Source organism: Lepus europaeus, chromosome 1 (genome assembly GCF_033115175.1).
Source record: "Lepus europaeus isolate LE1 chromosome 1, mLepTim1.pri, whole genome shotgun sequence".
NCBI classification, from domain to species: domain Eukaryota; kingdom Metazoa; phylum Chordata; class Mammalia; order Lagomorpha; family Leporidae; genus Lepus; species Lepus europaeus.
In genome coordinates, this window is record NC_084827.1 from 105,728,046 (window position 1) to 105,800,134 (window position 72,089).

General features: G+C 38.2%; 2 pseudogenes; one reads left to right on the top strand and one right to left on the bottom strand.

Annotated features, from left to right (window-relative positions):
- Nucleotides 1-4,553: 4,553 nt before the first annotated feature.
- On the top strand, nt 4,554-32,975 carry LOC133763037 (seipin-like; annotated as a pseudogene).
- A 30,561-nt stretch (nt 32,976-63,536) lies between these two features.
- LOC133763040 (protein YIPF2-like) overlaps nt 63,537-72,089 on the bottom strand; it is a 9,670-nt pseudogene continuing 1,117 nt past the window's right edge.

Below are 72,089 nucleotides of genomic sequence, written 5' to 3' on the forward strand. Positions count from 1 at the left end.
TAGGGCAGTTGTAATCAAAACAGCATGGTACTGGTACAGAAACGGGTGGATAGACCAATGGAATAGAATAGAAACACAAAAAAGGAAACATTTATGTTAGAGATAAAAGTTTCTTATATACTACCTCAATGGCAACAATTTCAGGCACATTCTTAATGTCGTATCATGATTGTGTTATTTTGAACAAATTCAAGCTTCAACTTGTTCAAAAAAATAAAGAACATGATATCAGAATTTCCAGACTAAAAGCTATAAAGCCCTAACTAGAAGTAGCATTTAAAAGCTCTTTTGATGGGAATTCATATAAAATGATTTAAATCATTTTGTTATTTCCCTTTGGAAGATTCTACTGTTAAACACCAAATAGAAAAAATTCTGTCCCTTAGTCTAGTATCCATATTGTTCCTTAACTCAAAGTGCTTATACATTATTAAGACCACTGAAACAAAATACCATTAAAGGAAGACAGTCCATGTAAATTTCTTCAAGAATACAAAACTTTCTTTTTCTTTCTTTTTTCTTTCTATCTTTCTTTAGACTTTCAAAAAGGAAAAAGATTATTTAATTCTTTAACTAATTTGTTTCTTTAATTTTCTTATAAAATAGGAACTTGAAGCTATGGTTTATAATTTTTCTGTATGTAGCAGTACATAGTAAGAAAGCATATTTTAAAATTATTAGTAGTATATAATTAATAATTCTTAATGTACAATCAATAATTAGGTTAATGCCATATATACTAAGGTTTTTTTTTGCCAAAAGAAAAGCTAAAAACATAGAGATTGTGTGGCCTCATTTTCCATATCAGTAATTATTCAGTCAATTAAACAAAGTTTATTGAAGTTTTACTCTGATTCAGTCACCCATTTAATCAGGGAAGACATAATTTCTGCTCAGAATCATTTTGAAGTACAATACTAAGATAATAATGAAAGACAAAAATAAACTATTTTAATTTGAATAATTATTACTTTTATAGCAAAGATAAGTAGAAAATCCATGGGAGCCTAGGAGGAGTGTTTTGGTTTATCTGGGGGAGTTCTAGAAGGAACCACAGAGAAAGAAGTGTCTTTGATGTGAGACCTGAAATGAGCAAACTGCATTAGTAAGAAAGGGATAATGGTATTAACAAACTCAAACCAAGGACAGCTTGATCAGAAACACAGAAGTTTAGAAGAACATTGTGGGTCCTAAAATCTAATAACTTATTGTTAGTGTGCCAAAGAAGAGTGGCAGAGGACAGAGCTATACAAGTTAGACCAAGGATATGCATTCAGTGCAAAGGATTCCTGTGCTTATAAAAATGAAGGGGTAACTGATTGAAAGGCCAAAAACAGCTTGGGTCAGGGGCCAGCTGCACCATCTCAAGAACTCCTACATTCAATTTTTGAGTAATCTGAGCACATCTGTTTCCTCCTGCATGTTGCCAAGATACCCTGGTTATAAGGCTTTTCTGTGGATGGTAGAGTCATTGAGTAACGGGTTATGATATTGCCACTCATTTCTTTGGTCGCAACTGCTAGGTTGAAACGTTTTGGAAAGTGTGAACCATTACCCACCTCAGCTGTGCTTTACTCTCATCCTTGTGAATGAGTATGCGCTGTGCTAACTGCAAGCCATGGAGTGGGTGAAGGTTCTTGAGAAGCTGAGGCAACTGCTAGAATTGGTATTACTGTAGCATTTTGTAAGTCCTATGTTCAAATCTTGACAGTACCATTACACTCTGGGTACTTACTTTAACAAAGAGTACTTGGAGTTTAAAAATTAAAGAAGCATATGACATTTAGTGGGGATTCCATGTACACTATTTTGATCATTCAGCTTCTCGTCACTGAATGTTTATAAGAGATTCAGCAGTCTCTATAGAGTCCCATGGTATACATGTTCTTCAAGACCATGGAGTTTCAAAAACTAACTTACAAAATGAAGCCAAATCCAGAGTTCACTAAGGCTGAGGAACACTTTGACATTTTATGTGAACAGGGTTAAAATGAAACACATATTAGAATTCCCACTTCCCTAAGGAGCAGCCACTAGGTTTTCTATTCCTACACAGTCATCTATGGATAAATAAACACAGTAAAATAATGATGCAATTTTTTCTGTTTGTATATTGTGATAGAAACATCTTCAAAATGCTCTGAGCCTGTGCCGTGGCTCAACAGGCTAATCCTCCGCCTTCCGGTGCCAGCACACCGGGTTCTAGTCCCAGTTGGGGCTCCGGATTCTATTCCGGTTGCCCCTCTTCCAGGCCAGCTCTCTGCTATGGCCCGGGAAGGCAGTGGAGGATGGCCCAAGTCCTTGGGCCCTGCACCCGCATGGGAGACCAGGAGAAGCACCTGGCTCCTGGCTTCGGATCAGCGCGATGCGCCAGCCGCAGCGGCCATTGGAGGGTGAACCAATGGCAAAAAGGAAGACCTTTCTCTCTGTCTCTCTCACTATCCACTCTGCCTGTCCAAAAAAAAAAAAAAAAAAAAAAAAGAAGGAAAGAAAGAAAGAAAATGCTCTGAGTGTGAGTAGGTTTCTCTGTGCAACTCAGCATTACTGTGTCTTTTCATTATAATGAAACCTACACACAAAGTTACAGAAGCATAGAGTATTTTCATCCATCTGCATGTTCTAATGTAGTAAGCACAGTGGCTTATTTAGGTTGTTTTCCTAAATCTGCACATTTCTTCCTCACTTCTTGCATAAACTAAGCATTTTATGAGCAAAAATGCAAGAATTCCATTGAGTCAAAATGTAAAATGATAAGTAGAAACACCCAATTGCATTGAAAGCAAAATAAAGGGAAGTCCTGATTCCTGAATCCTTAACTGTTAAGACAGCACAGGTAGAGGATAGAGGCTAAACCATGTAACCATAACAAAACTCTAACCTTTAAATAACAGCATCAAAATAATTACAAATAGAAGAAAGAATTTTAAAAGCTGCTAGGGAAAGCAGCTCATGTTTCTGTTTCTTCCCTCTAGGGTATCTAAAGTTCATCTCAAAATGCAGCTTCTTTTGTTCTAATTTTTCCATGTATGACCAAATAACCTATGGAAAGTATAAGATAAAATACATGTCATTAAAACTATTTTCCCTTAATTATTTGTGTCTTATTGAATAAATGACAGAAGAAATTATCCAATAGGATTGTGTTAATTCTTGTAAAGAGAAGAGAAACAATAGGCCAAGGGTGAAAATATCTAGCAAGAATTTTAATTTCAGAGGCATTTTTTAAAAACTCTAAGATACAACCAGTTACAGAATTCATAGTTTTTTCTTCTTCTATTTAAAAATACTGTATTTTTGTAACTTCTTGCCACTGATAAAAGATGGATAACAACAGAAAACAAATAATTATACCATATATTAGTCAATTTATCATTTTATTCCATTTTCTAGCATTTTCTATTATGGAAACTATAGATTTTGTGCGTGGCTCTGCTTAAAACTGAGCTTTATAAGTAATTTTCCCATTTTGATTGAATGAATAATTGTATTGGTTGGTGGGATGAGCACTTAAAGGATACAATGGAATGCATTCACAGAAAATGTTTTTAAAATGTGAAGCTTTACCACTCCTTTTTAATCATCTTTGTTAAGAATGAGAGGGAGGAGGAAGAGGGATGGGAGTGTGGGTGGGAGGGTGGGTACAGTGGGAAGAATTACTATGTTCCTAAAGTTGTTGTATTTATGAAATGCATGAAGTTTGTATTCTTTAAATAAAAGTTTTCTGGGGGAAAAAAGAATGTTTTTATAATTTATACAAACACATCTGTTGATATGACTTGAAAATAAGGTGGCAAATTAGACACAAGTAGAAGGAAAAACTGTAAACACTGTGAACTTGTAATTATATATATGTATATATAATATATATTTATCTCCAAAAATAAGTATTTCTGAATATTATAATGATGATCCCAGAAAAGCCACAAAAATTCCATTTTATGCCATTCTTTAACTTTAAAATCATATTAATATTCAATTATATAATAACCAACAACATTGAAGTGTGAGCTAGAAACATTTCAGAGCAATTCAAAGAGTAAATGTTAAGTAAGATACCATTCAAGTGTTACTCTTCACTGGAGACTCATGCACATGCACATGGCCTTCATGTTTACAGTAGATGAGTGACCAACAGTGATCATTAATGGTCTCATTTTCTCTCTGTTTGCCACACAATTAAGTGTATGACATCATCATAAGACTGTTGATGACAGCAATTTGATTACAGGTATTTATCTTCCCCTTCACCCCAAATCCTATTGACAATCTAAGGAATATAGAAATACGAAAGATAGAACTGAAGATGGAAAATCAGATTAAGTGTCATCAATGAGGTAGGTTAAGTTGCAAACAATAAACAAGAATTTGAATTTCAACTCTGATGCTATGAGCTAAACTACACACCTAAAAATTCTTATGGTGAATGTCTACCCCTCAGGATCTACTAATGTGACTATATAAAGAGGTAATTTAGTAAAGTGAGATAATTATGGTAACCTTAATTCTACGTGACTGGTACTTTCACAAGATGAGGAAATTAGGACAAGGTGCACATGGAGGAAAGACCATGTGAAGACACCCAGAGAAGACAGCCATGGATGGATAAACCAAGGAGAGAGACCTCAGGAGAAAACAATTTAACCAACACCTTAGTCTTAGATACTTCACCTGCAGAACCGTGAGGGAATCAATTTTATCAATCTAATCTATAGTAATTTGTTAAAGTAGCCCTAGGAATCTAATACCCTTGGCAAAAGAAGTCTACCTGAAGAGTTAAGTGAAACTTTCCTAAACAAAGCTTTGAAAAACCCTCAAGCATAGAGAGTGTCTAGAAAGATGCCTTTTGTTTTAATTGCACAGGGATAAAAGACAGAGGGAAAGATGATAGAGGAGGAAAATTTTTAGCCTCAAGCAAATGGAGGCATCATTTTTCCCTGGATTTCACTTGCTGTAGACATGATGAATCTTAATGTGAGAGATGAGAGATGAGGAAGCATGAGGCCAACCCCTTAATATTTGTGAGGTATTGCAAAAAAGAGTCAAAACAAAACAAAAGATCCCAACTCCACTAAATTTCCTTAGCTTTCCTAGTCTCAGGGTTGCAAATTTCAACTCTGATCTGACACAGATTCTGGAGAAAACATTACGGGAGGCATCCTCAGTAGATAAAATAGTGAAAAGCTTTGAGAATTTCACAAGAACACTGTGTCTTAAGGGGTTTCTCTTGAAGTCTATTTGGCACAGAGTGCTTACATAGCTAAGTGCAGACAGAGTGTGTTGTGTGTAATGGACCTCAGCATCTAGTGCAACACATTCTATTCATCTGTAAGTCCAATTGTAATCTCAGCACCAAAAGGAAAGGGAAAAACAATAGGATCAAGAACACTTAAAGCAGAGGTCAAGATAAATAATTACAATAAATGGTTCTTTAATGAATGCATACTAGAAGTAGTGATGATATCTAAATTTAGGGGGAAAATTAAAGGTACTTGTATATTGATTTTTTCCCTAATTTTAATTCTTAGATTTTCAGATTCTAATTCTTGGGTTCTTGGGGTGTTCATTTTGGTGCAGCAGGTAAGTCACCACTTGGGATGCCCACATCCTATACCACAATGCCTCGATTCACATCCTGGCTCCACTTCCAATCCAGCTTTCTGTTAGTGTGCACCCTTGAAGGTGGCTCAAATACCCTGGTCCCTGCCACCCATATGGAGACCTTATTGAATTCTAGGCTCCTGGCTTTGACCTGACACAGCCCTAGATGCTGTGAACATTTTAGGAGCAAACCAGTAGATGGAAGATTTCTATTCATCTCTCTCTCTCTCTCTCTCTCTCTTTCTCTCTCTTCTCGCTCCCTATCTGCCTTCAAATAAAATGAAAATAAGTCAATAAAAACTTTAAAAAAATCCCTAGGTTCTAAATTCTTATTTCAAAATTTACTTTGAATTTTACAAATTGTCTTTTGTGATCATTTTTAAAATGATTTGACTAGAATGTGTATAATATGTATACAATAGTGAAGTGCTAAAATTGGTTTATAACAGCTTACAAAAATAAATTCAGCATACTTTTCTAACTTTACATTCAATAGTATTGATGATGACACCTTGAAATTGGCCATGGAAAAATACATATATATATATATATATATATATATATAAATTCGACAAATTCCAAAAATCAGGAATTTTTTTCCACCTGAAGGTCAGCTATGAAGTATTTATCAGTACATTTCTGAATATATATATACATATATATCGATGTATATCACACACACATATGTGTATATATCCATATATATGTAATGTTACAGGATGTATAATCCCATAGTGTTTGCAAATAGGAAAATTAGTGATCCAATTCACTGTAACAGTTAATATGTAAGTTACATAGAAATTAACATAAGAATTATAAGGAAATATATGAGGAAAGCCCAAATCATATTAAAGATCCTGAGGCTAGAACCTTAATGGAAGACACCCCAGCTAGTTAGCAGAGATTCTAAATTTATAAAAATATCAAATCTCCCCAAAAATCATTCCATAAATTTAATGTAATTCCCACAAATACTTATGACTTATAGGGATCTATTGAAATTTATTTGTTCATCTGGAAAAAAGACATACGATAAAAAATATTTGGATCTTGCCTTATCTTTCAGTCTCTCTCCATAACTCTACCTTTCAAATAAATAAAACAAATCTTTAAAAAAATAAGGGCCAGCATTGTGGCATAGTGGGTAAAGCTGCCACTTGCAAGGTCCACTAGCATCCTATATGGATCATGTCCCAGCTGCTCCAATTCAGCTCCCTGCTAATGAACCTGGGAAAGCAGCAGAAGATCACACAAGTCCTTGGGTCTTGGCACCCATGTGGAAGACCCAGATGAAGCTCCCGGCTCCCAGCTTCTGCCTGGCCCAGCCCCAGACCTTGTGGACATCTGGGGAGTGTATCAGCAGATGTAAGATCTCTATCTCTTCCTCTCTTTTTCTGTAACTCTTTCAAATAAAGTACTTATTAAAAATGTTTTGATAAAAATAATAGAATTCCTTGAATTCTATTGAAACATGTTTTTATTTACAGTATTGTCAAATTCAGAAAAAGATGTTTAGAATGGGTCAAAATATAGGAACAAGTAGATACATACTTAAACATTTAAATATAAAACTTTATATAAAAATGGTGGCATTTGAAATTCATGGCATTTCATTCCAATTATGGGTGAAAAGCATTCATCCTTTATATATAACTTTGCAAGTGGCTATAATTATAAATCAACTGTGTCTTGTTTACTTTCTTTTCTTTAGAAATGATCAGAGGCCTGCTAATATCTGTTTACCCTCAACTGTAACCCTTTACAGCAGGATCCAAAATGGCCCCACATTTTATGCTTCTGTGTTGAATGGTTTGCTGCAAAAGCAAGGCCCTGCTTCAGATCCGTGGAAACACTCAGGAACCTCTGTTCTGAGAAACGCAGGTAACGCATAACAATAGACCAGTAACAATCCACTCCTGCTTTTACTACAAAAGGAGCTAATAAGTTCTCCATCACATACCACTGATCCACTGCATCCTGAAACTCCAGAGGAAAACAGCATGCTTGCCACCTGACCTCTTCAAAGTGAAAGCAGATCCACCAATGACTTTTTTTTAAGGAATTTATTTATTTATTTATTTGACGGGTAGAATCATAGACAGTGAGAGAGAGAGACAGAGAGAAAGGTCTTCCTTCTGTTGGTTCACTCCCCAAATGGCCACAATGGATGGAGCTGCGCTCATCAGAAGCCAGGAGCCAGGTGCTTCCTCTCAGCTTCCCATGCGGGTGCAGGAGCCCAAGCACTTGGGCCATCCTCCACTGCACTCCCGGGCCACAGCAGAGAGCTAGACTGGAAGAGGAGCAGCCGGGACTAGAACCGGCACACATATGGGTTGCCGGTGCCGCAGGCGGAGGATCAACCTAGTGCACCACAGCGCCAGCCCCCACCAATGCCTTTCTTTCCCTTAGGATGTTAGTGAACTGCACAAGACACTAGGAGATTTACCCAAAGAAAGTTTCTTGCTTTAAACAGCAGCTCCTAACCTGCTTATATTCTTGATAACTGAAAAATTGAAGAACCCTTCAACCATTATGATGTAAAATAGTAAAGGCTGTATCACTTCTGTCTAGATTCTTAAAAAAAAAAAAACAAACAAACAAAGATTTATTTATTTATTTGAAAGTCAGAGTTACAGGGAGAGAAAAGAGGCAGGGAGAGAGAGAGGTCTTCCATCCAATGGTTCACTCCCCAATTGGTCGCAATGGCTGGAGCTGCAGTGATCCAAAGCCAGGAGCCAGGAGCTTCTTCCAGGTCTCCCACATGGGTGCAGGGGCCCAAGGACTTGGACCATCTTCTACTGCTTTTTCAGGCCATAGGAGAGAGCTGGATCAGAAGTGGAGCATTCAGGTCTCAAACCAGCTCCCATATAAGATACCGGCGCTTCAGGCCAGAGCATTAATCCCTTGTGCCACAGCACCAACCCCATGTCTAGATTCTTAAGAACAAGGTATCTGTTATATATTGATGTCTTAACAAATCTTCAATAATACAATCATGTAAGGTGTATTTGTAAGAATAAATTCTAAATGGATTAAACATACCATGAAGTATTGGAAGCATATGTAATTTTTTTTAAAAGATTTTATTTATTTATTTATTTGAAAGGCAGTTACAGACAGTGTGAGGGAGAGGCATAGGGAGAGGTCTTCCATCCGCTGGTTCACTCCTCAAATGGCCACAGCTGCCAGAGCTGAACCAATCTGAAGCCGGGAGCCAGGAGCTTCTTCCAGATCTCCCACATGGGTGCAGGGACCCAAGGATTTGGACTATCTTCTACTGCTTCCCCAGGCCATAGCGGAGAGCTGGATCACAAGTGGAGCAGCCAGGACACGAACCAGCACCTGTATGGGATGCCAGCAATGCACTAATCTTGCTTCCTTCTTTCTTTCCTTTCCATTCCAAAGGTGTTGACCTCAGCAGTGCTCTTTAATATACCTCTTAAATGCAGATTTCTTCTCAGAATATGCAATTGAGAAAGCCAATATGAAATAAACAGTAATTCTACATCTAATTTAAAAAAAAATTCACAAGGAAATATTCACATAGTTTATGAAAATATAATAGGCAGAAAGTTCATTATAGATTAGTTTCCATAAGCTAAATATACAGTAATGAGATAGCAAATACATTATAGAAATCATATGATGAAGTTAAAAAGTCAGTTATTTAGCTAAAATGTTAAATATCCCTATATGATATGTTCATATATCTGTTTTTATATGAATGAAAGGGTTTGGAAAGATACCTCAAACTTTCAATAGTGCTTACCCAAAAATCTATTTACTACATTTCCGTATTTGATTGTGCTCGAATTTTTGTGGTTTAAAAAAAAGATCACCAAGTAGTTCCATTAAAACAATAATAAAAAAAAAATAAACAGCAAACTAACACAAAACAGAATCACTAAATAAATGTAGGCTAAATGTTTAAGCTTGAGTCACTCCTTGGATAAAGAACACAGTATGAAAGGGTTCTTTCTAATTTGCATGACCTATAAAATATAGCTGCTGGCATCTTCATGCTGAAAGCTCATAAAATGTTTTGATTTCCTCAATTTAAATGTATTTTTTAGGACAATGGCTAACATTTCTAAATAAACATCATCCTCCCTATTCAGGCATATGTAGATCCAACAAAGGAAGACAAAAGGACAATAGGCCATGACTTAATTACTTAGGTTAAGTCCTGGTTTTATCTCAAATTCAGTGTGTTGCCTTAAACATAGCTGTGTGTCTCCTTCCTCAGCAAATGTGAGAGGTGATTTGTAAGGATCCTTATCTTCCTCATTGTTGTGAGGACCAGATGACACAATACCTAGAAATATTATTTTATAAAAAAAGTAAAGTGGTTTAGTAACATAAGGCTACTAGTAAGCCATGAGTTTTAAATGGTTTCTGCCATCTTGGTGAACTGTGGTATCTCACCAGTATATCAGGCTTGTCCATATTGGCTGCTGGCTCTCCAGCTCTCAGATTATATCAGTGAGCTGGTTGGTTTGGCTGAGTCCAGTGGAGGAGTAGCTAGTGGACCCATGCATCAGAGATCCATCTCCAGGATGCGTAATGCACTGGCAGGCTGAATAGCATTCTAGCTCTGGCTCTGTCAGTAAATCCTACAATGACTTTTATTAGACACCTTTCTGGATCCATTTCATTAACGATAAATAAGTACGTACACACATAGACACAACATACATGTATGCACACATGCATAAATGCTTCTGAAAATAACAAAGGTATCAAACAGCATAATCTCAAATTTTTGCTTGGTTGGCCAAACGTTCACCATGTCCTCCAGAACATATTGCTGTAGGACATATTGCTCACAGTGCCTTCAGGATGCTTTTTCTCTGGGCATCAGTCCATTCATGTGCAAAACATGAGCTGGCAGTGAAAGAGAACATCTCCTGGACCCCTTGGATTCTAGAGTTTCAAAATCTGATTATGGCAAAATTGCCACACAAGGGTGTATGGTGTGTGTGTGTGTGTGTCACTTTGACAGCCCCAAAGTGATGGACTTCAAGTGGAGAATCATTCTATCTTATATTGGATGATTTAATATTTATTTTACACAGGGCACTGCCCTGAAAAGTAAAAGGAATGTCCTGCTTCCCTAGACTAACATTTTATAAGTAATGTACAAGCCATATGGAAATAATGGCCACATAAGGTAGAAAGTGTTTTGGAAATTTCAGGTAGGAAGAAAATGCTCCCACCTGATAGTCTTAGAAGATTTCATTAATAGTGTGGTCTTTGAATCAAGCCTTAAAGATTCAGAACAAGCCATTCCAAAACTATTTGTAATGTACAACAAAATGGGAAACAAGTCTGATTTATATATTCAGAATTCCCCTTTCCTACTATAGAGTCACATATCAAGTAATGTGTTTATTACAGATTTTGGAAATGTCTTGCCTTTTATTGTACATAAATTAAATGAAAAGAGTTTACTGGGTTTTTTTCTTTGTGTTTGCTTTACAAATAATATTTATATCCTAACTGATTATTATAGAAAATCTAAATATCAATATTACTTTAAAGGTGACCTTGAGGTCTCCGACTAGTTGTATTTATGCCTTATTGATAAGTCTCTCAATAATAAAGCTATTCAGATATGAAGTAAATCAAACATGCTACCATCTTTCCTGCTCTATTGTGCTAATAGACAAAAATACCTTAAAGCCAATGAAGCAAATCTGATTTTGTTTTTATTGCTTTGTTTTTGAAATTGTGGTGCATTATCTTATAATCAATGATGCAGTAGTTACAGATGAAGAAAAGAAATTGTCATATCACAGTGCAATGCTTCCTTGCTAGAAATAAACAAGCCAATTTTAGTAAAAATAAAAAAAACTGACCTAAGTTTGTGCTGAGATCTCAGACTTAATAGCCACTCCAATTCCCTCTGACATTTAAAAATTATAAGGCATGGCAAAAGAAATTCTTAAATGTCAGAATCCTCATAATTTCTTCAACATTTGCGCTGAAGTCTTAACTCTTCCCCCAGCCCTGCCCCCTCCCCCAGCCTGTGAGTGTGATGGAACCAGAGAGAAGCTGGAAGCTGGAGAATGGACCACGTGTAGTTCTGCTGGAGTCAAGGCCAGGTCAGATGGAGACACAACCCATCATGATCCTCAAACCAGCTCTTCCAAAAGGCTCCTTCACAGTCATTTCATCTCATCATTAGGCATGGTTAAAAGTTAGAGCTAATGGAAGTAGAAAGTCCGAGAGACTGAGGCACCACAATCCTCTTCCCCACATTTCTTTTTACTAATTCATCAAAGTAACTCTGTTTTTGGCTGCTGTCTGTTTGGCATATTTACCTTTAATTTAGTGAAATCTGATTCAAAGAAGAATGGAAATTATACAGTGATTCCAACTGAGATGGCAGTAGTGGAAAATTGACTAATAACAGTAAGAAGGTGGAAGAGAAAGAAAACGTAGAAAGAAGGAGGAAGAAGAGAAGGAACAGAAATAAAATTTACTCCATACTTATTGAAAGGAAGACACTCCAATATCTTGCATAAATATGACCACACTCAAAATGAGGATGGAATTATTAAAGCCATTTTACATTCAAATAATCAGTAGTTGAGGCTCAGAGAGGTGAAGAGCTTGTTATTTACCTCATACAGATAATTGGTGGCAAAACTGGGATTTAAACGTATACCCTGTCCATCTAAGCTGGTTTTAATCACTTTGGGTATTTGCCCTCAAATGCTGTGGGACAAAGGTATCAGCTCAATGAGGTTGCATATGTTTAGGAAAATGTTAAGTATTTCATGATCTTAAAATGCTAGCTCATCCATATGATTTATTGAACACCCATCAATATAATAACATCCTTTAATCAGTACCTTCTAGTATCACAGTCAAAACACTGAAATAAATGTAGAAATGTCCTCATCTGATTTTCTTAGTGTGTTAAGCAAATTCATGCCTTACATGCTCCTATTTTTTTTTCTTTTTGTTACATGGTCCTATTTTTAAAATCATGTAATAAAAGGAGATCTCATTTACTTTTTCACCTATCAAATTTTAGTATATATTCTTGTACTTTTGGTTCTTAATGCATGTGTACATATTCGTGTGTATTGTGTTTGTGTGTGCATAGTATATATGAAAAACTGCACTTCATAAATTATTTTTGTCAGGCAACATCTCAGTCAATCCCATTTTCTCAGTTGTACATTTTGCAGAATCCTGCTGATTCTGCTTTAAGGATTGTTGTTGTGGTTTTACATTTACTGACTGCCAACAAAGAAGACTTTATTTTCTAGTAGTTTCCTCAATTTAGAAATAAAATAATTATATTTATTGAAAGTATTGGTTAATGTTGTAAAAAGGGGGAGATTTTAAACAGAAAACCTTTTCTAGTCGATGAATTCACCACATCATTATAGCAACATTTTCCCTTAGTTTTTAAAGCATTGTGTAAACAATCTAGAGAATTCTGATTTGAGAGTGACCCTTTATTGTAATGGAAGGATTTTATATTGGCTTGTCAGAGGTAAATGAACTGTATGCTCTGTAAATTCTACTGTAATTGTGTCCATTCTGTGATTTTGCTCCAGTTTGGTTGTTAGCTATAAAATTACTGATAAGTAATAAAACACAGGTCAAAAGTACTAAACCCTTATTGCAAACCTCACCAAATCAAAACAAGGAAATACACAGCCAACAGCCCCAATTCCTAACATTTACCTGTAAAATATGGTTTACATTATTGGCCCTCTTTTTCGTTCTTTGTGTAGCTTATTAAGATTTTTACATTGCTCCCATAGCTTGCCATCCAAATGAAAAGAGCCATTTGTAGCACCTACTTTTGAAAATTCCACTTGAGAACAAATTGTAATTATTAAGTTTCAGTTTTGGCTATCTCATTTCTGTCTGGCAAGGAATTACATACCATATAACCATGTGTCCCTGAAGAAGAATGAAGGAAGATGAAGGATTGAAATACTCCCTGTGGCTAAGTCTTCTTATCCATTGCCCTCCTTAAAATATAAATATATAATATGTATGGTCTTATTTATGATGTTTTAAGGCTCCATAGAGCTCTCACACATGTTCTCTGGTTTGTAGTCCTACAGAAGGCTGCCATGCTCAGGCATCCACCAGAGCAAGCAGGGACAAAACAGTGAGACCCAAGGTAGGCTTGGTCAAAATACAAAGAGCAAAGACAAACAACTATTTGCTTCAAATGATCTTGCTCTTTCTTCTCCTTACGTTACATCTCCCATTACTAGAACTTATTCAACAAATATTTCATCTCCCTCCTCCTGTGAGTTGACATCTCTGTAAATTTACGACTAGAATATCTCAACCTGCATTTCTAAAGAACAGTTGGTTCAAAGAATTTCTGGCAGATGTTACTTGAAAAAGAGTTCTGAGATCAAATAAATTTGGGAAATATGAAATTATAGAAAATTAAACAAATTCTTTTCTCAAAGATTTCTTAAATGTTTTAGCATGATAATGCTCACTAAAAATCTCCAGAGAAGTCCAGAAATTTGCAAAATTTCCAGATTATTTCTATCCTTAGAAATTTGTTCATGAGTTATGCTTATGAGAATAATGTTCCACTGAACCCACTTTGGGAAACACTGAAATTAGTAAAATTACAAAGCTACTCTTGGTTGCATCATTAATATGGAAGGCAAGTAGAAGGGTGAATAATTATGTCTGCTTATTTTGAAACCATTGGTTAGAAAGGAAAAATAATTGAAACTATAAGAATAGAAACAATTGGTAGAAAAGTTGCTATTTTTCAAGGAAAAATTTAAATATGACACCCTCTTCATACAGATGGAATTAGCTTCAGTCAAGCCACATGAGATCAGATTGGTTACAATAATTAAAATTTTTATCTAATCTACCTCAAAAGGTGATAAAAGTTCAGTCATGTTATATTTTACTTAAACAAATGAATCAGCTAATAGTAGGTTGAGGAAAACTGGGACTTCAATTTTTCAATACACCTCCCAACGTTGAGGTCTGTGGTTCTAAGATGCAACTTAATAATAATCTATTTCTGCAGAGAATTACCAAGCCACAAATGGCAGTACATGTTTCTCTTAGAGCTGCTTGAAATGGTGTCAAAACAGATTAGTTTGTTTCTTCCCACAATATGGCTTAGTGGTATTATGGACTAAATGCTTCTGTGCTCCAACATTCATATGTCAAAATTCTCATTCTAAGAATGACGGTGTTAAGAAGTGGGGCATTTAGAAGGTAAATAGGCCAAGAAGGTGGAAGCTTCATGAATGGGATCATAAGAGACATGAAAGAGATGGTATTTCTCCCTACCATGTGAAGATACATGACAGCCACCTGGTAACGAGAAGAGGGCCACAGATAGAGAAAATAAGATTCTTTGCTGAGAGTTTAACCATGTTTCTAGAGAACTCAAGTCTCAAACACCCAGTTTCTAAACAACCATGTGAAGTAAATATTTGTTATTGAAGTCACTAAAATATTCTGTTACAGCCGCCTGAATGAAGAAGAATGGCTTTCACAATGTGGGCACTGGGAATTTAGGAGGCATTCACAGAGATGCTCTCCACACATGGAGGAATAGGTGAAAATGATATGTGCTTCTGATAACATAGAAAATCTCAGTAATGCTTTATTCTAAAAGTCTATAAACACTTCTCTTGCCTCCACAAATTAAGTAACTGGGCATAGCATTCTCAAATCGCCTTCTATAAGTGGTTATACAATTTTATAATAATATATCACATAAACACATGTGCATGTATTTTAATGATAAATAACTATCATCATCAACAATGATATCATGACAATTTCCATTAATTTCTAAATGTCTATAAATATTAAATGTGAGAATTCGATTTTTAAAAAAATCTGGTAGAGAGTACAACTTAATCTGGCACCATCTCCACTCCTTCAAGCATTTCCTTTTTTTATGTCAGGTTCTAATATAAAAGAACTCATCAGCCCACTCAAGCTACCCAGGAACACAAGTTCAATGTTGTGTACATGCTTTCACTTTAGAATAACATCTTTCTCTATCCACAAGTCTCCAGTGTGAGTGGGAGAAATTTTCAGACAATCTCAGCCAAATGAATAATGCCTTTATTCTTTTATATTTTGCGTTCAACATTTAATAATAGCATAATTATCTGTTGAAAAAATATTCAGTCTCCTTCTTTCTCAGTTTAACACAATGTCCCTCACTCCAGGATCATGCCTTAAAATTCAGTCCCAGATATTTATTTCATAAACTCTGAATAACTTTTATCATCCTGTCACATTATTTCATTTAGTGAAGTAGTAAGATTTAAAAGTATTTTTTCACACACACAGTGTGAAAGTACTAGTGAATATTGGTTTCCACAGATTTATTCTCTGATGGGTACATGGCAATGCAAAAGAATTTGAAACTCTTGCAAAAGAACCTGGAAAAATGACTTACAGACATAAATAAGGCCAGCCATTTAAATTTTCTGGGCTTCAGTCTCTTCATCCAAGATTAATCCATGTGAGCCAAGAACCACAGCTTCAATTACACACTTGATTACAGACCTAACGCATTTTTTCCCTTCTTGAACATTTCCAATTGTTTCATGCATGCAAATATATCCAAAGTACTTGTCTAGACATTAGAGAGGTTCTAGCTTATTGATACTACAGAGTAGAGGGGGAAGAGAAATAGAAGCTCAAGATCCCATAGGCTCTCGAGGAAAATAAGTCATCTTTTTTGGTTAGAAAAGAGAGAATAATTCTAGCAAAATGTTCCAGTACGAGAATTAGCATCAGCATAACCAGAACTATGTTTTTTGTGTCAGGCTACCACATAAAGCATAGTGCTGTATTTCTCTTTAAAGAATGGTTGGATCATTCCTACTATTCTCCACCAACAATGTCCACATGCTGTGCTAACTCCCCATTCTATCCTAACCAAAAAGTCAGATTGCAAGGCAATATTTGTATAATCACAGTAATTTTAAGACAATAGGCTGAATTTATTAAGCCAGTCCAAAAAGGTAAATATCATATGTTTTCACTGATTTGTGGTGATTAATATACAAAGTGTAAAAAATGTAATATGTATAAGCAAAACTGACATTTTGGATTTTGATTATTCTTTACAGCTTTCTCTACACTCTTGAGAAACAATAGTTTTTCCACTTGCTACTTGTTGAATTCATTATTTGGTGGAGGGTTAAGCTTTTGATTATAAAATAAACTGAAAGTATATCATTGCAAAAATTAAAAAATAAGAATGGAGAGAAGAGAGAGGGAAAATAGGGTGAGGAAGTATCATTATGCTTTTAAATCTATATATTAAATTTGTTCACCTTACATAAATAAAGTAAAAAGAAAGTTTTTTTTTACTATAATGCATTAATCCAGATACAAAAGGGAGTTCCATAAATTTCCTCTGAGAACACATATTCACCTTAAGAAGCTATAATGACTCAGCAATTCCATTCCTGGGAATTAAAACTAAAGGAAATAAAATCAATGAAAGAGTTATCTGTATCTGGGATAAAGAAATTGTGATATATATACATGATGGAATACTATTGAGCCATAAAAAATAATGAAATCCTGTTTTTGCAGCAAAATAGATACAACTGGGGACTATTATGATTAGTGAAATAAGCCAGTCACAAAAAGACAAATATCATATTTTCCCTGATTTTATTTTTTAAAGATTTATTTATTTATTTGAAAGGCAGAGAATTGTAGAAGGAGAGAGAGAGAGAGAGAGAGAGAGAGAGAGAGAGAGAGAATCCTCTGACTGCTGGTTTGCTTCCCAAATGGCTAAATTGGGGCCAATCTGAAGCCAGGAGCAAAGAACTTCTTCAGGGTCTCCCACGTGCATCCACAGGCCACCTTACTTGTTAAAGTGATCAGTTTAAGTTTATAATTGATCAAAAAGATTAGATTAAGTGTCAAAGGGATTACATAAATAAGACCAGTGTCTGCAAATAATAACTGATAGAATTATAAAGGAGAGAATGATCCTACTTGGGAAGCAGGATACACAGCAGACTCATAGAATGGCAAATGCCCTAAACAGCACTCTGGCCTCAGAATCAGCCCTTAAGGCATTTGGATCTGGCTAAAAAGCCCATGAGAGTGAGTTTCGCACGCATGGAAACCCAAGACACTGTGACAAAAAAAGTGACCTAAATGAAAGATCTCTGTGAGTGAGATCCCAGCAGAAAGAATGGGCCATCAAAAAAGGAGGTACCTTTCTCTGAAGGGAGGAGAGAACTTTCACTTTGATTATGGCCTTGTTTAAATAAGGTCAGAGTTTGTGAACTCAAGATGCTTCCTTAGCCTTGGCAGCTCATGACAAGAGCCTTGGGTGATTACTGTCGTCATAAATAAGAGTGTCAACTGTTAAATCAACAACGGGAGTCACTGTGCATCTGCTCCCCATGTAGGACCTCTGTCCTTAATGTGTTGTACTATGTGAGTTGACGGTAGAACTACTACCCAAACAGTACTCTATACTTTGTGTGTCTTTGTGGGTGTAGTCTGTTGAAATCTTCACTTAGTATATACTAAGTTAATCTTCTGTATATAAAGATAATTGAAAAATGAATCTTGATTAAGAATGGGATGGGAGAGGGAGTGGGAGATGGGATGGTTGTGGGTGGGAGGGAGGTTATGGGGGGAAAAGCTGCTATAATTCAAAAGTTGTACTTTGGAAATTTATATTTATTAAATAAAAGTTGAAAAAATTTTAAAAATGCATTATGAAAAAAAAAAAAAACAGATCTTCCATCCACTTTTCATTCCCCAGATGGCCACAACTGCTGGAGCTGAGCCCAGAGACAGGAACTTCCTCTGGGTCTCCCACATGGGTGTTGGGACCAAGCACTTGGACCAGATTCTATTGCTTTGCCAGGTCATAGCAGAGAGAAGGATTGGAAATGGAGCAGCTGAGACTCGAACTGGCACCCATATGGGATGCCAGCACTGAAGGCAGTGGTTTTACCTGCTTTGCCAGAGCACTGGCCCCCTACCCATATACTTTTTTAAAGGTTTATTTATTTATTCAATAGGTGAAGGTACAGAAAGGCAGAGGCAGAGAGAGAGAGAAATCTTCCATCTGCTGGTTTGCTCCCCAAATGGCTGCAATGGCAGGAGCTGTGCTGATTTGAAGCCAGGAGCCAGGAGCCTCCTCTGGTCTTCCACGTGGGTGCAAGGGCCAAGGACGTGGGCCATCTTCTGCTGCTTTCCCAGGCCACAGCAGAGATTTGGATCAGAACTGGAGCAGCCAGATCTCAAACTGGCTTGCATATGGGATGCTGGCGCTGCAGACAGCGGCTTTACCCACTATGCCACAGCAATGCCCCCCCATATACTTTTATGTATTGTCGTTTTCCCATAATTTCCTATATTTAGATTTAAGTATATTTGTAAACACACTCATTCCTTTGAGCCACTAGAGAACTAGTCTTCAGCATTTATTTCATGTGAAAGTCTTTATAACTCATATTTCTAATAGTGTGACCTTTTGAAACATTCTCCTGAAAATTCAACAAATTACCAAATTACTGCCAACTTAACAAGTTGCTTGTAAAGCTCACTTTCAAAATTACTGTACTTAAATAATATCATTTACAATTTAAAAGGTTGTTTTTATATATGCATAGAATTTTTAAAACTTACAAACAAGTTTGCTCTTATAAGACAATACATACATCAAACAGCAGCAAGTACAGTTAGGGAGATGAAGGCTTCATCACAACTCTTTTAATCTACTGGCATTTTCCTTTTCCCCCCAAACTGATTCTTTCCTCCACAAGAGCCTGTTATTTCTTTAAAAAATTCAATTTTAATATCAATTTTTAGAGGATTCTTTTCATTTTATTTTTCTAAAGCAACTTCCCTTTCCTATTTCTCTTTAGCCTGTAATTTTTCTAGAAAATATTCAACAGTAAGACCAGTGCTGTGGCTCTCTTGGCTAATCCTCCACCTGTGGTGCTGGCACCCAGAGTTCTAATCCCGGCTGGGGCACCAGATTCTCCTGGTTGCTCCTCTTCCAGTCCAGCTCTCTGCTGTGGCCAAGGAAGGCAGTGGAGGATGGCCCAAGTGCTTGGGCCCTGCATCTGCATTGAAGACTGGGAGGAAGCACCTGGCTCCGGGCTTTGGATCGGCACAGCGTGCCAGCCATAGCAGCCTTTTTGGGGGTGAACCAGCGGAAGGAAGAACTTTCTGTCTGTCTCTCTCTCTCTCTCTCACTAACTCTGCTGTAAAAAAAAAAAAAGAAAAGAAAAGAAAAGAAGGGAAAAGAAAAATATTCAACAGTAAAACTAGACCAAAACGCATGCGGAAAACATAAAATCAATTGTAAATTTGTCTCCTTAACAAAATCAAATAATTGTTCAAAATTTTTACATATATAAACATATGTAAACTGAAGGGTTTTTTTTTAACAGAGAAACCTTATCCAATGATGTTAAAGATCTCTACGATGAGAATTACAAAACCTTAAAGAAAGAAATAGAAGAGGATACCAAAAAATGGAAAAATCTTCCATGCTCATGGATTGGAAGAATCAATACCATCAAAATGTCCATTCTCCCAAAAGCAATTCATACATTCAATGCATTACCAATCAAGATACCGAAGACCTTCTTCTAAGATCTGGAAAAAAAAAATATGCTGAAATCCATATGGAGACACAGGAGACCTCGAATAGCTAAAGCAATCTTGTACAACAAAAACAAAGCCGGTGGCATCACAATACCAGATTTCAGGACATACTACAGGGCAGTTGTTATCAAAACAGCATGGTACTGGTACAGAAACAGATGGATAGACCAATGGAACAGAATAGAAACACCGGAAATCAATCCAAACATCTACAGCCAACTTATATTTGATCAAGGATCTAAAACCAATCCTTGGAGTAAAGACAGTCTATTCAATAAATGGTGCTGGGAAAATTTGATTTCCACGTGCAGAAGCATGAAGCAAGACCCCGATCTTACACCTTACACAAAAATTCACTCAACATGGATTAAAGACTTAAATCTACGACCCGACACCATCAAATTATTAGAGAGCATTGGAGAACCCTGCAAGATATAGGTACTGGCAAAGACTTCTTGGAAAAGACCCCAGAAGCACAGGCAGTCAAAGCCAAAATTAACATTTGGGATTGCATCAAATTGAGAAGTTTCTTTACTTCAAAAAACACATCAGGAAAGTAAAGAGGCAACTGACAGAATTGGAAAAAATATTTGCAAACTATGCAACAGATAAAGGGTTGATAACCAGAATCTACAAAGAAATCAAGAAACTCCACAATGTCAAAACAAACAACCCACTTAAGAGATGGGCCAAGGACCCCAATAGACATTTTTCCAAAGAGGAAATCCAAGTGGCCAACAGGAACATGAAAAAATGTTCAAGATCACTAGCAATCAGGGAAATGCAAATCAAAACCACAATGAGGTTCCATCTCACCCCGGTTAGAATGGCTCACATTCAGAAATCTACCAACAATAGATGCTGGAGAGGATGTGGGGAAAAAGGGACACTAACCCACTGTTGGTGGGAATGCAAACTGGTTAAGCCACTATGAAAGTCAGTCTGGAGATTCCTCAGAAACAAGCATTACTTTAACAATACAGTTAACCTATTGTTTGAAAGAAACCATTCCTAGTTGTATCTAGCTATAATCTTGTACCTATCAACTTTTCATCTGTCTCTCCCTCCCTACTTCCTTCTTCAGCTGAGATCACCTAGTTTTTGGACTCCACATGAGTGACAACTTGTGATATTTGTCTTTGTATGCTTGGCTTATTTCACTTAACATAATGACCTCCAGTTTCATCTACGATGTTGCAAATGACAAGACTTCACCATTTTTATGGCTGAGCAATATTCCATTGTGTATATGTACAACATTTATTAAAACCATTTTTCAGTAAATAAACACTTAGGATTTTTCCATTGTTTGGCTACTCTAAAAAGTGTTGCAATGAACATGGGAGTGCATATGGGTTTCATTTCCTTTGAATTTGTACCTAGTAATGGGATTGCTGGGTCCTGTGATAGAGAGATATCCAGTTTTAGCTTCTTAAAGAAATTCCATACTGTTTTTCACAATGATTGTACTATTTATATTACCACCAAAAGTGTTCAAGTGTTCCTTCTTTTCCACATCCTTGCCTACACTTCGTATCTTCTAATTTTTTGATAATAAACAATCTTACTGGAGTGAGGTGTTATTTTGTTTTTGATTTGTATTTGTCTGCTATTTGTTGTTCAGAATTTTTTTCACATAACTGTTGGCCATTTGTACGTCTTTCTTTAGGTCTATTGCCCATTTTTTTTAATTGGATTTTTGTTTTGTTCATTGTTATTGCTGTTTGCCTTGAGCTGTTTGATTCCCTTATATGCTCTGGATATTAACCTCTTGTCAGATGTATAGTTTGCAAATGTTTTCTCCCATTCTTAGGTTGTCTCTTCACTCTGCTGATTATTTCCTTTGTTGTAAGTTCTTCAGGTTGATGAAATCACATTTGACTATTTTTTTGTTTTAAATTTTCCTTTACTGTTGGGTCTGATCTAGAAAACTCTTGACTATTCCAATATCCTAAAAGTTTCCCTATATTTTCTTCTAATAGTTTCAAAGTTTTTGGGTCTCTTATTTAGGTCTTTAATTCATTTTGGATTGATTTTTTTACTCAGTGAGAGATAGGGGTTGAGTTTCATTCTTCCACACGTGGACATCCAGTTTTCCCAGCACTGTTTTTAAAAAGACTACTCTTTTTCCAATACATGTTCTTAGTCTCTTTATCAAAGATCAGTTAACTGCAGATGTGTGGATTTACTTCTAGTCTCTCTATTCTGTTCCATTGGTCTATGAATCTGTTTTTATGTCAGTACCATATATTTTAATTACTGTAGCTTTGTGATATACTTTAAAGTCAGGTAGCATAATGACTCCTGATTTATTCTTCTTGATGAGTTACTTTGGCTATTTGGAGTTTTCTGTGGTTCCACATTTTTGTATTTTTTTTTTTTAGTTCTGTGAGATATGTCATTGAGATTTCAATAGGGATTGCACTGAATCTGTACATCTCTTATGGTAGTATGTAAATTTTAATACTGATTCTTCCAATCCACGAACATGGGATATCATTCCAATTATTTGTATTCTTTTTAATTTCTTTCATCAATAATTTATAATTTTCAATGCACAGATCTTTCACCACATTGGTTAAATTTATTTCCAGGTGTTTATTTTCTTTGGTAGCAATTGGAAATGGGATTGCTTTCTTTATCTCTTTTTTAGATAATTCACTATTGGTATGTAAGATGCTACTGATTTTTGTGCATTGACTTTGCATCCTGTCGACTTTGATAAATATATTTCTAGCTCTTAACAAATTTTTGGTGGAGACTTTGAAGGCATATCATATGCAAATGACAATTTTACTCCTCCTTTCCAATTTGGATGTATTTTATGTGTTTCTCTTACCTAATTGCTCTAGTTAGAACTTCCAGTATTATGTTGAACAAAAGTGTTAAAATTTACATCCTTTACTTGTCCCATATCTTAAAGAGAAAAACCTTCAATTTTTCCCTTTTCAATGTAATGATACTTTTTTTTTTTTAATTTTTGACAGGCAGAGTGGACCGTGAGAGAGAGACAGAGAGAAAGGTCTTCCTTTTGCCATTGGTTCACCCTCCAATGGCAGCCGCGGTAGGTGTGCTGCGGCCGGCGCATGGCGCGGATCCGATGGCAGGAGCCAGGTGCTTTTCCTGGTCTCCCATGGGGTGCAGGGCCCAAGGACTTGAGCCATCCTCCACTGCCTTCCTGGGCCATAGCAGAGAGCTGGCCTGGAAGAGGGGCAACTGGGACAGGATCGGTGCCCTGACTGGGACTAGAACCCGGTGTGCCGACGCCGCAAGGCAGAGGATTAGCCTAGTGAGCCGCGGCGCCGGCCCGTCGATACTTCATTTTTTATACATGGGTTTCATTAGATTGAGATATGTTCCTCCTATATCTAATTTGTTTATAATTTTACCATAAAGGTATGTAAAATTTTATCAAATGCATTTTCTGCATCTATATAGATAGTTACATGATTTTGGGTCCTCATTCTTTTGATTTGATGTATCACATTTATTGATTTTAATATAGATTTGCATATGTTGAATTAACCTTGCATCCTGTTATAAATTCCAATTGATAGTGTTGAAGAAACCTTTCAATGTGATATTGGATTTAGTTTGCTAGCTTTTTTTTTTTGAAGAGTATTACCTCTATATTCTTCAAGGATATTGGCTTATAGGTTTTCTTTTTGTTGTTGTTTTTGTGTCTTTGTCTGGTTTTTGCACCAAGGTAATACTTGCTTCATAAAATTTAGAAAAATTCCATGCTTTTGTTTTTTAAAATAATTTTTAAATAATTGGTGTTAATGCTTTAAATTTTTGGTAGAGTTCTGCAGTGAAACCATCTGTTATTGATTTTTTTCTTTGATGAGAGTTTTTTTTAATTATTTATTCAATATCACTAATCATTACTTGTCTAAGTATTCTATTTTCTCATGATTCAGTCTTGCTAGGGAAACTCTGTCCAGGATTTTTTTCATTTCTTCTTGGTTGTCAAATTCGTTGCCATATTTTTTTTTTTTTACAGGCAGAATGTACAGTGAGAGAGAGAGACAGAGAGAAAGGTCTTCCTTTGCCGTTGGTTCACCCTCCAATGGCCGCAGCAGCTGGTGTGCTGCGGCCGGCGCACCGCGCTGATCCAATGGCAGGAGCCAGGTACCTATCCTGGTCTCCCATGGGGTGCAGGACCCAAGCACTTGGGCCATCCTCCACTGCACTCCCTGGCCGCAGCAGAGAGCTGGCCTGGAAGAGGGGCAGCCGGGACAGAACCGGCGCCCCGACCGGGACTAGAACCTGTGTGCTGGCGCCACAAGGCGGAGGATTAGCCTAGTGAGCCGCAGCGCCGGCCCGCCATGCCATTTTATTTTTCATAGTCATCTGCAATAATCATTTGGATTTCTGTGGTGTTAATCTTGACACTTCAGTTTTCATCGTTATTTTATGTATCTGAATCTTCTTTTTTTTCTTGGTTGTTCTTACCAAAGGTCTATCATGTTTGTTTATCTAACCATCTCTTAATTTCATTGGTTTTTAAATTTATTTTTAGTTTCTAAATCATTTATTTGTGCTCTTTCATTATTTCTTTCCTTCTATTAATTTGACATTTGATTTGTTCTTGTTTTTCTATTTCTTAAAGGGGACTGGTAAGATACTTATTTCAGATCCTTTTTCTGTTTTAGACTTTTTTTAAGATTGTATTTATTTTATTTGAGAGGTAAGTTACAGACAGTGAGAGGGAGAGACAGAGAGAAAGGTCTTCCTTCCGTTGGTTCACTTCCCAAATGGCCGCAACAGCCGGAACTGCGCCTATCCGAAGCCAGGAGCCAGGAGCTTCTTCTGGGTCTCCCACACAGGTGCAGGGGCCCAAGGACTTGGGCCATATTCCACTGCTCTCCCAGGCCATAGCAGAGAGCTGGATTGGAAATAGAGCAACTGGCCAGCGCCGTGGCTTAACAGGCTAATCCTCCACCTTGTGGCGCCGGCACACCGGGTTCTAGTCCCGGTTGGGGCGCCGGATTCTGTCCCGGTTGCCTCTCTTCCAGGCCAGCTCTCTGCTATGGCCCGGGAAGGCAGTGGAGGATGGCCCAAGTCCTTGGGCCCTGCACCCGCATGGGAGACCAGGAGAAGCACCTGGCTCCTGGCTGCAGATCAGCGAGATGCACCGGCCGCAGCGGCCATTGGAGGGTGAACCAATGGCAAAAAGGAAGACCTTTCTCTCTGTCTCTCTTTCTCTCACTATCCACTCTGCCTGTCAAAAAAAAAAAAAGAAGAAGAAGAAGAAGAAGAAGAAGAAGAAGAAGAAGAAGAAGAAGAAGAAGAAGAAGAAGAAGAAGAAGAAAGTAAAAGGATACTGTGACTAGAAAAGTAACTCTGACCAGAACCAGTGCCCATATGGGATGCCGGCACTGCAGGTGGAGGATTAACCTACTGCACCATGGCTCTGGCCCCAGATTATTATTATTATTATTTTTAAGGAAGGCACTGACTGCTAAAAACTTTCTTGGAACTGCCTTTGTGGGCTGAGCATTGTGGTATAGCAAGTTAAACCTCTGCCTGTGATGCCAGCATCCCATGTGGGCACCCATTTGAGTCCCAGCCGCTCCACTTCCAATCCAGTTCCCTGTTAATGCACCTAAAAAACAGCAGAAGATGGCCCAAGTTCATAGGCCCCTGAACCCATGTGGGAGACCCAGAAGAAGCTTTGGGCTCCTGGCTTCAGCCTGGACTAGCTGGCTTTTTTGGTCATTTGGGAATGAATGAGCAGAGAGAAGATCTCTCTCTCTCTCTCTCTCTCTCTCTCTCTCTCTCTCTCTCTCCTCCTCCTCTTCCTCCTCCTCCTCTCTGTAACTCTGCCTTTCAAATAAATAAAAAATGTTTTTGTTGTGTTCCATAAGTTTTGGTATGTTGTATTTCTATTTATATTCATTTAAAGACATTTTTAAATATCTTTCTGTTTTCATTGATCCAATGATTGTTTAGCAGTAAGTTGTTTTTTAATTTTAATGTTTTTTGTGTACTTTCTAGTTTTAGGCTCAGATGCTTAGTATGATTTCTAGTCTTATGAACTTGTTGAGACTTATTTTGTAACTTACCATATGTTTTATCTTATAAAATATTCCAGGTAATGTTGAGAAGATGTGTATTCTACAGCTGTGGATAAAAAAACTTTATAGATGTCTTTGGTCCAATTGATCTAGAGAGAAATTTATCTCTGATTTTCTATTTCTAAAAGTGGGGTGGTAAAGTACTCTGGAGTTTTTCTCTCCATATAGTTCTATTAATGTTTGCAATATATATTTGTATGCTTCAAAAATGGGTGCTCATGTATTTACAAGTGTTTTCCTCTTACTGGATTGAGCCCAATACCATTACATGATGATTTTCTTTCCTCTTACTGTGGCATCTCTGAATAAAAGTGTTTAGTTACAGTAATCTAGCTTGATTTGCAGCTGTTATTCTAGAAATTTTAAGCAGTTTATTTATTTCCTCTGAGCCTTTGGATCCTTTTTCTCTTTCAGCAATACATAGCACCCCAAAATTACAGTTTGCCCTTATCTGTTGTTGGTATGTTTTACTGATTCAGTCTTATAATACTTCCCAAATTCAAATTTGTCTAAAAGTATGAACATAGGACATACTGAAAAAGGCATAGACTGTCCCGCAGGCCTCTTCTTAGCCTCTGCTCAGATGCTGTGTCTACGACTCTCCTGGTACTAGTCACATTTGGAGCTCTCAGCTCATCAAGACCAGCACAGCCTGGGGGTGGAACCAAAGCTCACCGTGCCTGTCTATAGCTTAGGTGAACTCACTGCCCAGTGTAACACCTCAGCCACTTGCGATGTGGGTTGGGGTACAAGACTGCTTAATGGGGGCAATGGAACTCTGGGCACTGGAACAGGCCAGCGCCTCTGTCTAAAGGCACTAACCTGGGGACAGAGAGTGTTAGGAGCTGCTCATTGCTGGGCTTTATCATTTTAGTACTGAGTCTCAAAACTGTCCTTTGATTCCTTGCTGTCCACATAAGGTTTTAGAAAATAGAACTACTCAGCTACTCAGGCAGGCCTACATGTGTCACACTTGGGTTTCATAGTTCTCAGGCCCTGTGCAAACTTGGAGGTGGACACCAGGCCTCCAAGAGGCCAGTAAAGATACATACCCAAGTCTCTCTCACCAGGGCACTTGTTTCCATCTGACACTTGTACAATTCCAGAGACTCTACTTAGTATGGAAATCATTACAATCTTCCCAGCACTGGACTTTACCAGCCCAGGACTGAATCCCAAGACACCATCCCTTGGCTCCTTGCTGTCTGCCTGTGGTTGGTGCAGAGGGATAAAGTTCATCCTCTGTCTACCTAGACTGTCCCCATGTTGGTCACACCGGGAGCTCACAGACACAAGTCCCCACAAAATTTCAAGAGTTTCTCCCAAACTCACCAGAGGCTACCAGTGCCACAGGCCAAAATGAGACCAAAGCCCCAGAGCTCAGTTTTCTACCTTTCTCGAGGCTTATTCTGTGAGCACTTGCTAGGGAGCTAGAGGCTTGTGGGCTGTACCAAGTGCGAGGTCTTTGAGCAATAGACTGAGCTGTTAGCTCTTAGGTGCAGTTCAAAGCCCGCTTTCTTTGTCTCTCCCTATAGGTAGTACTTCACTTTCTACCAGAAGTTGGAGAAGGTACAGCAGGAGTTGCTTGGCTGTTGAAGTTCCAAATATTCACCCTACAGGTAAGGGCCTGCAGTAAGGGCAGGGAGAAGGACAGCAGGGCATACTTGGCTGGCAAGTTGTCCACAGTGAACCCGACATTGAATTTGCTCTCCCTCTCCCAAGACGGGTGCCTCTCCATGCTGTGGTCCTTGGAGCTGGGGGAGCAGTTGTGCAGGTAATTCTTTCCTTCTTGCCTTCTTCATTGCGGCTTTTATGATTATAACAAGACAAGGCACTGTGGTCTTTCACTTGGTTTCCGTAGCCCTTGTGAAGGTGACTTGGTGTGAGTACTATGGCTGTTCACACTGGTGTCTCTGCAGGGAGGTGCTTGCCAGACATCTCTTACTCAACCCCATCTAGGTGCCTTTCCAATGGATTCTGTTTTTTGTGTAAAATAGGTAGTGATTCTCCATTTAGATCTCAGGTTTCCACCTAGCATGTGAAGAGAAAATATAAGTAATGGGTTATGTGCTTGGTTCAAAATTTTTAAATAATGTGTGTCTTTAGAGAATTCATAAGGCTTACTGCTTTGCCCTGATAGCCAGAAAACCATCACAACATATATATTAAGCCATATTTTAAGTTAAACATTTTTCTGAGCACAAAGGAACAATTAATTGCATGACTTCTTTAATAATGAGTCGTAAAGAGAATTGTACTATAGGCATATGGTTTTACGAATAGTCATATTATCGGGTATTGGATATGAGTAATTGTCATCATTTTCTCACAAGTGGTGAAAACATGTATAGTACCTATTTATTAGATTTAAAAACAGATACTTAGTGAGGGCTTATGTGCCAAGATAAATGCTACCATGAGATCTCTATCTTCCTAGACAATACAGCATACAAAGAAATGTTGACAGAGAACAAAGAATGACACTCATGGCAGGTATTATGAATAAGAAGTTCATGATGCTTTTCCTCTGATTTTACTAGGAACATAACTCTCTTCAAAATTCTATCATTGTCTGAGTCATGTTACTTGCACAATAGTTGAGAGAGAGCCAGACGTGCATATTTCTTATTTGCTAATCCAAAGAAATCAGGAGAGCACAGGCAAATATGTCAGTCAGGATCTGTCCAGAAAACCAGAAACAGAGGATTCCAAGTAGAGAATCAGTTGCATGAATATTTGAGTACTGGAAAGACAACAAGAATACTTAGAGGTTATACAGATATAGTATTGTTAAGGAGCAGCTACCTCCAAGAGATGGCAGAACACAGAGAAGAGAATGGGGAGCCAGATCCCAGAATTTCAGAGGAGAAATCTTACAGAACTGGCTCCCTTCTGAGGAACGATGTTCTCTGCCTAGTGCTGATATGTCTAAGTGGGAATAATAAGGTTGAATCCAGGAGTATGGGAAAAAATTGAAAATTTGTACCAATTACCAATACTTCGGGTGAAAAGTCATTGCAGGGGTGCTATTAATAAGAAGATAATTTAAAACAGATTGGAGCAAGTACCTTCTCTCTGCCTGCTCTGGTTTTATTATCTCTCTTTAGTGTCCCTTATTAACAGAACTTAACAGGGAAATGGCTGAGAAAGTTGAAGGCAGTGGGGTCTTATTTCTTTGTATCACAAAGTGCAGTACAGCAGCATAGGTTTGGACCTCAGAAAACTTCATGATTAGTGCTGGGAAATTGAATGTATTGTTCTGAGGATTGGGAGAGTAACAACTCACTCTGACTATTCTTGGTGTTCCCAACCTCATCTTTTCCCCTCAGTCCTTGGGAAGTAGCTGCGCCCACTAGTTACTATATCTGTGTTAAGTTTGTGTCTTCCAATTGCCTTTGCAGTGTTCCAATATTAGTTTAACCAACTGTCAACTTGAAAATTTCATTGTAATGTTTTTTTAAGACAGACTTCCCTGACCTTCTCTGCCTCTCCAAACCTTACAGATTCCAAATGGTCCAACACAGGGTGGTCCAACAACTTTGTTCAGTTGCTGTAATGTATGTTGACCTCCCCACTTTAAAAAGTTGACTGCCAAAGCCTGACCCTGCCCCATTCTCTTAACCAGTGCCAGATAATGATTTACTTATCACCAACTATTCTGACTAGTTGATCCAATCCCATTTTATACCATGGGTTTCAATGATAAGTCGTATTGATTCTAACTGGATAGATTTCATTTATGATCAAGGTTCCATTTCAACATTGTGACACATCTCACAGGGACTTCCGAAGACATTCTTCAGAGGGTTGTTGGGTAGTCACCTTCCTAGTCCTGTACTATGGTGCTGAGAAGGTTGCATAGTGGGAAGAAAAACTAAGGGAAAATAATTGGCAAATGTGTACAATCTGATTATTGGCTTAATTGTTAGTTTACACACATTAACCCATTTAATTTTCAAAATAACCCCATGAATTATCATTTGCAGAGAAGGATCAGCAAATTAAAGGAACCTACTCAAAGAATCTGAGCCCATATCTGAACCCAGTTCTACCTGATTTCAAAACCCCTACACCTACTGACAATGCTTTTAGTGGAGTGCCACGGTAATGGACTACAGGTTGCCTGGAAACTTACTAGATATGTCAACATCAAGACACAAAATACTGTCCTTCTATCCTAAAATTACAGAACCTTTCATACATAGTAATTAAGAGTTCAGTATCTAAATCAACAAAGATTTATTGAGCCCTACTATGTGGTGGGCATGTGATAATAACAGCTAGCGTGACTATTGATGTCTTACTTGCTTTAGACGTTATTTCAAGGATATGCTTGTGCATCATTTAATTCTCAGAAGAACTCTAGAAAATAGGTATCATTGTTAATAAGCTTATTTTACAGATGATAAATTGAGGCCAAGAGTATCTGTGTGACATGGCCAAGATCTCATAGCTAGGAACCGGCAGAACTAGATGAGACCCTAGCCTGGGTAATCTGAAGCCTGTGGTCTTAACCTTTATGTTAAATTCATTTTATGTAAAATGCTGAGGAAACTGAAATGAAAAAAAAAAAAAATACAGTGATTGCACTGGCCCGTGTGTGTGAATGCCCTTGGCAGGCTCACCACATCGGCTGTAACTTAAGTCTTACTGTGTGGATGCTCTCATGCCCTCCCGCTGTTCTTTAATGCTGGACCATTTCCCATCTGCTTTGACCTGCCCTGTTCCCTGGGAATGGCAAAGCTATTGACTGGTGGTCCTTTCCCCCAGGAATGCTAACACAGGAGCTGTCGTCTGAGGCTCTGGAAGACTTTATTCATCAAATGGCTTTACCCTTCCAGTAGCTCCAGGGATCCTCCATTCCCTATATCCAAGACAATGTGATGTGCTACAGGTGATCAGCTGAGATCACCACTGCGTGATCTAGCCACAAGTGACAGATCCAAGGGCAGCAAAGGAGCATCATCAAGATGTCCACAGAAACAGCAGACCAAAGAGGAGAGGTGTGGTGGAATAAGAAGGCTGTGCCAAGATGGCACTGGCAAGGGAGCGTCAGTTACTCAGGAAATGGCTTAGAAACCCACCTGGCAAAGGAGCCTGCCTAGCAACAGGCATTGATTAGGGCATAAACCACCCCTTGACCGGATTGGCTGCCTCAGCTATATAAGATGCTGCACCAACTGCAATACATGAGTCTGCGAGCTGCTTGCCTCTAGCCCGCTTTCACCCGACTCCTGGTGTCTGTGTTGTGACTCTGTTGGGCACCAAAAAATATGCTGTGCCCAGATCATTAGATCCCTGCAGAGACCCCCAGAGAGTCGATCACACCGAACTGCAAAAGCAATGTTTATTCGGGAGTGCAAGCCACAACAGGGACCCCATCCAACCAACCGGCACAGCGGAGGCAGGAGTGAGGCCCCGGTCTTTGTTTGGGAGAGTTTTTAAAAGAAAAAAAGGCTACATCAGCAGGAAAAGAGTTACATACAGCATGGAAGCTTTGGGTACAGGGAGTTACAGCGGGGGCTTACAGCATGGAAGCTTTGAGCACAGGGAGTTACTTTGTTCAGCAATCTCTACTGTGCTGTCCTTGGTCTACCGAGCTAGCTGTCCCTGGTAAGTTTTGATATCTCTGGAATGCCTGAATGCCTGCTTTTACAAGGACCCAGGTCTGCTATGGGAAAAGGATGCTGCTTTTTTTATTGTTTAAAAATGGAGTCACTTTGGTTCTTCAACTCCACACCTCTTGCCCCCACCGCACTTCTCTCAGAATGAATCCGCAACAGAGAAGTTGTGGGAAAAGAAGTGTGCTGAGACCAGACCAAAGGTTCTGACAGATTTGGGCATGTTCCTGATCACCATGTTGTGCTACACTAGCGGTGGCCAAATCATCTCCACTTTCCACTTTCACACTCTCATGATCCTGCATTATTGCTCGTACCTGCTCCAGGTGCTGGCCACACTAGTCTTCTCTAGCTTCCTGCTGTTTGGCTTTGCTGAGCAGAAGCAGCTGCTTGAGGTGGACCTATACAGGGACTATAGGGAGAACTCGCATGTGCCAACCACTGGCACAGTTATCGAGATCCACAGCAGGCTCCTTCAGATGTATGGTGCCTACTACCTCCACATCTATGCCCACTTCACTGGGCTCTGATACTTGCTGCACAACTTCCTGATGACCTGTGCCTTCATAGGTGTTGTCAGCAACTTCACCTTCATTGTGCTCTTCAGCTACACGCAGTGGGTGGGTTGGGGACAGGGGACATCTTCTCTTTGCAGACTCATATTCGAAAAAGGGACAATTCCCGAAAAGAAGTCCAACAAAGGATCTCTGCCCATCAGCCCGGGCCCAAAGGCCAGGAGGAGTCAACGCTGCAATTGGATGTGAGAGAGGATAGTGAGAACCCTGAAGGTCCCTCAGGGACAGAAGGCCAGGGGCCTGGGGAAAAGATAGCAGAGCAACAGCCCCTAAATGGAAAGGAGGAGCTAGAGCCCGAGGCCAGGGATGGTTCAGGATCCTGGGAAGATGCAGCTCTGCTGACTGAGGTCAACCTGCCTGCTCCTGCCCCTGCCTCTACCCTTGTTGGGGAGACCCTGGGCAGCTCTGAGGCCTCTGTGAGCTCTCTGCGACAGCGCCCCACCTGCTCCAGTTCCTAAAGAGGAGCGGGCAGATTCCTCACATTCCAGCACTTTCCCACCTGAGCCCTCTCCCCTATATTTTTCCCTCAATAAACTATTTTGTGCCCCCCCAATAAAAAAAGATATTGGCAAAGAGATCATAGTATAAGTGGTAAAACATAAGCAATTTGTTAAGCACACCTATAAAAGACCATGTGCTGGAAAGATAGGAGCTAATAGTTGCAGGGAATCAACGATCATTTTTGAGCTGATTCCTAAGGAGATGAGCATATAGATTTCAAAGTTTTGGAAGTAAAGTGAGCAGGTCCTGGTTATGTGACACAGAAGAAAAGGTGGGATTCCAGGATGGCTTAGGGGGTAAGGGCCAGATGTAAAGATTTAGAGGTTGATTTTTTGGACAATTTAAGTTTAAGTGGATGATAAGAATTAGGCAGCCTCCTTACAACCAAAAAAGACCAAGTCTTGAAGGTTGGAGTTACAGTCATCATTATAGAACAGAAATAAACGGTGCCAGTGGGTGTGGATGAGTTGCCTAGGAATAGTCGCAGGAACAAAGGGGATTTTGCTTGCTTCTTTTTCACTATGTCATCAGGGTAGTTGAGAGTGAAGATAAGGAACTGAGAATGGAAAAGACAGCCCAAGGCAGCCATAACTGGTGGCCTGGTACTACAAACTGACCTTGATGTTGCTGTGTGCTGGTCTGGTGTTATCAACTGAGGCTCAGTTTCTCTGGTTGGACATAAAGGATTTCACAGGACATCAACGTCAGACAAGGCCATTTGCTGATCATCATCTATCAAGACGTCTGTAATTAGAGGTAAAATAGACAAAACATCAGTTTCCCCAAATCATGAAATTGACCAAATATCTCTGTATCCTAATATGAGTGAGTGACTCCTCTCTTTTCACCCATTACAATTTTAGCCTTGCTCTATCTTGTTCTCCTTATAAATAATTACTCACTTATAAATAATTACCCAATCACAGAACTGTACACACTTAGTGGTAGTAAAATCTAGAGAAAATCCTCACTTACATGGAACCACTTGTAAGTCTGATAGTGTTTCAGTCATATAAGACCTTTCTAACAACTCCTTCCTGAGATTCCTGTAATTTCATGTGGGCCTATTTTCCCTCATCACAAGGAATAATAATCCCAACTTGTTCAAGAACACAGAAAAGAAAATGCCTAGATTTTTCCTTACTCACCTGGCTTTATGAAACTTTTTTTAAAGTTGTTAAACAGTTTTCATTTCTCTTCTTTTTTTACTTGATTTAAGATCATCAGTTAGCCAAACATTTTATTAGTATTATTTTATTTAAGTATTCATTTGGATGATTACTGTGAAAACAAATACAGGATAGTGGAAACAGTAGAAAATCTCCTACAAATGTGATTTAACTTTTCAAAAGTGCCCAGAGCGGGCTTTGTGGCCCATTAGATTAAGCCACCACTTGCTATGCCCATATTCGGCAGCAGAGTGCCTGGGTTTTAGTTCTGCCTTTTCCTCCCATCCAGGTTCCTGCTATTGTCCATCCTGAGAGATAATGGATGACAACTCCTGACTTTGTCATGGCCCAGCTCTGGCTGTTGCAGGCATTTGGAGAGTGAACCAGCAGATGAAGAATTGTCTCTGTCCCTGTATTCCACCCGCTGTTGATCTGGCTTTGAAATAAACAAATAAATAAATAAATCTTTCTTTTAAAATATGTTTACCTAACTTGATTTTTAAATATATATATTTAATCACTAGTAATTTTAGACACTCAAACTCTAACCATAATTTTTAAAAAGTATTGAGTATCTAATAGATCTAGACACACATTCAGATATAATTGTTTTGTTATACAGGAGAAATAAAATTAGTTACAATGGTCATATCTTGTATAAATTGTCATCCATTGTTGATTTATTTCCTTTTCTACTACTCTATTTTTCTCCTATCACTATATGTTAAAGGAAATATTTACAAAGGAAATCTGGTATCTCATGAATCCTGCCTCATTCAGCAAAAAGCAGAAAAATATCTTATTTTTCATTGTTTCTTGACATGATATAATGTAATCAAATGTGACTGTTACAATCTGACAACCCAGTCACAATTTGAAATATCATGGGAAAAAGGGAGAAAGACTGAAAATAAAAAAAATCTCATAAAAGACAAAAACAAAGCATTTGAAAAACAAATAATACACCTGCAAAGTTTGTTCAAATATCTTCCATTTAGTCCTTTTGAGATACATTCTATTTTGGATATTGTACAGATTTCAGAAATCCTCCCCCCCAGAAAATATTAGAAATGTCACAATGTGGGCCCCTTTCAGTTTTTGTGTCTGTTTAAATACAGTTAAAATGAGGACTTGCCAAAGAACCTCTGTTCTACGGTGTTCATGAGTTGAAGCTCATGATTTCTCATAGGCTCCAAGGTAATTCTAAATGGACAACACTTCAGCTAAGCTGTTTTTCTGAGACTGTACCCTGCTTCTGAACTGTGCTAAAATAACCTTGCATTATCCTAATTAGGATTATTCACAATACACACATATTGCAAAGGGCCATTTTCATTTTCAATTAGTTGAAAAGGATTAGTTGCAGTCATACTCATATGGTGCTGAATGCTATTATTATTAAACTCAATATTTTTTATTGCTGTTAAAATTATGTTCCTTACAAATATAACTTAGCTAATGGAGTAAAAAGATGGTCTCTTACTGACAAATCATTCTCTTCTAAAGAAAATCGTGAAGGTAACAATACATAAACGGAAGGAAATGTATGTGTGGAAAGAGGCTGTTTAATCACAGGTAATGGCAAACCTAAAATTAGTTCCAATTAAAAGAGAAGTGCATGGAAACCAATCCGAATGTAGCAGATAAAGGGTGGCATGAAGGAGAGATTATTAAGCAGTAGCTTATAACAAGACCCCAGGTGCAGAACTTCCTCATTATACCTATTCTTGAGCACCAACATTCTGAATGTACAGTAAACCAAAAAAAAAAAAAAAAAAAAAAAACAAGAAATAATTTTACACGGTGGCTACACTTGAGATGAACAAGTACATGTTTTTTGGAAGAAAGACCGTAACAACTTGGTTTTTACTTCCAAAATACAGTGACATGTTAATTGCTTGATCAGCCAAATGAAACTAAATGTAATTAAGACTAGTGTGGGGTTAATTTGATCCATAATTATGTTATATAAAGTAAATGAAAATTGTTTCTTTCCTAAATTGCAATTCATTAAAATTACAGATATTAAAATAAGATACTATAAAATTACATGAAGCATGTACACATTAATAGCCATTAGTAATAGCTTGATATTTCTATCTAAGCAACAGTTTATTAAAATGCCAAAAGGTGATACTTGACCACTCACATGACTGAGTTTTTTCACTCTATTTTTCTACTCTTTTAAGAAATACATAGATATTATTAAGCAAACTGTTATGAAGAAAACTGAGCTAGCCTTATTGGTTTTTGCCTTTTTCTAGATGTTTTTCATATAATAAGATAAAAGTGCATTTGGATCAATCCCCACTGCACGTATATTAAAATCTAAACACAGGCATTTAACATTAAAAATAAATGTCAAATGTATGTAGCATAAATTAAGTATTTGGAAGATTTTTCTCAAAGGACAGATTCTATATTCTGATTAAATTTATAGGCAGCTGTCTATTGCTAACATTTTGATTTTTAAACTGATAAAATAGAATGGGAATAAAAAAACATTAATTGGAGAAAAAACATTAATTGGAGGAAAATGAAAGGAAGTAACATTCAGTGAGTTCCATCTTGTATGGTGCTGTGCAATTGAAATAATTTATTTTCTTCCCCTAGTGAAGTTCATGCTGTATGTTCTCTCCATTTTTCAGATGAGAGACTTAAGACCCCGAGAGATTAAAGAGTTTGTCTGAAATAGAGTTAGCTACTTAAACCACTTGCTGTGGGGTGGGGAGAAGCAAGTTTCCATGGAACATGAGGCAAAAAACCTAGAAACAAGCTGATCATTTCTGATATAGCATAATGCGTTAGTTCCCATTTTATATTCTTTCACATCGAAGGCAATTTGTTTTATGAAAATAAAGACAAGGTCATAGCATATCATATCTGTTTCCATTCATGTGGCATGAAATACAAGTCAGCCAAATGATTCTATCAGTGCAACCCCCAAGATCACCTGCAGGGCCTCCTTAGTGGTACAGAAGGAACACTGACTAAATCTAACCATATGATTGAACAGTAGTAAGTGTCTTACTCAGGATCCCGTTGGGCATGTATAGAAAAGGCTGAAGTTTTAGGGCACAAACAGAAATCACTGGCTGATTATTATACAGTTCACCTGAAGGGGAAAAATGAGAGTTGGAGGAAAGGAATAGACAAGTTAAAGGTGTTTCCAGGTTCTGCTAAAGAGGACCGATCTTCCCTTGCATGATAATGCTTTTTACCTTTACTCTTCTTGGGACTGAAGGAAAAAGTGATGCCTTGAATTTAAAAGAAAAGCATCTACATCAAGATTTGGGTATAATACTGTACAACAGAGTACATCAGTAATAGAGCCCTAGACATTTATCCAAGTCTGAATGAAATTCCAATATACCACAAACATTTACATATTGGTATGAAGCAAAGTATCTGCATAAACTTGAGACTCCAATGTGTTTCTTTCTTTGAACAAGAAACTATCACTATGTTACTATATATGGTAGTGTACAAACATCAACAAATATTCCTCAATAATTGATTGTAAGGACAGCATCGTTAAATTTCTTAGAAATCACTTGCCTTTCCCTTTAAGGTGAATGAAAAGATGAGACTGAGGTATAATCACACACTTAACAAGTTGCTAGGACACATTATTTATAGTAAGTATATATACTTAACAAACCAAATATTTAATAGTTCATGCATGAAAAATATGCAGACATAATCGTCGTTAGTATTCCAGGTGAGACAGAACATGCAAATTTACTCAGCTATTAAAGAAAGAGTCATGCACTATTTAATACAGCAAAATAGTTTATGTTTATTAGAGCAAACAGCAAAATCACAATAGGAAAAGAATGGATTTGATTCAGATGTTGAACTGCTATGTAAACCAATTATCTATCCAGAGGGAAACAGCTCTGTCTACAACTACTTAGGCTCTAGGGCCTATTACAAACCCTGGAGTGGGCTGTTGTTTCTGTTCTCAAGGGAACATACCACGTCACACTAGAAATAGCTGACAATAATTAGAAAGCCTGCTTCTGCCAGTATTGCACACATTTTTAGTACCTTCCTAAGTATTATGGGAGATAATACACAAGGTCTTTAGAATTCTAGTCATGCCACAACAAGCCATGGAAAGGACAACTAGACAATAGCCCCAAACTGGACTGTGACAGGCTAATTATTGTGGCTTCATTATAAAACCTCTTTTTACATAGGTCACCTGGGAAGTGTAATTAAAAATGCATTATTGGTGTATTTTTTATTGAAGCAATTAAATTAAAAAGCCAAAAAAATAATTATAAGAGGAGCAAATAATAATGTTGGTCAACAGCGTTTATCTAAGAAAGAGAGAACACGTTAGTGGTTCATTAGCAGTAAATGTGTTAACGGGAATCTGTTTGAAAAATGAGCCATAGAATGGCTTTTAAATACGCAGATTAAAGGATTTATAATGTCAAGTTTAACACAGAAATTATAGATAGTATTACATAACCATGAGTAATGGCATCTTTAATCTGACTTAGTAAAATGATTTACATCATACTTTGCTGCTTCAATTGTATGAGTATTATATGTGCTACAACTCAGACAATTTCCTTTCTATTTTTTATGCACTCACGGATCTATTTTTCTTGCTTTCTAATTATGCATCACATCTAATAATTAGATGTTAAAATATGTATCTTCCAGGACAGAATGTTTTTCTTGGATATCCATTCAAATAAGGAAAAGAAAACAAGGTAGCATTTATTGAGGAAAATGTCTATAAAGCCCCAAATATAACATAGCAAAGTGTCTCTTTTCTTTTAAATCTTTCCTACTACTTGTTTGCATCATCATTGTCATCACCACCACTGTAATTATCATAATCATGAATAATTAATGGACACTTAGTATTTGCAAGGAACTAAACATTGTCTATAGGGTATAGACTATTTACATTTAATGCTCCAGACAACTTTAAGAGATTGATATTTACCTTCATTTGAAAAATAAAGACAATCTATGAATATATCTATAACAATGCAAACTATTCTTCAGTAGACTATCCGAAAGTCAGAAGAATTTTTATTCCATTCTACTAAAAATCTCCCATATTTTAAGCTGGTTTACTTTTACTGGATACTCTTCACACACATAAAAGAGATATATAAATAGCTATCATAGAAGAATCTATATGCAATCATTTATTCCTTTATGGAGAGGAAAATCAAATTTAGAGAGGTAGAAGAATGTCAGTTATGAAGGACTGTGAATTTCAGACTAAATAAATAACTGGATGAACAAATAAAAGATAGAACTTGAACAACTAAGTTTGTTGTTAAATACGAGACTATTGCTTGAAGAAAACTGCTTTCATGGTTAACAGAAAAAAGTGTTTTATTTATTTTATATGTTAAAACCAATTGCTGGGGGCCAGCGCTGTGGCATAACGGGTAAAGCCACCACCTGCAGTGCTGGTATCCCATTTTGGTGTTGGGTTGAGTCCCGCCTGCTTCAATTCTGATCCAGCTCCCTGCTAATGTGCCTGGGAAAGCAGTAGAAAGATGGCACAAGTACTTGGGCCCCTGCATCCATGTGGGAGACCTGGAAGAAGCTCCTGGCTCCTGGCTTCAGATTGGCTTAGTACTGGCCATTGCAGCTATTTAGGAAGTGAACCAACGGATGGAAGATCTATTTCTCTCTCTCTCTCCCTCTGTGTGCGTGTGTGTGTCCTTGGACCCTGCACCCGCATGGGAGACCAGGAGAAGCACCTGTCTCCTGGCTTCAGACCAACGCTGGCCGCAGCGGCCATTAGGGGGTGAACCAACAGAAAAGGAAGACCTTTCTCTCTGTCTCTCTCTCACTGTCCACTCTGCCTGTCAAAAAAAAAATTGTTAAAGACAACATTCTGGGTCTCCAGAGATTTATACCAAAATTTGAAATAAACACAGTTGAAATATATAAAAGTCAAGATGATTTGTCCACAACATCTATCATACCACTCATCTGTCACTAGACCTTATGCTAATGGTTATAACTCAGCACACTATGACATGCATAAAAGGGACTCAAATTAGTGAAATTGTCATTAATGCCTTGCCTCATTCATTCATTTATATGTTTTCTGAAAATTATTTATTAACTTGAGACATTAAGGGGGGCAGTGAGAAACAAAGTAGGAAAACTGTCATCCAATGGCGCTCTTCAAAAATGCTGATGATTACCAGGACTGGGCCACACTGAAGCCAGGAGTCAGGAAGACAACCCAGGTCCTCCACATGAATGGCAGGAAATTGGAATGATGATCCAGGACCAAATATCCAACTCAAGCACTCTGATTTGCAGCATGGGTATTCTAACTGGTATCTTAATTGCTAGGTTGACTCCATTCATTTTTATTTTGTTGTTGTTGAAGGAGGAGGTTATTTCTGATTATTCCTTCAAGATCTCTACTGTTTCTGCAACTTGTCTCTTTAACCACCAAATTTGACCAATTACCAAACATTTTTTTCATGACATACTAGCTCTGTTTCCAGACTTAATATAAATAATAATGAAGCTACTTAGCATTTACTATATATCAGGCAACACAGCAATGCACTTTATGTGTCTATTTGAATCCTCACATACCTTTGAAACAGATATGACCATCATCTCTATTTTACAAAAGGAAAAAATGCAGATTCAAAGAAGTTAAGTCACTTGAATATGACTTTACAGCTATAAGGAATAGAGTAGGGATATAGAACTATGCTATTTGAGGCTAAACCCTGGCTCTTTTCTATTATGCTCTACCACCTCAATTAAACATGAAAGAAACAATCCCCTTTCCAGTACTCTAAGGCTGACACACTAGTAACAATCCCTGTCCTTTAGAATCCACTTTACAGACATTTTTTATTAGAAGATGCTCACACACTTGTTCCAAGCTTGGCTTTCTGACATGAAGGTGAACTAAACAAATTCAATTCATGAATCACACTGAGTCCCCTAACAACAGCTGGAGTACCTGGGCTGAATGTAGTACCCTAGGTTTTTAGACACTTTGTAGTTAAAAGTTAAAAAGCAAATTCATTTTTTAAAAAAGCCTTTATTATTTTGATGCTACAAAAAGCTTTTATCTGACAAAAATAGAGAACCCAGAACAGACTAATTTTGACAAAACCACCCAAATGGTCTTTGGGATATACAAAATCTTTTGCAACTGATGGGAAACACAAGCCAGAAAAATGGTGGCAGATCCAACTGGAACCCAATGGCTGTGTGATATCGAATTGTGGCCTTGGCTTATGTTGGGCTCCTCCATTTTGTTCAAGCAAAATGGGGGATTTTATACAAATGTCTGTTAATTTCCCAAATATGCTTCCTACATAGACTAGATCTGTCTTACTGGTATTACTGTCCATTTTTGTTCCACAGATGGGACTGGATAGTGTAATATTATACAATAAAGGAAACTATACTCAATGTGACTCAAATGACAGTATCAGAGAGTGTCCTTGCTACATATTAAAGTTTTCCTAGTGAGGACAACACTTAAACAAAACCTAATGGCTTTGGGCATTCTTACAGGTGACCAAAAATAAACTTGTGCCCTCACTAAAACAGAATGATGCCTGTACCTCCCCCAAAAAACCCTAAGAACGTTTCCCCAGCTCTCCAAGATACACAAACCAAGATTAATTGTATGTCTAATTTCACACTAAATCTAAATCAATGGCTCTACTCCTGGTTTATGTCTGGAAGTCTCCAGTGGCAGAAACTTTCTGGTTTGCATTATAGGTATATAACGTTATATACCTATATTCTATAGTGTTATATACTTATATAGAATGTTAGTTTGTTGTAGTTTTTATTGTTGTTGTGGTATGATGTTGCACCTGCAAGATGAAGATATGAGGAGACTGATCAGACCTAGCCCTATCATGATGCAGAATATCTCCTCAGTTAAATTTGGGACTAAGACATTTCTTTAAAAGAATAACTACAAGTTCTAGCACTCCAATCCTGGGAAACCCTCCTATACCCTTTAATAGCAAGAATTATGGAGAATGATCATCACACTCCTACTCCCTCTGAATTAAAGATGAATAAGATGTAGCGGGGAGTGAAACTGAACCCTATACACTGCTGTGCCTTGCACATGCTAGATACCATCAGATTCTAGTCTGCCAGAGTCGCTCAGCCTCCCTTCTTTAGCTTAAAGTTTCTACACCCTTCTTTCATGATTGCAAATCAGCCTATTACTAGAATTAGCTCACTGAATTGAGGGAGTGGTGTAGTTGACCCTACAGTATCCTGACCACAAGACTCATGAGGTCATTTATTCCCCCTATAGATAACATCTTGCTGTAGGAGTTTCCTTCCAGGAACCCCAGGCCCTGTGAAAACTACCAGCAACATGTCACCCTTAGAGTGACTGGAGATCACTTTATCATCATCAAAATTCCCTAAAGATCACGAGATCACTTACCAATTAAAGAATGGCCATGAGCAATGCTGAACAACAAGGGAATGGGACAGAAACTGAACATGCACTTCTCAGGTGCAATTGCAACCTATAAAAAATTTACCTATAACCACTTAAGGAACCCAAGAATTGATAGCTGTCCACTTCTTTCCACTGCACTTTGCAGTCACCCTTAATTTCATCCACCAAAATAAACAATAATAAAATCCAGAAAACTTGTCTGGAAATGGAAAATAGAACTCCTTGGGGTATTGGAAGTAAATATTTTCTACATTTGATGTCAAGAGAACTTTAGAGGAAACACATTTTCTCTACAATGAGTGATAATATTGAAGAGATGTCAAAACACCTGTCAAACAAGATTTAAAGGTAAGGGTGGGTCTATCTTCATAAGAGAATATTTGAGATCAGAGTGGTAGAATTTGATTAAAGTTCAGGTTGTGAAGCAAAGCACAGAATTAAGAAAACAAAAACTGATTCTTTTCCAGCATCTTGTAGATGGTAGGCCCTTTTGAATAGTATCTTTTAAAAAAAAAGATGAATGTTTTTATTAATTTAATTTGAATAATTATAATTATAATTATTATAATTAATTTGAATTTGTTTAATTTAATTTGTCTTGGGTTTTCTTGATGTCAATTCTTTCAAAGATTACTTTATTTAAAAAAATTGAATGGCATAAGAACTGGACATATATATGGTGTACTATGTGATATTTTGGTCATGTATATGTTGTGTACTGTCCAATCAGGGTAAATGTATTCATCTTTTTATAGTGAAAACATCCAAAACTGTATCATATAGATTTTTTAAAATAGAAAAATGTAAAGATCATTAAAATTATTTATAGTCATCCTACTATATAATAGAACCCCAGAATGTGTTCCTCCTACCTTGGTATAAATTATAAAAGTAAAAGATAATGATTACTATTCTTACTTCTTATTCTTAGTTTATAGTTTTATTTCTTATACTATAACATTTACTGGAATGGTGATTCTTTTACAATTATATGGACCAACTAAAACAAGAAGGCTTTCCACAGCTTATCTAAGCAGATTTGAAAGAGAGAAAGAAGAAGGAAAATGAGAAGCTAAAATGCTATTGCATTCTATCATGATAGCTAGGAGTAGGCAACCGCCAAGTTATTCACAAGAAGGAAGAAGTCTTTTCCTCAGTAATGTGGGGAAGTAATTTAAAATCTCTCAAAATTTCAGATCTGCAGTATAACTTTATACAGGCTAGAACATTTACCATATTTAAAAATAGATATTAATGTATTCACTTAGTCAAGAGAAAAATGAGTTAAAGTGTTAAATTATAAGGTATTTTAAAATATAGAGAAAATTAAAATGTATTTAAATATTCTATATCTCTATGTACTGACATTTAACTTAATTTGTCAGTTATTCTGAATATTTAACATGTTCATGATATTTTCTCACTTTCCAAATGACTTTATATTTATTTTCTCATTAGATTCTCATAACTGCTCTGAGATAAATAATAAAAAGATATCAGCAAGTTTCTACATAAAATTGTACTTCAACACTTACATTGTTGATGATCATATTTCCATAAATTATTTCATTGTTCTGTTTTCAATACCAGTGCATCATATTTATTTTACTGGATGTGGTCTATCACCTAAAATGCACAAATATTAAAGGTCACTCCATAGAGTCACATTATTTTTTTAATCTACGAAGTTATTCTGACATTGATAGTCATTGTGATGGTTAAAGTCTATTTTGGCCGGCGCCGCAGCTCAATAGGCTAATTCTCTGCCTGCAGCGCTGGCACACCAGGTTCTAGTCCCAGTCGGGGCGCCGGATTCTGTCCTGGTTGCTCCTCTTCCAGTCCAGCTCTCTGCTGTGGCCCAGGAGTGCAGTGGAGGATGGCCCAAGTGCTTGGGCCTTGCACCCACATGGGAGACCAGGAGAAGCACCTGGCTCCTGCCTTCGGATCAGTGCGGTGCGCCGGCTGCAGCAGCCATTTGGGGGTGAACCAACGGCAAAAAGGAAGACCTTTCTCTCTCTCTCTCACTGTCCACTCTGCCTGCCAAAATAAATAAATAAATAAATATTTCTAAAAATTAATATGGATATTTATGATATGACATGATAAGAAGCTATTTTCCAAAATGACTAAATAGTTTTACATTCCCACGGCAACTAATATGAGTGATCCAACTGTAGCAGCCATTTGAGGGGTGAACCAGCGGAAGGAAGACCTTTCTCTCTGTCTCTCTCTCTCCTGTCTAACCCTGCCTGTAAAAAAAAAAAAAAAAAAAAAAAAAGAATTTATTAGGTCTTGCATTTTGGCACATCAGGTTAAGCTGTCACTTGCAATGCTCACATTCCATAAGGGTGCTGTTTTGAATCTCCAGTGTTCCACTTCTGATCCAGCTCCCTGCTAAAGCACCTAGACAAGAAGTAGAAGATGACCCAATTATTTGGGCCCTTGTACCAACATGGTAATGCAGATGAAGAGCCAGGCACCTGGCTTCCATTTGGCCCAGCACTGGCCATTGTGGACATTTGGGAAGAAAACCAGCAGTAGGAAATTTTCTCTCTTTTTCCCATACTCTGCCTTTCAAACAAAACAAAAAAAAATTCTTATATTTTTATATATTATTTGTCCAAGTATTTTCACCAAGTCTGTAACTTCTCATGTCATCTTCTTCACATGAGATTTTAACAGAGCAAACAATTTGCATTTAAAGAAGGTGCAATTTATCAGTTTACCCTTTGAACCCTTGGACATTGATTTGAGAGAAACAAAAATATATGTTCACACAGAAAGTGTACACAAATTTTCATAGAACATTTATTTAATTTTATTTATTTGATCTTAATGAAAATCACACATTAAAATAGTTGGTTTTTTTTTTTTTTTTTTAGAATCTATGTCTAAGAATAGGTTTATCCAGTTGTCTACCACATGAAATTTACTGTGGTCTTAATATATTTCACAAGAAATTTGGTCTCAGTAACGTGTAGTTTCTCATTATATGAAGAATTACATTTATTTATAGCATCTCTTTCAAACACAATTATTTTATAATTAATTTACTATTTACAAAGTTGTACCATGTATAATACCAAGAATATGAAAAAAGTTTTAATACTTCATCTGCTCTAGCTGCTTATTCTTGCCAGAGATGTAAATAAATCATTGCCATATAGTGTGATAAGCATTGTGGTGGAGAAGCTCTTGGAGACGTGACCAGAGAAAGCTCTAAGAGTTACCCAAATCTGGTCCTGATGCATGGAGTAGAAGTTCATCTACAAGAAAAGTCTAGAAAAAAAAAATTAGTTCCCAGAGAAAGTGTATAAAGGCATAGAGACATCAAATAATACGGTACATTTAGAAAACTCCATCATTGGATATTACTTCAACATGGAGTATGTTTGAGAGCTGGGGAAGATGATGCTGGCTAAGAATACACAAGGAGGGACCTGCATTGTGGTACAGCAGGTTAAGCTGCCACTGGTGACATTGGCATCCCATTTCAGAGTGCAAGTTCAAGACCTGCCTGTTCTGCTTCTGATTCAGCTTCCTAATGCACATAGAAATGTAGTGTGAGATGATCCAAGTACTTGGGCCCCTTTTATCTATCGGGGAGAGTCAGGTGGAGTCCCTGGTTCCTTGCTCTGAGTTAGTCTATCCCTGCCTGTTGCAGGCATTTGGAGAGTGAACCAGAGGATGGAAGCCCTCAAGTCTTCTCCTTCTTGAATAAATAAAGAAATAAATCTTCTTTTTTCTTTCTTTTTTTCTTTTTTTATTTTTTACAAAAGCCCCTCACTCTAGTCTCCCACTGTTCCTTTAATTTAGAAAAAAGTTATATAAGGAATAAAGCTAAATTGTTTATCAATCCTTATCCTTTAGAAATGATAAACACTTGTGATGAATATATTTATTTTCCTGATTTGAAATATTCCACAATAAGTACATATGTCAAAACATTACACTGTGCCCCGTAAATCAATACAATTATTATTTGTCAATTAAAAATGAAACAAAGACTTTATATAAGATCCAGATTTTATCCTACAGTAAAGGGAAATTATAAAAGTAGTTTTGATTATGGCAAGACTAAGATCAGATTTAACTTTTTAAAAATATATCCAAAATTATCAGAGATAAAAGTTAAAGTGATCTTAGACATAGACTAACTAAAAGCTTATGCTCAAATCCATGTGAGAAATGTGGGATCTACAAAAGTGACAGTTGCATGGGTGTGTTGTGGAAATATTCAAGAGATATTTTGAATAGAGATAACAAGATGGTCAACATAGTATGTACCAGTAGTCAGGAAGAAAAAGGGGTCAAGAATGACTCCCTGGATTTCTGACATGCATTATCCAATGAATCTATGGTCTTCATGTAATGCAGGGAAAGGGACAGTCTCACTCAGGGAGAAGGGGCGTGTGGCCAGCAGATTTAAGTATGAAGTTTGAGGTGTCCAGTAGACTTCTAAATACCCAAACAAGCACCTCTTAAACTTGAATATATATATATATATGAATAACTTGGGGAACTTTTGAAAATCAGACCCTTATTTGTCGTTTCTAAAATGGTTCCAGGTGATGCCCATCCTGTTGGTTCTCAGAGCCCACTTTGAATAGCAAGACCATCATGATGACATCTTTAACCCTCAGAACCAACAAGATGATTGCCAACGATAAGGTGAGGTTTGCTGAAGGAAAAAAATAAAAGAGAAAAATGAAAGAAAGCAAGAGAAGAAGAGTGAAAAGTTAGACAAGAATAGCAGAGAGAAGGAAAATGCTGCAAGAAAAGTGAAATAAAGGAATAAGAGGTGCTGTAAGTAGCAGTGTGTCAGCAACAACTACCTCTGTGCATTTCAGTACACCTGTGCCAAAGTATGTTTACCTCTCCCTTGTCTAGAAAACATTATCAAGTGATTTTAAAAACTTGTTAGAGTGGCCAGTATACAGACAGCAATGTGAATGAGAGAGACATGAAGGTTATACTTCAAAACTCAAAGATGTTATTGTTTTTAATCGTGGAAATGGATGTAATAGAAGGGTATAGTCAGTACATATGCAGGGAGGTGCTCAATACCTCCTAAGGAGTACAATTAAAACCCAAAGCAGATTTTTTTTAATTGCCAGAAAAATGTAAGAAAATTCAAAAGACACAAGCTTATCTCCAACACTAGGAAGTTTCAGTTTTTAGCTTAGCTTGTTTTGTTTTCAACATCAGACTGGGTTCTCAAGGGTTTAATGGTCTTCAGAGTGGTCTTTTTTTTTTTTTTTTTAAGACAGACAGAGTGGACAGTGAGAAAGAGAGACAGAGAGAAAGGTCTTCCTTTTTGCCATTGGTTCACCCTCCAATGGCCACCGCGGCCAGCGTGCTGCGGCCGGTGCACCGCGCTGATCCGAAGGCAGGAGCCAGGTGCTTCTCCTGGTCTCCCATGCGGGTGCAGGGCCCAAGCACTTGGGCCATCCTCCACTGCACTCCCTGGCCACAGCAGAGAGCTGGCCTGGAAGAGGGACAACCAGGAAAGAATCTGGAGCCCCGACCAGGACTAGAACCTTGTGTGCCGGCGCCGCAAGGCGGAGGATTAGCTTGTTGAGCCACGGCTCCGGCCCAGAGTGGTCTTTCCAGAAAGATGGTAACCTGCATGGCCTCTCCAGGTCCTTTCCAACCCTGGAACTCTGGTTATTCACTCCTCTGTTTCTCTTTTATCAGCCAAGGCTTAGCTTGTCTATTCTTGCTGCGCTCAACTCAACAAATACTAAGCATACTGCATTTAAGTTAGTAACTGTTATTCATTTTCATTCAATTATTTATTTCCACAGATAGTTTCAAAGTGATTTCAAGTGTGTCTAAAGGGAAAGTGGCCAAATGCTCACAAAGGTGGCCTATTTCAAGAAGCTTGCACTGGCTTATGCAGTTCCTGTCTAATCATCCATGGGCAATCATAGACAAGGGAAGTATTAGAATAGAAGAACATGCTCAAGTATCAGCTAAAAATCAGTAGAATGTTATTTTGATCATTTGGTTCTATCAAATAATTTTTCTGAAGCCATATTATGTTACAAGTTTAAATTATACTAGAAAATATATACATATATAAGTAACAAGAAATGAAGGAGTCCATAATAGTAAGTAATTAATTCTTCAATATTCTAGCAAAGCCATAAATAGTTATTTCCACTTTCCATTCAGATACCCCAAAGTGTTTTAATATTTCCCAATAATTAACTCATATATCCTTACACACTCTGTGGAACAGGTAAATAATATTTATTTCATTTTGTTGATGTTATTTCATTTTTAAAAAATAATAATTGCAAAATGGCTTACATTGTTTCTGTGTTTAGGGGGGAGAAATTAGTGCATCTGGATTCTTTGGTTTTCACCAGGACTGTTTTACCACCCAGACTCGGAGAATGAATTTCTGAGAAAGTGAAATTGATTGACTGAGAGTTTTAGTTGTTTTTTTAAGCAACCACTTCTTGCTTTCCTTCTCACTCTGTCAGCAACATTTCCTTCATAACTTGTTTATTGGGCTTCTTTCTAGGTCATCCCATCACCAAAATTTTCTCCTTGGACATTCCTTCCAGTTGAACCTTTTCCCTTACTATTCTCACAAATTGAATGCTTCCTTCAAGGATGTGTATCTTATTATGTAATATCAAATTTTATTCCATATTGGCTAATTTCACTTTAAAATTGAATTGTTTGTTCTGCCCAGAGGTCACTAAATTGAATACTACCACTACTGTTCTCTTTCTGGCTTTTTTTCGCTTGTAAAAGTCATTCTGGGCAGATTTAAGGAGGAATCATCTGCCCCAAAACATTTGCCTATAAAATGTATTTCTGGAGCATAACAACCAGCAGTGCCAACTTGATATTTTAGGGCTGTAATATTTTAATTACTTCTATATGCAAAATTAATTCTCTACTTTTCTTTACAACTTTTGAAATGTAGTCAATGAAGAAAATCAAATTAATCTAACTTCTAACCAAATAAGTCTCTTTTTTCCTATTAAATAGAGCAATTGATTCCAAAGCTTAATATAATGATCAGTCATCACTAGTTAGTTAATTATAAAGATCAAGAAACTTGAGAAGGAATGAAAATACAGAAGAGAACGTTTGTCAAACGTACACAGAGGGACAAAATTCAATTAAGAAAAGAAAACTATCAGAAAGCATGATGGGAAAAAAGCAATACTAATGTGGCATTTAAAATTACCATGGAGGCTGGTGCCGCGGCTCAATGGGCTAATCCTCCGCCTTGCGGCGCCGGCACACCGGGTTCTAGTCCCAGTCGGGGCGCCAGATTCTTTCCCGGTTGTCCCTCTTCCAGGCCAGCTCTCTGCTGTGGCCCAGGAGTGCAGTGGAGGATGGCCCAAGTGCTTGGGCCCTGCACCCGCATGGGAGACCAGGAGAAGCACCTGGCTCCTGCCTTCGGATTAGCGCGGTGCGCCGGGCGCAGTGCGCAGGCCGCAGGGGACATTGGAGGGTGAACCAATGGCAAAAAGGAAGACCTTTCTCTCTGTCTCTCTTTCTTGCTGTCCACTCTGCCTGTCAAAAAAAAAATTACCATGGAGTGGATTATTGGAAAGGCAAATATGATATACATTTTCCCTTCTATAAGACAGGCACTAGAAGAAATTATCAGGAAAGAGAATTGAGTTTCTTTCCTTTGTGGGAGATATGGGTACATAATAGGCTCCCATTATCCATATTATGTAACAAGTGAGTTTTAAAATATTTTTTGGCTTTATCTGATGTTGTTACAATGACACCAGCTTGCAGGAGTTATATTTTAATGAACTAGAGTTGAATGCTTAGAAAGTTAGAGAGCTCAGACTGTATTTTCTATGATTCTTTCTAATAAGTAATCAATTTATTTATGTGTAGATCTGTACAAATATTGTTGTCCTTCAATGTCAAACTAGCAATTAATTACTTACATATAATATGTCATGTCACAATGGTTAATTTTATATATCATCTTGGCCAGGCTAATGTGCCTACCTATTTGGTCCAAAACCATTGTAGATGTTTCTGTGAAAATATGTCTTACATGTAATTAACATTTAAATGAGGAGAGTTTAAATAATGAAGATTTCCCTTCATATGTGGGAGACATCATAAAATCAGTTGAAAGACCTTGAGATAGGGATCTTGCTTCATGCTTCTGCACGTGGAAATCCAGTTTTCCCAGTATCATTTATTGAATAGACTGTCCTTACTCCAGGAATTGGTTTTAGATTCTTGATCAAATATAAGTTGGCTGTAGATGTTTAGAGTGATTTCTGGTGTTTCTATTCTGTTCTGTTGGTCTATCCATCTGTTTCTGTACCAGTACCATGCTGTTTTGATTACAACTGCCCTGTAGTATGTCCTGAAATCTGTATTGTGATGCCTCCAGCTTTGTTCTGTTGTATAAGACTGCTTTAGCTACTCGAGGTCTCCTGTGCCTCCAAATGAATTTCAGTATCATTTTTTTTCAGAACTGAGAAGAATGTCTCTGGTATTTTGATTGGTATCACATTGAATCTATAAATTGCTTTTGGGAGAATGGACATCTTGATGATATTGATTCTTCCAAACCATGAGCATGGAAGATTTCTCCATTTTTTGGTACCCTCTTCTATTTCTTTCTTTAAGATTTTGTAATTCTCATCGTAGAGATCTTTAACGTCCTTGGTTAAGTTTATTTCAAGGTATTTAATAGTTTTGTGGCTATTGTGAATGGGATTGATCTTAGCAGTTGCCTGTGTATACAAAGGCTGCTTTTGATTTTTGTGCATTGATTTTATATCCTGCTACTTTGCCAAACTCTTCTATGAGTTCCAATAGTCTCTTAGTGGAGTTCTTTGGATCCCCTAAATAAAGAATCATTTCATCTGCAAAGAGGGATAGTTTGAGTTCTTCCTTCCCAATTTGTATCCCTTTAATTTCTTTTTCTTGCCTAATAGCTCTGGCTAAAATTTCCAGGACTATATTGAATAGCAGTGGTGAGAGTGGGCATCCCTGTCTGGTACCAGATCTCAGTGGAAATGCTTCCAACTTTTCCCCATTCAATAGGATGCTGGCCTTGGGTTTTTCATAAATTGCTTTGATTGTATTGAGTAATGTTCCTTCTATGTCCAATTTGCTTAGAGTTGTCATCATGAAAGGGTGTTGTATTTTTTCGAATGCTTTCTCTGCATCTATTGAGAGAATCATGTGATTTTTCTTCTGCAGTTTGTTAATGTGGTGTATCACATTGATTGATTTGCGAACACTGAATGATCCCTGCACACTAGGGATAAATCCCACTTGGTCTGGGTGGATGAACTTTCTGATGTGTTGTTGCATTCTATTGGCCAGAATTTTATTGAGGATTTTTGTTCTATGTTCATCAGGGATATTGGTCTGTAACTTTCTTTCAATGCTGCATCTTTCTCTGGCTTAGGGATTAAGGTGAGGCTGGCTTCACAGAAAGCATTTGGGAGGATTCTCTCTCTTTCAATTGTTCTGAATAGTTTGAGAAGAATTTGAGTTAGTTCTTCTTTAAATGTCTGGTAGAATTCAGCAGTGAATCCTTCCTGTCCTGGGCTTTTATTTTGTTGGGAGGGCCTTTATTACTGATTCAATTTCTGTCTCAGTTATTGGTCTGTTTAAGTTTTCTATGTCTTCATGTTTGAATTTAGGTAAGTTGCATGTGTCCAGCAATCTATCCATTTCTGATAGATTTCCCTGTTGGCTGGCATACAAGTCCTGTAGTAATTCCTGGTGATTCTTTTTTTTTTTCCTGTGGTGTCTGTTGTTACATTACCTTTTTCATCTCTGATTTTATTGATTTGGGTCTTTTCTCTTCCTTTTTAGTTAGTTGGGCCAATGGTGTGTTTTCAAAACCAGCTCTTCATTTGTCTGATCTTTCGTAATGTTATTTTGGATTCAGTTCTGTTGATTTCTTCTATAGTTTTAATTATTTCTCTTCTACTAGATTTGGGTCTGGTTTGCTGCAGTTTTTCTAGATCCTTGAGATGCATTGAAAGCTCACTTATTTGGTGCCTTTCCAATTTCTTGATGTAGGCACCTATTGCTATAAACTTTCCTCTTAACACTGCTTTTGCTATATCGCATAAGTTTTGATATGTTGTGTTGTTATCCTCATTTACTTCCAGAAAGCTTTTGAGTTCTTTTGTGGTTTCTTCTATGACCCACTGTTCATTCAGTAGTATGTTGTTCAGTCTTCATGTGTTTGCATACGCTCTAGGGATTCCTGAGTTGCTAATTTCCAACTTCATTCCACTGTGGTCTGAGAAGCTGCATCGTATGATTCTAATTCTTTTGAATTTGCTGAGTCTTGCTTTATGGTCTAGCATGTGGTCAATCCATGTACTGCTGAAAAGAATGTAAAATGTTTAAATGTAGCATTGAAAGTTCTGTAGACATCTGTTAGATCCATTTGGGCTATATTGTCGATTAAATCTGTTGTTTCCTTGTTGATCTTCTGTCCAGTTGATCTATTTCTGAGAGTGGAGTATTGAAGTCCCCTGGTATTATTGTACTGGAGTCTAAGTCTCCCTTTAAGTCCCTTAACATATCTTTTAAATAAACTGGTGCCCTGTAATTAGGTGCGTATACATTTATAATAGTTACACCTTCCTGTTGAATTGAACCCTTAATCATTATATAGTGCCCCTCTTTGTTTCTCTTAACAGTTTTTGTGTTAAAGTTTATTTTGTCTGATATTAATATGGCTACACTTGCTTTTTTTGGTTTCTGTTGGCATGGAATATCTTTTTCCAACCTTTCATTTTCAGTCTGCATGCATCTTTGTTGGAAAGATGTGTTTCTTGTAGGCAGCAAATAGATGGTTTTTGTTCCTTAATCCATTCAGCCAGTCTGTGTCTTCTAACTGGAGAGTTGAGGCCATTAACATTCAATGTGACTATTGATATGTAGTAACTTTGCCCTGCCATTTTCCCAAAGATATTTTCTAATATATGCTTTGAGTTTCCTGTGATCTTTTACTGAGTGGTTTTCTTCCTTTACCTTTTTTCATATTGATGGCCATGTTTCTGTGTTTCTGTGTATAACACATTTTTAAGCATCTTTTGCAGGGCTGGACAAGTGGCAACAAATTCTTTCAATTTCTGTAAAAGCTGATACTTCCTTAGAAAGAAGGAAATTTCTTCATGATTAGAACATGGAAATCATGCCTGAGTTTGTAACTTGCTGCCCTGGAAAACTCAGAATTCAAAACTGTAAGATTAACACCAGCCTGCCTGAGTCTCAAGCCGCCTGTCTGCCGGCCCAATAGATTTAAAACTCGCCAACTGCCAACCTGCCAACCATCCATCAGCTGAGCCATTTCCTTAAATGTGCCCTCTCTCTCTCTCTCTCCTCCTCCTCCTCTCTCTCTCTATCTCTCTCTGCCTCTGAAATTTCCTAATAATATTGCTCAATGCAATTTACATACACCTTTAGGTTGTTTCTTTTGTAATTGGCGGAATAATAGTCTATGCCCATTTATCTAGATCATTTAATATAAATAGAATTATTTTTCATTTTTTTTTTGACAGGCAGAGTGGATAGTGAAAGAGAGACAGAGAGAAAGGTCTTCCTTTGCCATTGGTTCACCCTCCAATGGCCGCTGCGGCCAGCGCATCATGCTGATCCGAAGCCAGGAGCCAAGTGCTCCTCCTGGTCTCCCGTGCAGGTGCAGGGCCCAAGCACTTGGGCCATCCTCCATCTTCTTCCCGGGCCATAGCAGAGAGCTGGCCTGGAAGAGGGGCAACCGGGATAGAATCCAGCGCCCCAACTGGGACTAGAACCCGGTGTGCCGGAGCCGCAAGGCGGAGGATTAGCCTGTTAAGCCACGGCGCCGGCCTAGAATTATTTTTAAAACAATTTTTAGTGCCAATGTCCTGTTCTTGTTGTCATTCTGTAAGACCAAGTGCTCATCTACTAATGCCCAGATTATCTATTATCTTGTTCTCCCTTCTTGTATAAATGTGATGGTTAATCCCCCCCCCCAAAAAAAAAAACACATATTGTCAATACATAGAGATTGTTCTAATTCTGAGATAAATCTAAATATTCTAAAGTATCAAATAAGATAAAGCCCTACCTTTACGATACCTATCATTAAAACCCTTCACAATTAGATCTTCCTAGATTGCTATTTCCTCAATTCTAGGATAAATTCTATTTTCTATTCAAGTCAAATTCCTCATCATCCCAAGAATTAAGCTCACTGGTGCCCTCTTTTTTATTCTGTTATTTCTTTATTTCTCATTATAATGACACACTCTACTCTTTTTTTAAGTTTATTTATTTTCTTTTTTGAAAGTCAGAGATACAGAGAGAGAGGAAGATGAGAATGGGAGAGGGAAATATTCCATCCACTGGTTCACTCCTCAGATGGCCACAACATCCAGAATTGGTCCAGGTTGAAGCCAGGATCCAGGAGTTTCATCTTAGTCTCCCACATAGGTGGTAGGGTCCCAAACACTTGAACCATTTTCTGCTGCTTTTTCCAGGCAATTAGCAGTGAGCTGGATCTGACATAGAACAACTAGGATACAAACTGCTGCCCAAATGGGATGCTGGCATTTTAGGTGGTGGCTTACCCACTGTGCCACAACAACAGCCCCATGTGCTGTGTTCTTAAGTTTATGTAAATCCTTTCTTACATTGGAACCCTCGCTTGTACTTTATATCTGCCTAAAAATCCCTATACTGTTCTAGTCTGCCATGAAGACCTTCTTATTTGAATGCTATATAGTCTAACATAGACTATCATAGACACACAGAATCAAAAACATTGAAAAGATTTCAGAGTTCTTCCATTCCATCCATTATCAAGGCATGAAATACTTTTGACAATATTCTCAACAGTGGTCTTTCACTCTCCTGCACACCTCCAGTGATGAGGAATTCATTACATTCTCTGCATTGTATTTCACTAACAGATCCTACTGCAAAAAGAATCTTCTGCTATAGTTTGCCTGATGGATGTCCCAAAGGTCCATATGTCAAAGACATGTCCCTATGATGGTGCTACTAGAGCATGGGAAACTTTTAGGATATGTGGTTTAATGGGAATTTCTAGGGTCATATGGGTATGGCCGTATCAAGTAGTCTCATGTGACCTCTTGAGTTCTCACAAGAGGGTTGTTACAAAAGCCTGAATTTGGCTCCACCAAATCTCTCTTCATCTCTGCTTCTGGCTCAAGATGTGCCCATGTGTTCTGTAGCATGATTTTACCATTGCCATCTACCATTTTCTATTTTGTCTAACACAGAACTAACCCAATATAGGTGCCATGCCCTTGAGCCTCCAAAACTGTTAGCTAAATAAATTTTTGTGTCTTATAAAATTAACTGTGTCAGTCTTTTCATTAGATTAACATGAAGCTGACCATTATAGAAAATTGGTACCAAAAGTGGGGTAGTTACTGTAATTAAGCCTGAATATGTTGACCTGAATTTGGAAATGGTTAATAGAAAAATTTGGAAGAATTTAAAAGAACAGGCTTGAAAAGGCTTAGAATACAATTAGTTGAGCAATACTGATGATCCTGGTGAGGATTCAGTATACCAGAATGTTGATAGAAACATGGATTATAAAGGGCATGCCAATGATGTTTCAAATGGAATTGAGTATTCTTTGGGGGTACTGAAATAAAGACCATCTTCATTATACCATAGCAAAGAATCTTGCCTCATTGTGTCCATACTTAGACTACGTAGAAGGCGACATGAAGGATGGAGTAGTTTGATGGAGGGGATATCAAAACAGCAAATCATTCAGGCTCTAAAGTGGATGCTATTGGTCACTTTCAGCCAAATTTACAGTGTTCAATATGGAGCAGAGTGAAAACATTTGGAAAATTCACTCACTAGGTAGAACAAAAGTGAAAAAGCATGCATGGGTGTGGTCAAGGGGGATATGGTTGAGGAATAGTTAACCATCAGAACAATAAGAAAGTTTCATCAAGGGCATCTCAGAAATCTTTAAGGCTGTTCTAGTTCCCACAACAGACTCAGGTTTAGAAGTGCAAATTTGTTTCAAGGACTTTCCATGGAATGATCATTTCAAGGAAACGCTCTGGAGTTCCCTGTGCACCCTGAAGTGTCTTGGGATTTACTTCTGTATGTGTAGCTGGTAAAGCACTCCATTGCTGCTGCCATGCTTCAAGAAAGTCCATGTGCAATACCTGACAGTGGCCTTATCTACATGGTACTGGTTTTAAAATGTATGCAGAAAGCAAAAGTTATGGGTTCCATGGCAGCTTCCAGGAAGGTTGCAAAAAAAGGCCTCAGGGGACAAGAATTGTTGTATAGTGGATTAGACCACCACTTTTTACATCTGAGTCCCTTATTGGAGTGTCAGTTCAAATCACAGATGCTCTGCTTCTGATTCAGCTCCCTGTTAATGTACCCGGGAAGATAGTGGAAGATGGCCCAAGTACTAGTACCTCAGTCACACATTAGGGAGACCAGGATGGACTTCCTGGCTCCTGGCAGACTTGGCAGTTTTAGCTCTTTGAGTAGTGAATCAACAGGTGGAAGACCTCTTTCTCTTCCTCTCTCTCTCTCTCTCTCTCTCTCCCTCTCACACACACACACACACACACTCCTCCCTCTCTCCCTTTCTCTCTCTCTGTTACTTGTTTGGATAAATAAATCAATCTTTACAAGAAAAGCAAAAGAAGGCTTGAGAGGCCAGGAAAAAAGTGTGCTGCTAGATTGGATTCCCTGCAGAAACCCCCTATCCCCACCCCATCCCATGAATGGAAGTTTAATGAAGCTGTGGATGTAGAACTGCAGAATAGACTTGAGAAGTGGAGCAAATAGCAATGTGCAATATCTACCAGGAAAAGCTGCAAATAGCATACTACACAGTCTTGGAAAGCTGCAGACATCAGGGCAGTTAAATCCACAGAGGTGGGACCTGTGAGATCAGAAATTGTAGGGTTAACAGTGTGTGATGCTAACCTGGAAAAGCTGCAGACATGTGACTGTAACAGTCAGAAATTAAGCATGGGCTGAGTCCAGGAAAGCCATAGGGGCAGAGCTTCCAAAGGCCTTGGAAGTCTAATCCCTCTCTGTCCTAGTATGCACAATATGGTAGAGTTGGATCTTTAAAATCTGACATCTAATCTGCTGGATTTTGAGCTTGCTTTGAGATGATTACTTCTTTACTTATTCCTCGCCTTTGGAATAGGAATGTTTACCTGATGTCTGTCCTGCCATTTTTATCTTGGAAGTAGGCAAATGGTTTTGACTGTTAAACTTCACAAATGCAGAGTTTGCCTTGAGGCTCAGATAAGATTTTTAGATTTTTTAACTTTGAATTAAAACGGGTGTTAAGACTTTAAAACCATTGAGGATGGAATGATTCTTGTATTTTAAGAAGGATATGAGTTTTGAAGTGCCAAAAAAAGAATGTTTGAATATTATTTCTCCCATGAACTCCAGCAGAAAAATAGTCCCTAGTATCTTAAAAGGGTGGGAATTCATCTCAACTATAGTATTAGATGTGGAGGTCTTTGAAAAGTGATTAGATAAGATTAAATCATGTAGATGGATACCCAATGATTGAATTCTAGAGATAGAAAGATAAGATAGGCTCTTTGTGCCTCCTTGGGACTCTGCCAGCAAGAAAATCTTCAACAGATGAGGTTCCTAGACTTGCACCTTCAGAACCATGAACCTAGGTAAATCTGATTTCTTTATAAAGTTGATGTACTTCAAGTATTTTGTTAGAATAACAAAAAGCTAACACATCACATGAGAGAAACATCCAAGAAATGAAATGTTACCTATGGGATGTAACTTATAACATTCTTTCTTAAAAAGATTTGTTAATTTATTTACTTAGTAGAGAGAGAGAGATCTTCCATCCATTGGAGCACTCTCCCAAATTGCTGCAACAGCCAGGTTTGGGTCAGGCCAAAGCCAAGAGCCAGGAACTCCATCCAGGTCTTGCTTCCAAGAATTCCTCCACATGGGTGGCAGGTGCTCATGTATTTAGGTCATTTTCAACTCCACTTCCTGGGATGTGCATTAAGAGGGAGCTGAATTGGAAGCAGAGCAGAATGTACAATATTCTTTGTCAATATATAGACTACTAGAATATATAAATTTATCCCAGTATAGATAGTAAATTTTACCTAAAATAGTAAAGTTTGCCTAAAAATTGTACATTGGAACAAATAATATGGGCAGAAATTGGTCTCCTTTTTACTAGACTAACATTTCTTAATGACTTCCAACAATACTTCAGTCAGGTTACAAAGATATGCCCATCCAGATATTTTCTTTTAGTTAATTATATGATGTTTTATATCTGCCCTTGTCTTCATTGTCTACCAAAGTAGATTATGGCATCCTTCAGTCAAACACTGGCTTACTGTCCTCTTTTCTCTCTTTGAACCTACATCAGTGCAAGTAACTCTTTTTATGGAATTGCTCTGAAATAATCACTGAACTAATTTTAAAATTATTTAAGTAAGCAAACATACAAATCAGTAAACACTCTTAAAATTCTCTGTAGTATCAAACTTTAAGATCAAGCTATAGAGAAAATCCACTATGACTCTTCTTTCTCTTTCTTCTCTCTTATATTTTTTGCTTTATTTCTTCTTGAAAATACATGCCTACCAACAATAGTGAATTTCTTTATTCAAGAAAATATGTTAGTCTTTTCTTAACTGAAATATTTTTAGAATGAAGCTGACAGATGTAGATAACAGTAAAAAAAAGTTATATCAAGATTTTAAAATGAAATTATAAAGCAAGCCCACTTATCAAACTGCAAATTATTGGCCAACCAGAACTCAATCCAGGTTATCATTTGTGAGCTTTAAAGAACAATGGTTCCTATGTGGTAACCTTTTTTTTTGATTTTTCAATTTTATTTATTTATTTGAAAGGCAACATGATAGAAAGAGAGGAGGAGACAGAGAGAGAGAAAGAGATCTTTTGGAGCTGGTGCCGTGGCTCACTTGGTTAATCCTCCACCTGCAGTGCCGGCATCCCATATGGGCACCAGGTTCTAGTCCCTGTTGTTCCTCTTCCAGTCCAGCTCTCTGCTGTGGCCCAGTAGGGCAGTGGAGGATGGCCCAAGTGCTTGGGCTCCTGCACCCGCATGGGAGACCAGGAGGAAGCACCTGGCTCCTGGCTTCAGATTGGCGCAATGCCGGTTGTAGCGGCCGTTTGGGGAGTGAACCAGTGGAAGAAAGACCTTTCTCTCTGTCTCTCTCTCTCACTGTCTAACTCTATCTATCAAATAAAGAGAGAGAGAGAGAGAGAGAGAGAGAGATCTTTCATCAAAATGGCCATGACAGTCGAGACTGGGCCATGTAGAAGCCAGGAACTAGGAACTCTATCCAGATCTCCCATATGGGGTGGCAATGGCCCAAGTACTTTGGGCCATTTTCTCTTGCCATCCCAAACACATTAGCAGGGAGCTGGATCAATAGCAGAGCAGCTTGAACTCAAACCAGTGTTTAAATGGGATGCTAGCATTACTGGAAGCAGCCCAACTCACCAAGCCACAGTACCAGCTCCAGTAATCTCTTAATGTTACCCCTTTCCTTATTCCACTGTGTTGTAAATAAACTTGCATATAGTGCTTCTACTTTTCCAGAACATTGGATCACATGAACATTAGGGTCGCTGTGTTTGTTTTTAACCATCTCTTATGTATTCTTACACAGAAGGACATTAAAGGAGTCATTCTTTGTGTATATTCTTCATTTTCTAATAATCTTGCAATGTATTTGATAAAAAAAAAAACAAAAGAAGACATGGAATATGTAGCAAAGTGTTAAAACAAATAGTCAATCATGGAGATATACTAAAAGATATCAGTTTAATTGTACTGAACAAGAAAGAGAATAATGAAAGGAATAATTGGCAAGACAAGCATTAAGATGATCTGCTAGGTTATTTCTTCATTGCCAATTTTAGTTTATCAAGGAGGTATTTCATAGTGTAACAGAAAAAAATCTTTCATGTATCAAGCATTTAATTTTTTGTATGTAGTCAATATATGTTTCTCCAAAATGTCCACCAACAATCTTTCTGCCAATATAACCAATTAAGTTTCATTCTATAACAGCCTCAAAGGAAACAACTATAGTTTTTTGCTTTTGGTTTTTGTTTTTGTTTTTGTTTTTGTTTTTTTTTTTTGACAGGCAGAGTGGACAGTGAGAGAGAGAGACAGAGAGAAAGGTCTTCCTTTGCTGTTGGTTTACCCTCCAATGGCCGCCACGGCCAGTGCGCTGCAGCCGGCGCACTGCGCTGATCCGAAGGCAGGAGCCAGGTGCTTCTCCTGGTCTCTCATGGGGTGCAGGGCCCATGCACTTGGGCCATCCTCCACTGCACTCCCGGGCCACAGCAGAGAGCTGGCCTGGAAGAGGGGCAACCGGGACAGAATCCAGCGCCCCAACCGGGACTAGAACCCGGCGTGTGGATGCTGTAGGCAGAGGATTAGCCTATTGAGCCACGGCGCTGGCCACAACTATAGTTTCTTAAAGGGACAGACCACACTAGTGGGCAGCTAAGCATTCCTCTACTTTCCATCAGTAATTCAAGAACATGGTAGCAGCCCACCACTGTCTTATGGTAGCAACACCTGAATGGCTGACGGTTTTTTGTTTTTTGTTTTTTGCTTTTTTTTTTTTTTTTCTCTCTCTCTGCCCTCTTCTGATAAGCCAATATCAACACCAGACTCTCATAGCAGCAGCTGTGACAATCAAGGGGAATTCTGAAGATTCTCACTCTCTTGACCGGCCACAAGGCACACAGAGCAGTGATATTTGTGCCCTAACATGAGGAACCTATAATGCCAACTTTCTACCCAGAAATTCAGGAAGGGAATACCACATTAAACAGATACTAGAGATAAGATCAAAGGAAGGCGAGAGCTGGATAAAGGAACACTTTAAATCTGTGTGTTTTGAGATCACTCACAAGCTGAACTTTACTTGAATGAAGCCAATCAAAATCACTGCATCAAAGAATTAAGACTGAACTACAGAATAAACCACTAAACTGGTATCTGGATGTTATATGATTGGAGGAGACCAAAAGAGCTCTAGAGAGCTTTTGAAAACTAAACTGGCTTTAGACATCACACAGGAAAAAAAAATCATGTATTTGAAGTTTATATCTTACTGGGTCTGCTTTTAAAAAAAATAGGGGTGAGGGGGCTGGCACCGCAGCTCAATAGGCTAATCCTCCGCCTAGTGGCGCCAGCACACCGGGTTCTAGTCCCAGTCGGGGTGCCGGATTCTGTCCTGGTTGCCCCTCTTCCAGGCCAGCTCTCTGCTGTGGTCCGAGAGTGCAGTGGAGGATGGCCCAAGTGCTTGGGCCCTGCACCCCATGGGAGACCAGGAGAAGCACCTGGCTCCTGGCTTCGGATCAGCGCGGTGCGCCCGCCGCAGCACAGCAGCCATTGGAGGGTAAACCAACGGCAAAAGGAAGACCTTTCTCTCTGTCTCTCTCTCTCTCACTGTCCACTCTGCCTGTAAAAAAGTAAATAAATAAAATTTAAAAATTAAAAAATAGGGGTGAGGGGTATCAAAGTTCTCCAGATTTTCATAAGTCTGTGTCTCATAATGGAACAGAATTCTTTATTTGAATATTTCAAAAGATACAATTCAAAATTACTCAATGTACAATGTACATTGTACAAAGTACTGGGGAGACTGAAACAACTTTAAGAGAAAATGCAATCAGTGGAGATGACAACTCCATATGACTTGTATATTGGAATTCTCAGAAACCAGCTTTCAAATACTCTATAACAATGACTCAGGAAGGAGGGAAAAGTACTCTTGAAGCAAATGGAAAAAAATAAAAGTTCTCAAAAAATAAATAGAAACTATCAAAAAACAAATGTAAATTTTGAAGCTAAAAAATAAAATAAGTAAAATAAAAAAATCCATGGAGGATTACAAAAGGAGAATTAAAAGAACAAGTGTATGTGAAGCTAAATCAATAAAAATGATCTATTTTGAAATGAAAAAGGAAAAAATGAGTTAAATAGGTGAACACAGCCACAGGACCTGTGAGACAAAATTAAAATTCTAACACCTATGTCATAAGTGTCTCAAAAGTAGAGGGAAGTATGTTTGAAGAAATTATGCCTGGAAATTTCCCAAATTTCGTGAAAGTCATGCACTTACAGATCAAAGAACATTAGCAAACTCTAAATAGCATAAACGTTAAAAAAGAAACCTAATTGTAGCCAGAGATAAAAGAACATAGAACCAAAAAAAAAAAGACAAGTCTAATGGATTGGAAACCACGAGGACCTTATGGCAATGGAGTAGACTTGAGGTGCCACCTCGATTGATCCCCCGAAACAGGGGTCTGGGAAGCAACCCGTCCTAATTAACTGGCCTGCCTCATTCTATGGTGAGAAAAACGCAGTAACGATCAGTGCCTGAACAACCAACCCTGTGACGGAAGTTTGTACTCAACCAATGTCAGTTAGAAAATGAGTAATTGGGTGAATGAACAAGTAAGTGAATGAATGGATGTTTCAGCACAGGCAGTTTTCTTGTACTTGTCCCCGTTTGGAACCCCCAGCGCAGCCAGGCCCGAGGCCACGGGAGGCAAGGAAGTGGAAGGCGCGGCCGGTGGCTGGCAGGGGAAAGGCTCTGCCTGGCGCTACGCTGGAAACTCCCTGCTCGGCTGTCCCTCCCGCCTTTATATAAATTCTCCGAATCACCTTTGCATAGAAAATAAAAGTGCTTTGTAAGGAAGGTCTGGAAGTGGCGGAGGGCTCTCAAGGCATCCCGAGAGGCCTCGGTCGCTGTCTGGGGGGCCCCTGGTACGGCCTGTGGGATCGGGGCTGTCCTAAGAGGTTGCCGTGGCCCGGGCCGGCGTGGCCGGTAGCCTCGTGCTCACTCCCAAAGCTGTGGCACGGCCACCTGCTGTAGGGGCAGCAGCTGGAAGAAGTACAGCTTACAGCCCATGGCCAGCAGGGCGTGAAGCAGCACCACCGTGGACAGCAGCGCCGCGGCCGACAGCCTGCTGTCCTCACGAACCACGGGCCAAAGAGCGCCAGGGCCAGCGCCTCCAGCAGCCGCTGCAGCCACCGCACAGGGATGAGCCACAGGACCACAGTGCAGATGAAGACGACGAGGGAGTAGCCGTAGACATACACGGTCTCCAGGAAGGTGTATGGCCCCACCGCGCACCCGGACAGCCTTGCGCCACCGCACGAAGCCCCACAGCTCCAGCGGCCGAGCCACTCATAGCAGTAGATGGTGATGCCTGCCACGGTCACTTTGTGGAACTGGGGGCTGTAGTGGATGGAGGGGTCCCTCCTCTGGGCCAGCACCAGGGTCAGATTGCCGGTGACAGCAAGGACGAAGGCCAGAGTGGCACAGATCCAGAAGGGGCCGTAGAGATCCGGCCGGTTCCGCAGCCGATGCCGGATGAAGTAGTGGCCAGGCCGCGGCAGCAGGGATCCCTTGATGCTGTCTAGGACCTGACAAGTGTCCACGTTAAAGAAGCTCTGGTAGTAGCCAAAGGTCTCAAAACCCTAACTTTAAATCTGCATTATTCTCTCACATGTGGGTTATTTGGGGCTAGTCCCTAAACCTCATATTTGAGGAAGTCAGACAAATTACCAAGCAAGAGAAGAGATTTTGACTCTGAAAATACTTAATAAATCTGAACTGGGACACAAATGAAAGACATTTTATTTATTACTTGCAATACATTTTTACATTTTTACAAACATAAGGTGCTGGGTCAAGAAAAGATAAAGATGTGGAAGAAAAGTCATGATTTTTGTAATAACTCCTCCTTGAAGAAAAAAATAACAGGAATTAATTATAGTTGGTGAAGGAGTTAATATATTTCATATTATATCAAAATATGCAAATAAATAGATAAAAAAGAACATAAGAAGTAAAAAGGAAACAGCTTTGAACTTTTTTTAAAGATTTATTTATTAATTTGAAAGTCAGAGTTACAGCGAGAGAGAAACAGAGAGGAGAAAGATCTTCCATCCACTGGTTTACTCCCCAAATAGCTGCAAAGAGTAGGGCTTGGCCAGGCCGAAGGCAGAAGCCAGCAGCTTCTTCTGGGTCTCCCATATAGGTACAAGGGCCCAAGCACTTGGGCCATCCTCCACTGCTTTCCTAGTCCCCTTAGTAGGGAGCTAGATCAGAAGTGGAATGACTGGGACTTGAACCAGTGCCCATATTGAATGTCAGCACTGCAGAGAGCAGCTTGACCTGCTTTGCCATAACACTAGCCCCAACTTTGGACATTTTTATTTCCAAACGTTTTATTTGCTTTTTCTGCTATAAAATCAGTGAGGCACAAAATAATACTGTGGTAAATTACCTTATCTCAAAAAGTATAATACAAAATAAAGTAATACATGCCAACTTATCTGATAGTTACATTATATTTCTCATATTTAATTTATATTTCCCCCAGAACTTACCCTTTTTCAGCTTTACCATTTATAATTTATCATATTTCGAATGAATTGAATCTCTTCAGTTATACATGATTTCCAGAAACGCTTGGTAACCATCTCATTGTTTTCTGCAGAAGTGGCTTTTGAAACAGTCAGAGATTCCTAAGTATGCCTCCGCTAAGTGCCTTACAGCCTCAGATGTCTCCTGAACTGATGTCCACAGTAACACTGAGGAAGGCTTAATGATTTGTGCCTTGAGATTTTTCTGTTGGACTCTAGGAATGAAAGAAGTCTCCAGTAATAGCTTTATGAAATGCATAAGTCATGCTTTGTTAATGTTGATGAATTAAAGAAAGACAATTTTCTACAACTCACCCTTTCTTCTACCAGCAACAATGCTCATGAGAAAAAGAAAGATTCCATTCTGGATCATCTCAAGCTGTAAAAAGGTAGTTGTTACTTATGCAGATATGCAAGAATATAGAACTCAAGCATGCCTCCGACCCTATTTCAAAACACAGAATTTCACTTCCTTCGAGAAAGATATTTCTTGCACTAACCTATATAGCATTTGACACCTACATATTCCACAAATACCACACTTCATTCTAATATACCATTTTCTAAAAGTATTTGATCTATATTGCATACAATATTATTTTAAAAGCAAATCAGTGTACTTAATATTATATTGTAAAGATGAAGAAGATAAGTATTTGTGTCAACAGAGGTAATTTCAAACCCAGCAGATTTTTTTTTTAGATTTAAAACAAGATTGATTAGAGTTGAAGACCTCCAGCCAGAGTGGCATGAGGGGACTCCAGGAGAGACAAAACCTGAAGGGACGGGTGGTATTGGGGTTTTTAAGTACAGTTTTGGAGAAAACAAAAATTTGACAATCAGGTTGACATTCAGTTACAAGGCAAGGACAAAACTCATCAAAAGACCTGATCTGTAATCTTTTTATGCTGTCTGGCTTGCTCATGATAAAACAAAAGAGCCTTCAGGAGGATGGGATACCTAATTTTTTTTACAGTAAACTGGGAGGTCAGAAGGAAGGAGTCACCACCCCCTTGCTATTCTTATAAGATTGGAAATTCCTAAGGAATGGGGCAGTTACTTTTTGCCTTGCTAAGGGTAATTTCCTGAGGAAAAAACATTTTGCATCCTCAGTTTCCACTGGGACCAACCTGACTGCCCATTAACCCATCTGACTCCTCACATTCCCTCTCCCAGAAGAATGGACCCTAACTTCTGTTAGGAGAACTGGGAGATGACTGCTCTGGCTGCTTCATGCTGAAAAGGGGCGTTGGGAATGGCAGTCAAGACAGGATTCCAGCAAGAGATGGCCTCTGGAGGATATGCAGTGCCAGCTTGCAGAAACTGCCTCCATCTGAGGTTTCATGTGCATGGCCCTCCAGGATTTCACTATTTCAAGTCTGGAGAAAGATTAGATACACAGGATCTAGAACAGAGTCGTTGACTGAGAACCCAAGAAAGTTGCTATCTAAACCACCAGAAAGTTTTCCCACTGAAAGGCAAATAGAAACTAACAGGAGGGGGCTTGATAATAATCAGGTGGGCTTAACAGCCTGGCCAGGTATGAGGCTCAGACCTATCTCTCCACATGGAGTGCTGGAAGAGGCAAACGAGGGAGGTGTGGACCTCCTTAGGGAAGGAACCCTGTTGACTTCCGTTACCTAGCTGGCCTGGGAGGGAAGCTGGCATCTCTAAAAGGAAATTTACCATTTGGCCATTTACCATTTACCATTTGGCCATCCCCTCAGCAGCAGTGGTTACTTTGGAAGCCGGGCCAAGTGAGGTTTTTTTTTTAGCTAAGAGCCAACAAGGTCTGTATCTCTGACCCAGGAGTCCTTCAACCGCTAGGGCAGTTCCATTTCCAGGGACCCAGCTCATTGCTGGCAGAGCAGCCAGGGCTTTTCATAGGCTGACTTCTGCTGAAGCCCTGGGTTTCCACATCAAAAAACCAATGCCATTTGTGGTGGACTGGTCTGTTGGGTCTCCTTGATGGTAGATCATGTGTAAAGCAGCCATGAATCAGCCTGCCAACTGTCTTTACATTGCTTCTGCTGCCTAACTTGCTCTTCTCCCTCCTGGTTTCTGGTAAAGGAGACCACAGAGGCAGCCTTTAAGAGGATGCAGGTGGGCTGGCACTGTGGCTCACTAGGCAATTCCTTCGTCTGTGGCGCCGGCACCCCGGGTTCTAGTCCCAGTTGGGGTGCCAGATTCTGTCCTGGTTGCTCCTCTTCCAGTCCAGCTCTCTGCTGTGGCCCAGGAGTGCAGTGGAGGATGGCCCAGGTCCTTGGGCCCTGCACCCGCATGGGAGACCAGGAGGAAGCACCTGGCTCCTGGCTTCAGATTGTTGCAGCGCGCCAGCAGTAGTGACCATTTGGAGAGGTAAACCAACAGAAGAAGGAAGACCTTTCTGTCTCTCTCTCACTGTCTAACTCTGCCTGTCAAAAAAAAAAAAAAAAAGAGGATGCAGGTGAAGGAGATGTTCAGTTGCATTCCTAATCTTTGGTGGTCTATGCTAGGAATCTATAGTCACAAGCATGTTCTGAGAGTGGTTTTTCTGTGAGGTAGACAAAGCCCATGAGGAAAGCTATGTCCTCACTTGAACGTAAAACATGATGACAACCTTATCTATAAAATCTGAAGTCATTAGTAAAACTTTCCCTTTGTTTGGTTTGAAAAGGGAAATTTTGCCTATTTATTGTGCCCATGGCAAAGTAAATCTAGGTGTGAAATCGCAATTTAAGCTCTCATTTTGGCTATGTTATTATTACAGAAAAATGTTAGACATCCCTTTCATAAGGTCTAAAGATCAAACTGTACATCCTGGAGAGTGCTTCAGAATAGAATCAATTTCCCATCTTGAAGAGAGTAGAGAAATGAGGGAACAGGTCACCATTTCCAGATCACTTACTGTCAATAACTTAATATCAAATGAAAATTTAGGAAGCAAGTTTAACTGTTAAATAACAACTTATGAAAACATTTATCAGAAGGTTCAATGCCTTCTAGAAGTTTTACAATAGTATATGTATTTGGAAACATTGCTTAAATATCTAACACACATGTAACTTGTTTGATCAGCAAACCCAAGTACAAATATGTCAATGACTTAAACATTTTTAGTTTCCTTCAAACAACAAATTTAAAACATCTGATACAGAGATTTATTTAGGTCATGTGAACCAAAAAGTTATCTTTGAGTAATTTAGCAGGTGATCTTTGACTATCAGTTGCCCTGGGACTGTCTATTCTCTGCCACAAGATTGCTATACGGCTTTGGCCAAAGACTGCTCAGCCAAGATTCCATACCATAAAATAAAATTGTGAAGTTTCTCTGAACATCACCTATGAATCTACAAATGCTCATGGAGAAAGATATGATATGTCACTTAGATTTATTTGGTTACAAACAAAAGAAACTGACCAGCTAGCTGAGGTTAAACTGGAATTTATTGGAAGAATATTGTGCAGTCCCACAGAAACTATGAGATGGTGGTTGAAAAAGCAGACCTAAACAAGCAAGCAGCCTGCAGGTTCCAGGTGACAGGAAATAAGGAGCAATCTCCTCAGGTAGTCAATGATATTTTTTTGTAACCCTTAATTCAAAATTCATATTCCTAGCACAAATGATCCCTTAGGCCTATCACTACACATCACTGTCTAGAGGACTTCAATCTTCTTGACTTAAAGTTTTCCTAAACTGACTCATAATGATGAAGAGGATTTATATTCAACAACAAGGGTCTATTACTAAATAGATTATAGTAGATTAATTAGAAATTAAATTATCAAAGTAGATTTAGAAGAGTTGATTCTAAAAAGCCATGGAAAATATAAGCAAAGAGCTTGTAGTTTGACATTTAATGTAACATAGCATAGACTTTTTACTGTAGGCATTTTTTAAGGAATTTAGGATTAATATTACAAGTGCTTTTCTTTACCAAGGAACGGAAATAATGGAGCACTGATTATGAGAATTGGTGATTCCATAGAAATTATTTTCAATAATAAACTTGTGTTAATGGATCTGCCCTAAAATACTCAAAATAGTCAGAGGAAATACTTAGATGTACAGGTTGGGTTGGATTTTTCAATTAATGGAGACAATATTGGCATGGTGTTTGTTCCAGTAGAGCCATCATTTAAATTTGATGGCACATGATACTATTTTTACCTCGCAAGTATCACCTCCTCCAAATCCCTCCTAAATTCCACCACCAGAAAGCCACTGCTTTGAGATGAGTTTTGCCTTGCTCTTCTATTCATATGTTCCATTGTTTGTTCATTATCACATAAATGCCCATTTGATGTAATCATCCATTAGAAAAGCATTAATATTGAATGCCTTCCTCTCCGAAGGCAACACAGACATCTCTGAGATGGTAAAGTTAAAAATCAACCAAAGGGAAGTCGGCACTGTGCCATGGCAAGTAAGGCTTCCACTTGCAGCGCCGACATCCCACATGGGTGCCAGTTCAAGTCCCAGCTGCTCCACTTCTGATACAGCTCTCTGCTATGGCCTGGGAAAGCAGTGGAAGACAGCCCAAGTCCGGGACCCAGAGGAGGTTCCTGGCTTCTGGCTTTGTATTTTGTCACAGCTCTGGCCATTGCGGCCATCCAGGGGTGAACCAGCAGATGGAAGACCTCTCTCTCTCTCTCTCTCTCTCTCTCTCTCTCTCTCTCTTGCTCTCTCTGTCTCTGTGCCTCTCTGTAACTCTTTCAAATAAATAAATAAATCTTAAAAGTCAAAGGAACTAAAGACTCACAGAGAGGAAAGCAAGGGAAAGAGAGTGCTGCTTGAGGCCTCCTCTGCTGGAAATAGTACTTAGTTTTCTGCCCTCCCCACCCAACAGCCACTCTAAAATCAGTAGGGTTTGATTAAACTGAAAACTTATTTCTACACTTGTTGGACATAAAAACTATAGCCTTTTGTTTTATAAAATCAACCTTCAAATTATTGAAGTCTCTGTTCTGCTTGTTTAAAATATTTCATGTACCCATTTAAATAAGACTTGTTATGTATGTTGGACTTTTGAATAATTATGACTTTTCTAACACTTCCAATTTATCAGTACCTCATTTGGTTTCAACCTATTGACTTTATTATAAAAATCATCCATTCAGTCAGACTTGTCTTTTTTAATATTTGTAACATTATTTATTTCTCTTAATAAGACATAATAAACCTTTCTAAAATGTTTCTCCTATACACATACGTATTACAAACTTCAAGTTTCATTGCTTTGTAGCAAACGATAAAATACAACTTACGGGAGGCTCTGGATATCTTATGGCAAGAGTCTCTATGGGTTCACTGGATTTAACTGAAAGGTGGTCACAAGCTTACACCTAAATACGCAAATCGTGCTTAACACTGCCTTTGCAATGCTTAAACACCTTCCTAAGAGTGAACAAAATGGACAGCTGTTACTTTTGTGCATGATATTCTTAGAAAACTCCCTGCTCATACTGAACCAATTGATTATTTGGCTTTATTCTGTCGTTGTAGTGATAAATATCTCCTATATTTTTAGAACACAATAATCCATAGTAAAAGTGAAAATATTCTAACATAAATACATGAAAAGAATGTTTAAAAAAATATTCTTCCAGAGTCAAAATGCCAGAGTACTTGTAGTTTTATAGTTAGCTTGGCAGTCATAAAAAGCCCTGTTGAGAACATTACAGTAAACCACACATTGAAGCCAAAGTAAAAATAGTAGTTTTTAAAAGCTAAGAACAAAGAAGTTTATCCACAGCTGAGAAGTTACAAATAATTCTAGTGGAACTTTTAACTTGGAAAAGGAGCATAACTATTTACCAATAGAACATTCCAAATTGAACCGCCCCAGGGCTGAGTGGTAATGCTGCTACCTTTTACAGTTTTCTTCCATCTGTCTCTCACTGTCTAGATTTTGATTTCAGACTCGTCGTTTTCTCTTTCCGAGCAGTACACTTTTTTGACAGTAGAGGGCACTTTGAATTTAGACAAAGCCCAAGAAATCTCTGAATCTTCAGAGAGCTTTTGTTTGATTATAAAGAAATAAAATACAATTTTAGTCTGTGTTTTAGATGATGCATATTTTAAACTGTATGGTATAAAAATCTGTTTCTATTATGTGAAATCATTTTCTCCTTTTGTATTGTTTCATAAAAATACTGTAATATGAATTTCATGCAATGTCACTGTTTGGAAGAGATCCATGGTAATATGACAAAAAATTGTTATCAACCTGTGAATGAATAAATCTTTGATTTTTTATTTAATGAAAAGAGCCATTGAAGAACAAAAATGCAGGTATACATTAAGCAAAACCTCAAAAATACATCAAAATACTAACATCACAGTGTAAAAATATAAAATAATGAAATCAGAGGCACAAGAATTCCATTCATCCAAGTTCCTTTTTAGAAAGCTACTTAAAGGTTATTCTTGGTGAGAGTTAAATTTTCATTTATCACTTTATTAAAATTTTTTTAATCTAGTTTTTGCAAATAGTATTAAAATAATCTGATGGTCCGTTTTCTTAATTCTTTTTAAGAAAATTCTTTTCGAATTTGTGTGAAATGCATCAACATGTTGCTGAAATTTATGCAAAATACTTCATCTAAATATATATGTCTTTCTAATACAAAGAAATAACTTGATAACATTCCTTTAGGTAACATGAAATCTTACTTATAAATATTCTACTCTATTTCAAAGAACCAAAAACCAAAATACAATGCATTTTAAAATTTCAAAATAGTCTATTACTATTGCTGTATCTTTTGTCACCACATCAAATAATGACTTCCTTGATTTTTAAGGCACTAAGTTCTTTCACCCCTCCAAATGTTCATTTTCCCGTGCACTTGAATACCTGTTGCCGCATTTGGAAAAGTAAAATATTTGAAGTATGACTCTTTGTTCAATCCAATCAAGAATGGACCTACTTGGTGACGTCCCCAGTTTTACCCTTCAAGTAGCTTATACTTGAAA